We start from the raw sequence: 60948 nt of genomic DNA, 5'->3' as shown, positions 1-60948 counted from the left end.
CTGCATTAAGCAATAAATGGATACGCGTATATGACCAATATACATGTATATAATTTTCTTTCTTTCTGGTCGAAAAATTTTCGGGAGGGGGGAGGACTTGAACGATTTTGGGGAAGTAGTCCCCAAAGCAACCCCCCAAAAAAAACGCGCCTGACGAACACACGTCTCGCAAGCAATTACCCCCTTTGATCCTCGATCCGCCTTCTTTTTAATAATCAATTATTTCTTCATAAAATAGGATAAAAGGTAAAACGGAGCATAAGGAAAAGCAAAAAATAACATAGGAGAAGTCGAAAGAAAAAACAAACAAATAATACATTAAGAGAAGATGAAAAAAGGAAAAACAAAGAATAACTTAAGAGAAGATAATAGAAGGAAAAACAAAGAATAACTTAAGAGAAGATAATAGGAAGAAAAAACAAAGAATAACATAAGAGAAGATAATAGAAGGAAAAATAAAGAATAGCATAAGAGAATATGATAGAAGGAAAAACAAAGAATAACATAAGAGAAGATGAAAGAAGGAAAAACAAAGAATAACATAAGAGAAGATGAAAGAAGGAAAAACAAAGAATAACATAAGAGAAGATGAAAGAAGGAAAAACAAAGAATAACATAAGAGAAGATTAAAGAAGGAAAAAACAAAGAATAACATAAGAGAAGATGAAAGAAGGAAAAACAAAGAATAACATAAGACAAGATGAAAGAAGGAAAAACAAAGAATAACATAAGAGAAGATGAAAGAAGGAAAAATAAAGAATAACATAAGAGAAGATGAAAGAAGGAAAAACAAAGAATAACATAAGACAAGATTAAAGAAGGAAAAACAAAGAATAACATAAGAGAAGATGAAAGAAGGAAAAATAAAGAATAACATAAGAGAAGATGAAAGAAGGAAAAACAAAGAATAACATAAGAGAAGATGAAAGAAGGAAAAACAAAGAATAACATAAGAGAAGATGAAAGAAGGAAAAACAAAGAATAACATAAGAGAAGATGAAAGAAGGAAAAACAAAGAATAACATAAGAGAAGATGAAAGAAGGAAAAATAAAGAATAACATAAGAGAAGATGAAAGAAGGAAAAATAAAGAATAACATAAGAGAAGATGAAAGAAGGAAAAACAAAGAATAACATAAGAGAAGATGAAAGAAGGAAAAACAAAGAATAACATAAGAGAAGATTAAAGAAGGAAAAACAAAGAATAACATAAGAGAAGATGAAAGAAGGAAAAACAAAGAATAACATAAGAGAAGATGATAGAAGGAAAAACAAAGAATAACATAAGAGAAGATGAAAGAAGGAAAAACAAAGAATAACATAAGAGAAGATGAAAGAAGGAAAAAACAAAGAATAACATAAGAGAAGATGAAAGAAGGAAAAACAAAGAATACATAAGAGAAGATGAAAGAAGGAAAAACAAAGAATAACATAAGAGAAGATGAAAGAAGGAAAAAACAAAGAATAACATAAGAGAAGATTAAAGAAGGAAAAACAAAGAATAACATAAGAGAAGATGAAAGAAGGAAAAATAAAGAATAACATAAGAGAAGATGATAGAAGGAAAAACAAAGAATAACATAAGAGAAGATGAAAGAAGGAAAAACAAAGAATAACATAAGAGAAGATAAAAGAAGGAAAAACAAAGAATAACATAAGAGAAGATGAAAGAAGGAAAAACAAAGAATAACATAAGAGAAGATGAAAGAAGGAAAAACAAAGAATAACATAAGAGAAGATGTAAGAAGGAAAAAAACAAAGAATAACATAAGAGAAGATGAAAGAAGGAAAAACAAAGAATAACATAAGAGAAGATTAAAGAAGGAAAACAAAGAATAACATAAGAGAAGATGAAAGAAGGAAAAACAAAGAATAGCATAAGAGAATATGATAGAAGGAAAAACAAAGAATAACATAAGAGAAGATGAAAGAAGGAAAAACAAAGAATAACATAAGAGAAGATGAAAGAAGGAAAAACAAAGAATAACATAAGAGAAGATGAAAGAAGGAAAAACAAAGAATAACATAAGAGAAGATAATAGAAGGAAAAACAAAGAATAACATAAGAGAAGATGATAGAAGGAAAAACAAAGAATAACATAAGAGAATATGAAAGAAGGAAAAAAACAAAGAATAACATAAGAGAAGATGAAAGAAGGAAAAACAAAGAATAACATAAGAGAAGATGAAAGAAGGAAAAACAAAGAATAACATAAGAGAAGATGAAAGAAGGAAAAACAAAGAATAACATAAGAGAAGATGAAAGAAGGAAAAACAAAGAATAACATAAGAGAAGATGAAAGAAGGAAAAACAAAGAATAACATAAGAGAAGATGAAAGAAGGAAAAACAAAGAATAACATAAGAGAAGATGAAAGAAAAATAAAGAATAACATAAGAGAAAATGAAAGAAGGAAAAACAAAGAATAACATAAGAGAAGATGAAAGAAGGAAAAACAAAGAATAACATAAGAGAAGATGAAAGAAGGAAAAATAAAGAATAACATAAGAGAAGATGAAAGAAGGAAAAACAAAGAATAACATAAGAGAAGATGAAAGAAGGAAAAACAAAGAATAACATAAGAGAAGATGAAAGAAGGAAAAATAAAGAATAACATAAGAGAAGATTAAAGAAGGAAAAATAAAGAATAACATAAGAGAAGATTAAAGAAGGAAAAACAAAGAATAACATAAGAGAAGATGAAAGAAGGAAAAACAAAGAATAACATAAGAGAAGATGAAAGAAGGAAAAACAAAGAATAACATAAGAGAAGATGAAAGAAGGAAAAACAAAGAATAACATAAGAGAAGATGAAAGAAGGAAAAAAACAAAGAATAACATAGAGAAGATGAAAGAAGGACAAATTAAGAGTAACATAAGAGAAGATGAAAGAAGGAAAAACAAAGAATAACATAAGAGAAGATGATAGAAGGAAAACAAAGAATAACATAAGAGAAGATGAAAGAAGGAAAAACAAAGAATAACATAAGAGAAGATGAAAGAAGGAAAAACAAAGAATAACATAAGAGAAGATGATAGAAGGAAAAACAAAGAATAACATAAGAGAAGATGATAGAAGGAAAAACAAAGAATAACATAAGAGAAGATGAAAGAAGGAAAAACAAAGAATAACATAAGAGAAGATAATAGAAGGAAAAATAAAGAATAACATAAGAGAAGATGAAAGAAGGAAAAACAAAGAATAACATAAGAGAAGATGAAAGAAGGAAAAACAAAGAATAACATAAGAGAAGATGAAAGAAGGAAAAACAAAGAATAACATAAGAGAAAATTAAAGAAGGAAAAACAAAGAATAACATAAGAGAAGATGAAAGAAGGAAAAACAAAGAATAACATAAGAGAAGATGAAAGAAGGAAAAACAAAGAATAACATAAGAGAAGATGAAAGAAGGAAAAATAAAGAGTAACATAAGAGAAGATTAAAGAAAGAAAAATAAAGAATAACATAAGAGAAGATGAAAGAAGGAAAAACAAAGAATAACATAAGAGAAGATGAAAGAAGGAAAAACAAAGAATAACATAAGAGAAGATGAAAGAAGGAAAAATAAAGAATAACATAAGAGAAGATGATAGAAGGAAAAACAAAGAATAACATAAGAGAAGATGAAAGAAGGAAAAACAAAGAATAACATAAGAGAAGACGATAAAATAAAAAAATAAAGAATAACATAAGAGAATATGAAAGAAAAATAAAGAATAACATAAGAGAAAATGAAAGAAGGAAAAACAAAGAATAGCATAAGAGAAGATGAAAGAAGGAAAAACAAAGAATAACATAAGAGAAGATGATAGAAGGAAAAACAAAGAATAACATAAGAGAAGATGAAAGAAGGAAAAACAAAGAATAACATAAGAGAAGATGAAAGAAGGAAAAACAAAGAATAACATAAGAGAAGATGAAAGAAGGAAAAACAAAGAATAACATAAGAGAAGATGAAAGAAGGAAAAACAAAGAATAACATAAGAGAAGATGAAAGAAGGAAAAAACAAAGAATAACATAAGAGAAGATGAAAGAAGGAAAAACAAAGAATACATAAGAGAAGATGAAAGAAGGAAAAACAAAGAATAACATAAGAGAAGATGAAAGAAGGAAAAACAAAGAATAACATAAGAGAAGATGAAAGAAGGAAAAACAAAGAATAACATAAGAGAAGATGAAAGAAGGAAAAACAAAGAATAACATAAGAGAAGATGAAAGAAGGAAAAACAAAGAATAACATAAGAGAAGATGGAAGAAGGAAAAATAAAGAATATAAGAAAGAGATAATAAATAAAGAGCAAGAAGGAGACTGAAATAAGAGAAGGTGGTTAAAGAACGACCGCGGAATTTAGACCCCCCTCCCCCCCAAAATTAACAAGCAAATTGTATACATTTACAAGAATGTAATAGATAATTCTCTTTAAAAACATCATATACCTTGCTTCCCCGCTCTCCTGCACTGAGAGTGCCATAACAGAGCAAGTAATGACGCACAAGTCGGCTTATGTGTCATAGCGCCACCTTGTGTTGGGTTGTGGTTAGTCACATTCACGCGATCTGCTTCTTCTACGGTCTTCTTGACATGCAATCGTCACCCCCATTGTAAGACAAGTTTGAATCACTGAATTGGCCCAAACTTCAGCTTATATTAAAGATTATAGTCCGAAATAGATGGAAAATATGAAATTTGTGCATCGTCACGGGCAAAAACGCTTGTTATATGGAGTCAAACATACCCCTATGTTGAGGGGTGCTAAAATCAATGATCTTCGTAATAATGATCATGTATGTACACACATCCCAGGGAAATGTCATATTTTAGTTCAAATCCTTTTTCTATAATGTTTTGAAACTATCGGTATTCATTTCTGATGGAACAGCCAAAAAATAACAAATAAATTCAACATTTGTCACATCAAGTAATAGTCTACCGCCCTCTCGCGTTTACACTTATGTAGTGTTGTTGTGTCAGTTTCGCACACAATGGATTCGAAGAGAGTGCGCCAGCACAAGTAGTTCATACATGTCTCTTGCATTATGACGTGTATACATAGTTCTATGAAATGAATAAATAAGAACGGGAAAGAACTTCAAATTCGGCTCCTAATAGTATTATGTACATGTAAATGAATTCAAAGTACGGATCAAAATGGATACAGATGTATAACTTTTCCTTTTTTTACAAATCTATATTCACAAATCTCTTTGTGCTCTTGTGTAGAGCACGGTTGCTACTCCCTTTATAATGAATATTCATTACCTATTGAAATTAGCCACTCCCCATATTCAAGAGGCATGCTATTTGCATTTCAAAATCATGCAAATCATTTGGGCATTCAGTTCAATCGAATGTCTTGTTTCATCAGGCGCTATGTGATATTATAACAGCCAATAAGAATTGTCGTCTTATTCCGCAAATACCGATGGTTCAAGGGTCAATAGTGTTTACAATTTCCAGCGTGTTATAGCCCTATATAGTTTCGTCATCAACGTTAAATCCCCCTCTCTCTTTTTCTCACACTCTCTCCCCCCTCTCTCTTTTTGCTTTCTTATTTTCTGTTCCTCTATCTTTGTCAGTAAAATTCTTTTTCATGCTATCCATCCAATATTTATTTTCATATATCTTTGTACATTTTTTTGTCAAATATACAATCTTTCTCTCAGATTCTTGCACCCTTACATAAATTATCTTTCGCACTATTTCATGATTTTTTTAGAATACGATTCTTTGAGAATAACATCTTGATTTGTCTTCTGCTTTTGAATTACTTCTCTTCGCCTTCCCTTCCAAAACTCATACATGTATGCATCTAAGATGCATTATTTGATATCTATTATATTCAAACTCTCCATCACACTAAATACCAAGTGTCTCTCTCTCTCTCCCCTCACTTGCATATACTTTCTTTCTCTCTCCCGTCTCTCTTTATCTCTCCCCCTCTTTTTCACATATACAAACATACACACACACACGCCCACCCTCACCCACACTACCCTCTCACACAAACACACACTCTCTCTCCCTCGCTCTTCTATTAATATCATCATAGCATGACCAACATATTCAAAGCAATTTTAATATAAAAACAATGGGATATAGTTTATATCATTGTTAATTTAGCATTTAATCTATCTGACTTCAAGGTTATACTTTTTAGTCAATCAGAGATGAATACAAACATTCAAAAAACATTTCTTTCCAATAATTTTGCTTGAAAATACAAAATTTAAATTCTACAAGTACACAATAATGAAATTGATGATTTAAGTGAAACAGCAATTGTTATAATATGAAGTTTAATTAGATTAAACCAGACAAAAGTGAATGTTGCAAAATTGTTGAGATTCGAACTGTAAAAGTGATAAAATATGAATAGAAAAAAATTAACTCTAAAGCTATAATTACTACTTCCACATTACTGATGGAACAATCATTTTCATTTTGTAAATAAATATTTGACATATATGTTTAGTTGATACATTAATTATCCAATCCATAGCTTGTTAAACAAAAACACATAACTACACAGCGAATTATTCTAAAGTGGCTTTGTTACGGAAATCAATTTAGAACGATTTGACTGGGTGATTACGCCTTAAAACAAATTTGCATTTTACGTTAAGCTCGTTCACAAAGTTTGGGGCTTGTGGTACTCAGCGCTGAACCCAATATCATTTGGCAGGACGTGCTTGCATTTCTTTTAAAATTTCGAATCAGATTTACAGCTTTGCAGTCTAACATGTTTTAGATATAGTCATCTCCCCTGTGATGTCATCCAGCTCTTATGTTCGCTGATTCATTTCCGATGCTATAACTATTTTCAACAATTTTCACTGATGATTCCTTCCTGCACCCGTGCAGACATTAGTCGTATAAACCTCATTGCTTCATTTCAAATTCTTGTCTTCTGGCATATGCCTTTTCAAATCTTAATCTGTCAATATCATCTTTAGAAGTTACGTCAAACAGTTTCATGTATCACCTCATCTTTAGCCCCCACGTAGACGTGCATTCACGTTGATAGTTGAACCGTCCTGAATACTTGTCTCGAAAATCTTTCGGGATCCAGATAGTGTTATACCAACGCAAGTTGAGTAGCATTGGCTATGGTCCATACTGCACGTTGAGGCGGCACTCCTGTGTAGTTCATTGAGAGTCCAGTTTGAGTTGGCATTCATTCGAATTGAATTTCCAGTGGTCTTTACAAAAAAATTGATGTCGCCCTGGAAACGTGATAAAATGGAGAAAAATTATGAGTTGTTGCGTTTCTCTATGCATTTAAACTTTTTTATCTTTGGATATAAATTTGGAATAATATCATGAAATAAGGTAAGACATTGTTATATTTCTCCTTATCAAATCATATTTTGTAACTGTATCCCAAATTAAATACTCAAATTAAGGTCAAAGCTAGATTATCATAAGTTGTAAAACACATTTACAGGAAAGTATTGTGAAATTATTCTTTAAAAAACCCGAATATGAATGCTACTCACAGATTGATTTGGATTTGATATGCTATGCCTTTACCAAATAAGATATATCGGAAATATCGGAGAAAGTTTTGTAATGATCCAGTAAGTGGATAGCTTTATCTAAGAGTAGGGAAACTAAATTGTAATTTCGAAAAACTTTTTTTTTATATACTGCCATATTTTTCTTATATTTTGATATTCTATTCATGAACATGATCATCATCCAGTACTGATTCCATTCTTAACATTTTTTTCCACATATATACATAAATTCTATCGTATTGTTATCCTTCCATAAAATTTGACCCTCAAAATAGAACATATAAGTTGATCTGAACTTACCCTATGCCTGGAAGGCTCATTTCCTTGAACTCCATGGGTCTCTTCTCCATATCCGCCATTACCTCCGCTGCCTTCGTTCCCTGGCCCATGCTCAGGAGGCTCGTTTTTTTGAACGCCGTAGGTCCCTTCACCGTATCCGTCATCACCTTCGCCGCCTTCGTTGCCTGTGGTTCCGTATGTACTCATAATTTGTTTGACGTTGTTGAATTCAGCTCGATGAAATCTGCTCGATTCCTGATGATATCGAAGGTTTCAACCATTCAAAAGTTTCCTTGCTTGTGTGAAGGAAAATCTGATGAGGACGTAGTCGGTGTCGAGCCTTTATAGGGCAGTGGTGATGATAATTTTTAGTCGGGGGATTCCCATCTCTGATGAGACAGATACGTCAGTGGAACGTTTTCTTCTCGAACAATCCATGGTGGTAATTTGGATCAATTTAGATTTTTAGGGAATTTTTCTTTGATGATGTCTGTTATGGATTTTTCAATTTCTTTATTATTATTTTTTCTAGTTGGTTTTCACGGGGTCCAATGTTTGTCGTCGTGGATGGTATTTTAGGGAAAGGGGATATTTTAGATAATGTTAAAATCAGACCAGACATCATATTACCTACCCTGTAATCTAATTCGATCAAAAGTGTTCGTATATGCCATTTCAGCATTGATAAATTTGCATAGTCTTTGAAAAAGAAAAACATATCACTCCAGTATAGTACAGAAAACCGATGAACAACGCAAGGAAAATAAAGAAGTAGATGATTCCGCACAAGCCAGGCAATGATTTAATCTGTTAAAGAAAATATTGTACAATTGGATTTAAAATCAGAGAAATATCTACATGCAAAATAAATCGACACATCTTATTTTAGACATACGTTCTCTTATTTGCAACTGGCACATTCTTGTTAGTCATGTCATTAGTGAAGGATGTTAAATTTTCATATTAACAACATTTGATAAAATGGGGAATTGATGACAACAATCTGAATATTTTCAACCAGTTCTCGACACTGCAATCAATTTTGAGATTGACCACAACAGAATGAAATCAAACATTTTTATTGTTAAGGTTAAACTTACCCTTTTACGGAAAGGTTCATTGTATCTTGGACCCGGGGTTGGTGTCGACTCTCCCATGGTATGTTCCTGCTTATCACGAGAGGGGTGGGGCGGGGAGCGTTTCAGAATATAGGATGAAGTGCACAACTAACTCACTGAGGTACTGTTAAGTACTAGATTACTGATGCTTGGCAAAATTCAACCACTAGTCTTGAATGGGGGCTTCCCACTGTCCATTTTCTTTACCCAGTATAGCTTTCCTCGAATTCTAGAAACAAAACATGATCAATTCACCACACAAGCCCTCAGAGTCATACACGCAGACACACTTACACCCTATCGCAACAAATCATTTTCCAATCGCTGATGAGAAAGACACGTTTCCTTCTCGAAAAACCTTGATGATGATTTTATCAATTTCAATTTTCGGCGATTTTTCTCTGATGATGTCTGTTCATATTATTCAAAACTATTCTAAAATGACCCTTTATCCCTTCAATAAATTTTGAAGTTACATATGCGATCAGATTACTTGTTTCCCAGTTAGAATAAATACCGGATTTAACGCATTATCTGATATTTCCCAAATCTTTATACCAAACTTACAGCAGCAATATAATTCTTTTGCAGAAATTTTACCTCTGTATCTTTCATTAGCATTAAAATGTCCCAACCTTTATTTCTTCACTTTCTCTGCCTCATTTACCTTTCCCCCTTCGTTATCATCCGTCTTTTTTTGTCGTCATTGCCACCGTAATCAACTTCATTTTCATCACAAATTCAATATTCATAATTCAACGCCAACATCATCGTCGTCATCGTCACCGTAGTTGTCATGGGCATCTGTGATGTGGTCGTAGTTTTTACGATCTCATCATCGTCAACATCAAGTCCAATTGTTGTGTTATGATTAGACCCCTGCCTTTCAATCTTCCGACTTCTGTTAATACAAAGTTCTCATTACACCTATCTTTGTCTCCATCTCCCTTTTTCTCTTTTCTATCTATGTCTGTCTCTCCCTCTGTCTGTCTCTCTCTCTATCTCTTTATTTCTATTTCTAGTATTCTATATCCAGTTTATCATCCTCTTCCCTCTTCTCTTCTCTTCTTATTACCTCTCCTTTTCAACCCTTTGCATCTTTCCATCACCCTGTCCTTCCTCTTTTTCCCTTCCCTATTCATTCTTCATAAAGCACATGCAACAAAGCACTAACGAGTCCACACACGCACATACACACCCACACATACCTACCTGTAAATACACATCCCACCAACACTCACTCACATACATATCCAATAACTCTCTCTCACATACACACACACAATGAATCCCTTTCACCTTATATTCTCTTCTCGTTTTAGCAATGGCATTAAAGACGATAGAATTAAAAATGCTAAATTTTATATCAAAGAATGAAAGACAGAATATCAGCCGAAGCTTTATCATTTTGTGAATTTGATTATAATTATTTAAGCAAAGTCAATTGATTAAAAGAAAAGCAGTGTGACCTTATATCATTTGAGTTAAGATTGTTTCAAAACATAGAAAATAACGTCTATTGCAATATGATTATATCAATAAAGATTAATTCAAATGCATTCAATTCCATGAGGGTTAGACTATTACTTCTTTTTTATTACGAGAATAGTTTCGAATACGACTAAAGTGTTACTTGTGAAACATTGTTTTCGTCATGAGCATAATCGAAAAATTATTTTATTACTAGAATGTTAATTCTGATTAAAAATAGTCAATGTAATGCTGGTTATTTAAGCGAGAAAAGGAGAACATAAAATGTGTTATGATAAAGAAGGTGATGTGTCAGAATAACTTGCACTGATCTTCTATCACAAAAAGATATTAAAATGAAGATTTCCTATATCAATTTTTATGTTGAATGCTTTTAATTTTATAGCCTCTTATGGGCGTATACATTTAAAAAAGGTGAACATAAATATTACAGATCAAAATTTGTATAGTGATAAGTTTATAAAGTGAATTTCTTTTAGGATTAACCCCATATTGATCTTAAGATAGATTTCCAGCTTTCAGGGCATTCTTTTAAGTTCAGGAAAATGTAATTTGAAAGAGTTATTACGATATTACTGTGTCGACAGTATCACTATTTTTTTTAGAAACATTCCCTTGCTATTGAGTCATAGATATGTAACCCAAATGAACTTGCTCTATTATAATGAAAAAAAATCATGTACAAGCTAGATAACAAATATTATCACCCGTATCAGACATCTGAGCTGGTCATTAACAAAACCGTATTGCCCTAGATTCATAAATATCGGGAAGATATAGGTATATTATTTGTATTTTCCTCGGTCTCAATGCGCATATTTACTTTGCATGCAGAGAGACGACGCAAAATATACCTTTTTATTTTCCCTGGTCTCACATCCGGGCATTTGAGGATGCGTATAAAGAGATACGCTTCATAAGGAGCTGCGCGCCAACAATATACGTCATAATAAAGACATCACTGGATCCGAGCGCTTGCAAGTACGTCATAATGGTAAAGTGCAGAGCCTAGACCCTGATATTAACATGACACAATAGAACTCTATTTTTAAAAGAAATATCACCATTATCATGATTTTTGCTCTAGATATCTGATTTGGATGATAATAAAAATATTGACTGGCTCTTCTTTCGGGGAACATCAAATATATTGCCCTTAAAAGACCCATATTGCCCTCGTCTAAAGACTCGGGCCAATATGATTCTTTTGCTGGCAATATATTTGATGTTCCCCTCAAGGCCAGTCAATATTATATAATTATATGACCGGTCTACAAAATATACAGGTTCGGTATATCGATGTATAAATATATTTTAATCCACAATGTATTAATAAGGTAGATACTTTTTTATGAATACGATTTATCAATTCACTTAATCATAGATTTACTCATCAATTCATTTAAATAGACTATTTTCAGTTAAAAATGTAATATGCAAATATTCAATAAAATGAGTAGTGATTTCAATACAAAATTAGGACACATATGTGTAAGACATAAATGATAGTACTTTAGAACTTGTACTGCATTAGGCGCATATTAAGTTATCTCTATGTGCTTCAAAAGGAATTTCGAAATTGTTACACTGGCTTCAACTTGGCGGGGATTTATTTTTATTATTAAGTTTTTGACAGCGTGCAAGAATTGAAAGAAATCAATTACTGCAATGTGATAAAAGGCAACATACAGTATATGAATGGACTGCTACAATATTTGTATGTGTGTTAAGAGTGTGAAATTCTACTTTTAGCAGGAAAGTATGGATCTTTATATAGAAATTGAATACATCATACACATCGAACATCGAACCGTTTCTTTTTGCGTGGAACATATACTAAGCAATCACATGCAGGAGGTCACATTCATTAGATTGAAGGAAAATATTTTGCTTTGTCGCCCCCACGAAGTCGGCCATTAACCCTTACTTCGCTTCCTTGCCTTATGCCAGTGTCGAATATTTGCGTAGAACCGCCCAACTGCTTGCTGCCGAATGTGACGTAAAATTGGCTTCTAGCCATGTTGATACGGGCACCAATTTCGTCAACCAACAGGTCTTCACTCCAATTCAATACTACGTCCATTGTCATACTATTCCCATCAGTCTTTATGACTATTATTTGAACCTGTGGAGAATCGGACACATAATAATGAAATTTAAAAATATTATACAAATCTTTGATATAAAGGGAAGAATTTTGTCTGCCCAGTGACGTAAGGTACATTCCCCTACATATCAGCATAAACAACAATAAAAAAATCCTGATTCCATATATCACAAATCACTGTGAAAGTTGGTGCTTAACAGTATGAAAAATATCAATTATTTTCTATAAAAATACATTTTGTTATGATACATAACCTTTCCCGGCGGACAGGCGTAATGAACATACATATGAAATAAAGAGACAACAAGTGCTAGTGCCTCTAAATGCCAGTTGATCTTAGTCCAAACAGTGCAAATATCTTTTTTTGTATGTGATTATTCATTTTTGCAAAATATGGAATGAATTATAGCAACTTTTACATGTACGTACTTGAGCATGCCTTGAAGGTTCGTTTCCAATGCCACCTGGGGGAGGGATTGCATTCTGGTTGTGACGAGGTTGATTCATCTAAAGACACACACACACACACACCCACACACACAGAGGAGGAGAGAGAGAGAGAAAGAGAAAGAGAAGGAAACATAAGAATATTTCCTAAAATGACGACATTCTTGCAGTTGTGTGGCTATGGTTATGGGTTTCGCCATCCAATAATTCAAAGTGACAGTTTGTTTTTATGTAGATGATAATGCAACTATTGCTTGATACGACATTTGCTCCGACGACAATCGCTCCGGGCTTTATTTCGTCTACGATATAGGGTTAGGGTTGCAAAAGGGTTTTAATTTTAGGTTTAGGATTGGGTATAGTGTTAAATCCAGGGCTGAAGTTGGTCATTCCATTAGTGTGTAGAAATTACAGTGGAGTAATTGTCTCCAGAGCAAATGTCATGGAACCGGGTGGCTTACATACATTTCAAATATGCCGAGTGCAGCAATAATCCCAGCCCCCATTTTTTAAAATCTCCCAATGGCAATGATCGGTTTGATATCTAGTTACTCGATGTAAGTTCTCACCCAGTATTTCATATCAAATTTAAAGTTATTATACGAAATTTCCACATAATCCACTTACCTTTTACCTTGCTTGATGTTGTTCTCTCAGCAACTCCAGTATCACTCCTTTTTACTTTGGTATCAACTTCACAGTGACATCATGCTCACGCATTGAAGATATACTCGATGATCGGGGAATACCAATGTTGTCGTGTCAATAAAAAATTTCAACACAAATTCACTCCAATCCTTTTTCGATTGTTCGACGTACAATTCCGACCATGAATAACGATTCATTTATGGTGTACAGTTGCAATGATTAGTTTAAAAAATATATGAAATGAATATTTGCGGAGATATACCTCAAAGTAATCTATTGAAATGGAGGTCGACACCAATGAAAATTTTGTGGGAATTCTTTAATGTGAGATGGTATTTGATCTGGAATTGTTAAATAAAGATGACCTATAATGATAGTGGTGTATATTACTGGACAATTGCATTCAGAGCATCTTTGAATTATGTAATAGCTACCATGGTCACAAACATTATGAGTGGTAATTCATTAAACCGACATTTCGTCACCCTCGCTTTCGGGAACATTCTAACGAATCGTCAATATCTTCATCATCACCATCGTCACCGTCATCACCATCAATGCGGCAAGCACTACCACCATCTTCTTCTTCATCATCAACAGTATCATCATCATCATTACATTATTATCCTCATAATCCTCATCAACATCATCATCATCACCCCCTCCTCTTCTTCCTCCTCCTCATCATCATTTATAATTAAAACAAAGAAATAACACCACCAAAGTTACCGCAATCATCATTGCTCAAAAACTATCATTTCTCGAAAAACAGCTCAAACATGACAGAACGCAAATACTGACTCGTTCTCAAATTTTGTTTGTATTATATTCTTTCACTTTTTGTACATCAGATTCGTCACCAAAAGCATTTGTACAAAACTTAAAATGGGAGGTCGAGATCATGATCATTATATTAACAGTACAACCATGCTGACATTGACCTGTTTTCGATGGTGAGACTACTCCTTTTTCTGCAAACACGACATGAAAAATGATTATAACAATGGGTATTAATCAAGTATCATCTACATTTTTTCGAATAAATTTATTTCAAAATTACCAAGCTCAAAACGCATCAGTTACAAGAAACTAATTGGGTGGCCCAGGTGCAACTGTTATCGAGATGTATTACTGTTTTCTAATCACTTTTTACTAGAACACAAATATCCGACATATTTAATAATATTTCCTTGTGAGAATTTACTGTGTTCTAGTACATCATCACCGAAAAACAGTGAAATATGACTAAAATAACAGCTGCACCCAGCTGGCTACAGCCCTAATAAATTTGACTATTTTATTTTTGGAGTGTGTCCCGGCAGTGACGAGGATCATGCTTGAAACGGCAAAATTATATGTTCCCTCCATTTACAGTATACAGTATTGCGTAAAAATATCAAGGTTACCTTTTGGGAATAATTTCAAAATACTTCAGGCCATCATATACATAGATCAACTTTATGTTACAGTCACACCAACGAAACCGACTCCAGACCGATCAAAGATATAACGTTATTACCAATGACACACTATCGGTCGGTTTGGATACGGTTTGATTTGTGTGACTGGAGCACTGCAGTATGCAGTTTTTCTTAAAATATGCAGGATGTTATTCTTAAAACATTCAAAGTAAGCCATCATTAATGAATTGCATTCGGCAATGACCATCGTCAGTATCATCATCGAAATTATTTTTGGGCCAATTTCCTCATGTCATGATTGCTATCTGCAACATCTATATTATTATCATCAACATCATCACCATCATCATCATTTCCTTCATCATCATCACCATAATCATCATCATCACCATCATCATCATCACCATAGTCATCATCACCATCATCATCATCATCATCACCATCATCATCATCACCATCATCATCATCATCATCATCATCATCATCACCATAATCATCATCACCATCACTATCATCATCATCATCATCATCATCATCGCCATCATCATCATCACCATCATCATCATCACCATCATCATCATCATCATCATCCCCATAATCATCATCATCTTCATCATCATCATCACCATCATCATCATCACCATCATCATCATCACCATAATCATCATCATCATCATCACCATCATCATCATCACCATCATCATCATCACCGTAATCATCATCACCATAATCATCATCACCATCATCATCACCATAATCATCATCATCATCCCCATAATCATCATCATCATCATCATCATCACCATCATCATCATCACCATCATCATCATCACCATCATCATCATCATCATCATCCCCATAATCATCATCATCTTCATCATCATCATCACCATCATCATCATCACCATCATCATCACCACCATAATCATCATCATCATCATCACCATCATCATCATCACCATCATCATCATCATCATCACCGTAATCATCATCACCTTAATCATCATCATCATCATCATCATCACCAACATCATCATCTTCGGTATGTCTCTTGCGGCAGTCACTTTCTCTTAACTGATTACGAAATATAAACAGATATAGAAAAGACACACACTGTGTCCGGGGAACTAAACCATTTAATCTGAAAAAATCATTACGACACACATAGGAACAAATAGATAAACTTATTACAAAGAAGAGCAAACCCTTTGGTATATAAATTTAAATGAGTGTATAAACAATAGAAAGTGTGTGCAATTCAATACAAATTAATGTATCATTTATATTCGAATGTTGGGGGCTGTGTATAAAAGTTTATAAAAAGATGAATACTAATCGATAGTTATCTTTTATAGTATTAATAATTTTAAGAATTCAAGCGACTCCAGGCAATCAACCTCATGAATACATTTCCATTTATTTTCACACATTAAACACCTTAACTACCACTTACATGTGTCATCATGTATATACATTTGCATGCAGATTAAATGGCATTTAATTGAAAAATATCTAATCTCTATCTGAACCCTTTTCATTATATTGGGTTGTCACAATAAGTTTGATTACTAGACATTCTATCAATTTATCACAGTAAAGCAATGCATTTGTACCAAACAATCGATTCATGACAAAACTTTAAAAATCAAATACCAGTTGAACATTATCACTAATGAACAATTTAATATTAACATATGGCTGAACTTTTGCAGTGAACTATACATGGGCGAAAATACCAAAGGGGATAGAGGGACACAATATAAAATATCCCCACTATTTGTGCTCTTTTATGATGGAATAAAATGCATCATTCAAAATCGTAATCAAACATGTATCCTTGAATTTCGAAATATATATCATATCGATATATTTTGGTTAAGAACTTGGGTAGGAAAAGGGGTATCGGTTCGACTAGTCTCTCGTACATATGTGTGTGTAAATATATATATTTACAAAGAAAAATGGTAAACTCAATTGTGTCCGCCACCTTTGAAAAGAGCTTTCAGCCCCTGAAACTATATAGCGCCATTATATAGAATGGTGAGATCCAGTATATGATGTAAGAATAAATCGTTCTATAAAATATACAGCAGTTTTTAGAGCTGGGTGTTTGACCAATAGTGTGGAATGGGTGATGACGGAATTAAGAAGCTTTATTCATGTAATAAAATCATTTCCATTATGATCATTCGATGACTAAAATTCCAGTAAATTAGATGAAATTTCCTGTGACTAATCACCTCATTACTTGGTATCAAACTTAATGTCACTCCTATATCTGTTATATATTTTGTTTGTTCAATCTGTAATAAATGCAAAGGAAATTTAATTCAATTGGAGAATATAACCATGTCTAAGATATACATATTATTCAAATACATAAGAAAAATACATCAGAGAACCGACAAGAAAAATCATTAAAACGTGGAGAATCGTTTCACTATGTTTATCTATGTACTTAATAGTATGAATTTACAGAGTTAAACCAAATTATTTTGAATGAGTGAAGTAAACGCTAGAAAAAATAATATCATCTGCAGCTATCGTTTTTCTGGAGTGGGGCAGTGTAAATCTTACTTGTGGAAATAGGAGTGCGAATGATAGCATTGAGAAAAGATGCACTACCGGCTCCCGAGTACATTATTATATCATTAAAATATAACTTTAAGCCCACCTCGCAGTCGCAAATTGACATATACTGTTTTACCATCCCGTATTCCAACATGAAATATCATTTTGGCACCATGCAACTTCTTACTCTCAAAAGTCACGTAAAATTGACTTATATCTACGTTGATAAGGGCTGCGATCTGCTCAATCAGGAAGTCTTGGGTCCAATCCAAGACTACTTCTAAGGATTTTTTTGTCCCGTTAAAGTCCACCTTTATCTTTACCTGTTAACAATATTGAAAAAAAAGACAAAAAGATGTGTTTAGTGGGAAGAGATGACATATATGATCATAGACGTTGTTTCTTCGCACTACTTTCTACTGACATGATCGATAGATATTGCAAATGTGGGAGTCATGTTGGACATTGCAAAATGTAAACATTTAAGGTTTTGGAAAAATAACTTGTTACTTGTATTCCATGTGATATTCGGTTGGTCTTAGCGACTATACAATTAAGATAAATAGACGACTAGAGCTAATGTCACTGACTGTCAATCGATTTTAGTGAACATTATAAATGTCATTTGTTTTCTTGTTAATGATCATGAGTTTGTGTTTAGTGTAGAATATGGAATGGATTGACGTACCTGATCATGTTCTGAAGGTTCATTTTTTCTGCCACCTGGGTCCCTTCCACTCTGTTGATGATATTGACTCATCTAAATAGAGATAGATAGATACAAGTAGATAAATAGATAGATAGATATATAGATAGATAGAGAGAGAGAAAGAGAGAGAGAGCGGGGGGGGGGAGTATGGAAGACATACGACATTGTCTTGAAATGAAGGCTCTCATGGATATGGCAAATGTTTCGTCATCCTATAATATCGAGCGTATTACTGTTTTATCTTTTAATTTAGACGACATTTTAACTTTCAATTCGATAATGTATACGCCAAAATTATAGTGCATAAAATAAGGTGGCACCGGTTTGGTGATACATTTGCTTACCCTTACTTCGCTTCCTTGCCTTATGCCAATGTCGAATATTTGTGTAAGACCACCCAACTGTTTGATATCTTTCAAGAGAGATAGAGGGGGAGAGAAAAAGAAGGAAACATAAGACATTATTATTACTTTCTTGCAGTTGCGTGGCTATGGTTATGGTTTTCGTCATCCAATAATTCAAAGTGACCATGGGACAATTTTTATTCATTTAGACGATAATGCACCTTTTAATTCGATAACGTAAATACGGAAATAATAGTGCATGAATTAAGGTGACGCCGGTTTGGTGATACGACATTTGCTACAGCGACAATAGCTCCGGGCTTTATTTCGTCTACGATAGAGAGTTAGGGTTGCAAACTAAAAAGGGTTTTAATTTTAGGTTTAGGATAGGGTAAAGTGTTAAACCCAGGGCTGAAGTTAGTCATTCCATTAGTGTGTAGAAATTACAGTGGAGCAATTGTCTGCAGAGCAAATGTCATGGAACCGGGTGGCTTACATACATTTCAAATATGCAGAGTACAGCCATAATCCCAGCCCCCATGTTCTTTTATCTACCGATGGCAATGGTGTGCTTGATATCTAGTTACTTAATGTAAATTAATACCCAGTATTTCCCATCAAATATAAAGTTATTATACGAAATTTCCACGTAATCCACTTACCTTTTACCTAGCTCGACGTTGTTCGTTGGTCGACAATGTATCGTGATATGTTCTCTCAGCAAGTATTAACCTCACAGTGACACCGTGCTCACGCATTGAAGATATGGTCGATGATCAGTGAATACCAATATTGCCGTGTAATCACACAATTGTCACAAAAACTCACACACACCCTTCTCGATTGTTCGACGTACAAGTCAGATCACGAATAACGATTATTTATGGTGTACACTTGCAATGATTAATTTGAAAAAAATACGAAATGAATATGTGTGGAGATATACCTCAATGTAATCTATTGAAATGGAGGTCGACGCCAATTATAATTTCATGGAAATCTATTTACTCAAATATGGTATTTGATCTGGACTTGATCAAATATCAAGGAACTATAATGATTGTGGTGTAAATTACTGCAAAATTGCATTCAAAGCATCTTTGAATTATATAATAGCTACCATGGTCAGAAACCTTATCATGATTGGTAATTCGTCACCCTCACCATCAGAAACATTCTAACAAACCACCAACACCGTCATCATCGTCAATATCGTCATCATCACCATCGTCACCATCACCACCATCACTGCCACAGGCACCACGACCATCTTCTTCTTCTTCATCATCATCATCATCATCATCATTATCATCATCATCATCATCACCATCATCATCATCAGTAATTACAACAACAGCAACAACATAATAACACCAGCAGCAGCAAATTCACCATATTTCTAAAATGTCAGACATGATCATATCACGAATAACAACTCAAACATGCCAGAACGTCAATATTTTCACGTTCTCGATATGGTTTGTATCATATCCTTTTACCTTAGTGCTTACTTAATTAAACAGCGTCATCCTCAACGCTTAATCAGACTCGTCACCCACAACATTTGTACAGAACTTTGAATGGGAGCTCGAGATCGTGATCGTTATATTAACGGTAGAACCATGCTGACGATGACATTTTTTGGGTGGCGACGACGGTTTCTTCGTCTGCATTTACAACATTAACTATAATGATGTTTACAAAACTATTAGTCAAGTTTCACCTACATTGTTTCGAATTAATTCATTCCGAGGCTCCCAAAACAAATCAGTTGCAGACTACTTGATAATCGGTTCACTTAGCTGCAACACATTTTTTTTTTTACAAATGTCATAATGTCATGAACACTAACATCAACATAATTACTATATCCATCTCGTCATCTCTAACTTTGTAAACCATTCAATTTGGTCAATGTTATATATAACAAGAAAGGTTTATAATACCTTGTCGGGTCAATAATAGTGAATTTACTTTATATTACGCAATTATAATTCAATAGCCACCGTTTATAATGTATTTGAAAAGTGATATTTTTTAGCATTAATGGATTGTCATAGATGAGCTTTTAAAATATTTATGAGGGTTGGAAATATTATCCGACATTTCGTGTAAAATGTTAATGAAGTAGTACTATGAGGTTCCAAGTTCTAAATATAACTTTTCCATGCAGACAATATCGAACATAAATTCAATCCTCAATGCTTTATGAACGGATTCGTTCAACGCACCTACGCTTCAAAGGTCATATGTTAAAGATATGTGCAATGGCGGGAACCTGGTGATTGTACGTAAAAATGCATAGGCAAGCTTTGGTGCGGAAATCATGAGCTTTCAGTTGATGGTGCTCTCGTAACAAGAACAGCAAATTATCCGTCTCTCCTGATTTCTACATTGTTTTGAGGTCTAAATTGCAGTTATATGCCGGATTACCAACCAAGGACAACTACACAACGTTTCTAATTTTATATTGGATAAGATGTCTTACGACCTAAGAAAATCTCAGAAGGGAAAGCCTACAAAAACCACTGGATCTGTACCAACGAAAAAGCAAAACCCGTTTTCGCACAACATGTACAAAGCTCTACCGGATCAGCTTACCCCCAGCCAGAGACCTGGGGAGCCAAGCCAGGTAAGCAGCCCTGCCAACACATCCGTGAGTACACCTGATAACGGATCTAACACCTCTACGCCTGACCGCACATTCCAAGATCAAGACTTCGAACAATCTAAATTGGATTTATTCCTAACAAAGAAATTCGAAGCTATGCTTGAAAGGGCTGTTGATCGGCTTGCTAAGAAGATTGAAGCTGTTGAGTCACTACTAGGGGCTTCCCTGGAGTTCGAGCGACAAAGGGTCAATGACCTTCAGGTCAAACAAAATCATCTAGAAACCAGGATCAAGAACTTGGAAGAAGAAGTGGAAAAGAACGGAGCTGCTACCAACAAATCGGAACGATTCTCCAGGAGAAATAACATTCGTCTCGTTGGGATCGACGAGTATCAGCAACCAACATCTCTTCCTGCCGATAGCGCATCTTCATCCGAGATTTCATCAGCTCCTGAACCTCACCAGGAAGATTGTATCACGCTAGCCGAGGACAAACTACGATCTTTCTTCGGTATTACGTCGAAGGTTGAACGAGCTCATCGTGACGGTAGGAAAACCAACGGAAGACCTCGTCACATTCTTGTGAAGCTTTTGTCATATCGCGATAAAGTTGATGTAATGAAAAGAGCTCGCTCCGTTCTGAAAAACCAGAGTTTCTTCATCATCGATGACCTTACCAGCGCTGACCTCCAAGAAAAACGTAAATGGTCCAAACAGGTCCAGGCCCTTTACGCTCAAGGAACCAAATTGCGTTTTTATGCAGGAAAATGGCGACTCCGTGGAGGTGACCCTTTTAATTTTGAGTCTTCATCCGACGACGCCTCTCGCATCACAACCATTGGTCACGCTGGAGTAGTGTTCTAATTTTTCTCAACCCGCTGTATGAACCAAGGTTAGTTTTAATTTTCCTGTGACGGCAACGTTCCTTCTTCTTTTTTGCAAATAGACATAAACAGATTAACGTTTTCACCTTCGGTTTTTTCCTTTTTTTATCGCTATTCATTTCGATAATGAGATATCATCCTTCTCAAGTGATTAATTTTAGTCTTCGAATCATCTGAAGACCCGTGGTTTTGATTTTTCGTAGGATGTTTACAACTTGGTCACCGAGATCTCGGACTATTATCATGATTATACAATTTTTATCAATATCTTCCTCGATCGTTCTTAAGACGGCATGAATGAATTTCACCTTTTCGCATGTTTCAGGTGTTTTCGCATTCATGATTTTCCTCCAGTACAAGTCTCAAGTACTTTTTTTTTTATAATGATGTCGACTCCTTAACGAAAGAAAATTTACAAATTTGATGTTCATTTTGACTTTGATTCAAATATAATTATGTCGAGAAGAAATAACACGGTGTTCGTTACAATGTTACTATGACAATATGCATCTCCTCGATCTGGATATCAGTTTTATTATTCGCATAAATGGTAAAAAAGGGGAAACTACTCTTTATCTTTCACTCTCTATAACATCTAAGTGCTGTTAGTGGATATTTCAATCAAAGTAAGCCTACCATGTACTAAATCATTGTTATCTCGCCTATATACGATGTATTCAATTTGGCACCCATTCCCTCATAGGCTCTACTTTTATATTCCCCAACATTGATCCGTTTTTTTATATAGATACCTTATTCGTTTGTATGTTGTGTTCACCTAGCTTTAGGTTCAAGCCTGAGGCAAACCATAAATTTCATAAATCGAAATCATAACTGGATCGCACATAAAATCTCGTACATCAAAAGTAGATTGTGTTGCTTATTAATATAATTCAACCATAAATAACTTACACGGATGTTTGTGTGAGTATGCTTTTAAGTCGTAGCATGTACCAATTCTAAATAATCTAGCTACCCTAATTCAGTCTTTAGCAGTTAAGGATGGATGCAGGATCTTACACACTATGACTTACCGGCCATCAATCATTTGTATTTATATAACGCAGAATCGTTATCCCAAATGATGTTGGCATCGGTTTTTTGTTTGTTCGTTTTATAACATGTGCTATCCAATCACCTATAGACACTGGCTTTATTGTTTTCCTTTCTCGTACGTTTATGATTTTCTTAATATGAGTCGATTAGAAACCACATACACTTTAGCACGTCGTTTACAAAATACATTGACATGATAGAGACATTTACTTTATTGTATCATAACTTCTCACAAAAAATCTCCCTACCAAATTTGAGAAATCACAATGTTGAAGCTTACAGGGTATGATTGTCTCATTTTCATGTTCATCCAATCAAAGTGTCAACGAGATCCAAAGTGTTTACTTTCTGATTGATATCAATCGCCATCTATTTTGAACAGAATCACGCATCTCCCTTTCACGTTGGTCATCAGTATTTGATTTCTGTTCTATTGGTACAGTTTTCCCCACTTCGAACATGCTACTCTGTAATTTCTCTTCCCCGTTATATATTTGAATTGATCAGTAGCAAATAGCTATTTGCTATATACTACGTTTTTATTTTCCTAAAATCATACTCAATTTCAGTAAAATCAAACTCATGGCTGCGCACCTCTTGATACTTTTATCAAGACACCCATTCTGTTCTTTCGCCCAAGGTGTGCTTGTCGTTAAGCTTGATGGTCATCCAATTTCAAGTTTTTACCAGGAACCAAATTTGCAAATTTGTTATATAAGGTTAATACGACTAATTGAAGTACATTTCTTTGCTAATTTACTTATTACTCCTTGATAAGGATAACACATTTTGCAGTTGTCTCATTTTGTATTTATTACGCACCAGCAAACTTGACAATAGGCTACATCAGAAATGGAACTTTACTGAATTAAGCGCGCTTGGAGCGCGAAGCCTTATCATTGGCTTTCTAATGACCTCCTTTTTTCTTTTGTTTGGAAATTACTCATTTTATTTGTCAATTCAATATCAGTGACGAAAGGAAACTCCCTGGTATATTTTGGACCTATCGAATTTACCGCGTAGAGGCTCCCTGCATCGCGCTGGTTCCTTGGGGTGCAGTTCGGGTCGCGGTGGGGTGCTGTGAGGCTTTTGCCGGGGGCTCGTGGACCGGGTCAGCACCGGAATCCCCAATTCTGGGTGGCGACATGTTTGCGTCTGGTCGTGTCTAGTGGTGCAAATATTCGAATTTTCTGCTGTCCCGGTCCGCCGGCTTTCGGCGGGAGCCTCGGGGCTCTCCGCAGCGACTCTGGTTGCATTCTCGGAGGAATCGATGCGTTAATGAATTTCGCAAGCGTCCCTGCAGCGAATTTGAGAACTACCCAGATTCTGCATCGCTAACACAATCTTTAATCATTGCAATGTTTTGGGCCTTTTTTTTTTATTTTAATATTTTGCCTCTAGTTTTTCCACTGACGTATATTTACGCAAAGATTTTTTTTTTTTTTTTGTATGTATATTCATATGAATTTTTCTTGTAGTGCTTTTCAGCATATGTTTGCTGATATCTTGCTTTAAACTGTTAGTAACTCTGCAATAGGCCTATATTTTTTGCCTTATTGAGTATTATGCGGCTTTTTTTTCTGGGGGCATAATTTTCCTCACTCGGGCCAACTATTTTTATTTCTTTTAAAATTGAAACATGGGGTATAGTGTCTGTAACCACTCATGTGTATATTGCGTTCATTCAATGCTGAATTTGTTGCAGATCTGCAAGCATATGTAAGTTATGGGTTCTTTCTCTTCTTTTTAACCATCCGATCTGACTGCAGAATCTTCTTTGCTTTTGTTTTGTATACACATATAACGACATGTATTTGCGGATAGACCACTAGAATGCATTTATCGATTTTTTTTTTTATTCTACACATCACACAGGCTTAAGTCCTGCTTCTTGCTTTGCTTTTTTTTTTAAATTACTACTTAGCTGTCTCCATTTGATATGACCTCGTTTTGTTATTTTTTGTGTTTTTTTTTTATAGATTTCATCAGGAGAGACGGACACAGTATGATTTTTTTTTCTGTCCTTGCCTTATTTTGCTTACTTGCGTTCTTGTTGATATTTGTTGCTTGTTTGTTTACATTAGGTCTATTTTTAGTAATTCACTAAGGACCAGTTAAGTTTGTTTTGTTTTGTTTTTTATTTCTCTTTCTCATCACCTTTATTTCCAACCCCCCACTCCAAATTTTGCACTGCACGAGGTCAATTCCCCTGCTTTATTTCTGTTCTTTTACTCCTCTTCTATTGCCTTTTCACTGACACACATTTTTTCTTCTCTTCTACACATACTCCGGAACAGGCACTTCGCACAGTGTATTGTTTCCTACTTTCCTTTAGGTTCCATTTAACCACCATCTCCCCTGCTTATGACGGATTTTTCTAGGTTTCCATTTAGCTCTTTAAATAACGAAGACTTGTTGTCTCTCTCGGCACAACATGGCGTTACTCGCACACTAGATAATCATGATAACTCCAACTATGATGCGCACATACAGAATTTTATGGACAACAATACATCCGATCTTAATTACAACTTGGATGCAAATGATCACTTCGGACAGCTCGCTACATCACATTATTTCACAGAACAACATTTCAAATCATACATTACATCAGATAACACTGGCGAAAGTTTTTTTCTTCTCCATTTTAATATCAGAAGTGCCAGTAAAAACTTTGATAAACTTAGACTTTTCCTAGATAATAACCGGTTTCCGAAAACTTCATTTATTGGTTTAACCGAAACATGGTTCTCTGATAACCCATGTTCCCTCTTCACACTCCCTGATTTTGATTTAATTGTTAACAATAGAACACTAAGACCTGGGGGTGGCGTCGCTCTTTACATACCGCAACAATACGACCATACTCTTATAGCTAACATGACCATATCAAACGACGTTCTAGAAACCTTATTTGTTGAAGTCACAAACCCCAAAGGTAAAAACTTAGTATTTGGTGTTTTTTATAGACCCCCTCAATCTAATATTAATACTTTTTTAGAATCTCTTAATGAAATTTTATCAAATCCTGTTTTGAAAAATAAAGATTGCTTTTTTATGGGTGACTTTAATATTAACTTAGTAGATTGTAATTCAAACAGCACCTCACATGAGTTTCTTGAAATGTTTCTTTCATATTCTTTTTTACCGCTTATCACTAAACCGACAAGAGTGACAGATAACTCGGCCACTTTAATTGATAATATTTTTAGTAATATAACTCAACAAATTCCCAAAGCCGGTATTATCCTTAGTGACATTACTGATCACTTTCCAATTTTTGCTAAATTATCTACAAATAAAATTATCATGAAAGAAACATTCAATACTCCATTTCGTAAGATAACTGATGACAACATTAACAATCTAATTAATACTTTAAATACAACAGACTGGTCAACTGTTTTTGAATCCACAAACGTTGATGACGCATATAACTTTTTTATTTCCAAATTAACCTCTTCTCTAGATACTCACGTTCCTTTTACCACTAACAGAAAATCGATTTATAAAAAGGTTCCACTCCACCCTTGGATTACTAAATCACTTTTGAGATCAATCAACCGAAAGAACAACCTTTACTATAAATACATAACTAAACAAAGTAACGAATCTCGCTTTAAATATACTTCATACAAAAACACACTTACTACTTTATTACGCATTGCAAAAAGAGAATATTATACCTCCCAACTCAATTTGTGCAAAAACGATATGAGGAACACATGGAAAATTATTAATGGAGCATTAAATAAAAACAAAAAAAGTACTTCTATAACAAAAATAAAAGTAAACAATACAATTACCGACGACAACATCTCAATAGCACAAGAATTTAATTCATATTTTTCAAATATTGGTAACAATCTGGCAAGCAAAGTCCCTCAAACTCATAAATCTTTCAACAGTTTTCTTGACAACCCAAATCCAAACTCTATATTTTTTAATCCTACTAACACAAGAGAAATTATTAATATTGTTAATAATCTACAGACCAAGAAAAGCCCAGGTTTCGATGGTATTCCTAATTTCCTACTTAAAAAAATTATTTTAACTATCGTCGATCCTCTGGTCCACATATTTAATGTTTCTATGAACACAGGGAAGGTACCTAACCTAATGAAAATAGCCAAAATCATCCCCCTTTACAAAAAAGGTGATAATCAGCTTGTTTCTAATTACCGTCCTATTTCATTGCTCACTTCGTTATCTAAAATTCTCGAAAAACTTATACATACTCGTACAACTACGTTCTTTAATAAATACAATACTTTTTCGAACTCGCAATTTGGTTTCCGCGAAAATCATAGCACCTCGCATGCAATTTTGACTTTTATTAATAAAATTACTTCTTCCATAGATAAAGGTTGTCATACTGTTGGTATTTTCCTGGACTTCTCCAAGGCCTTCGATACCATTAACCACGAAATACTTCTTCATAAACTTTCTTTTTATGGTATCAGGGGGAAGGCCTTGGAGTGGTTCAAGAGCTACCTAACAGACAGGTCTCAATTTGTGTCAGTCAACAACGTTGTTTCTTCTACTCTTCCCATTACATGTGGAGTACCACAGGGTAGTTTATTAGGTCCTCTTCTTTTTATTACATATATTAATGACATTAAAAAAAGTTCTAATTTACTAACATTTGTATTGTTTGCTGACGATTCGAACATTTTCTTTTCTCATGATAACCTAAACCAACTTGTAAGAATTGTAAACTCAGAACTTATACATGTCACTGACTGGATTAAAGCGAATAAACTATCACTTAACTTACAAAAGACGAATTTTATGCTTTTTAGTAACAGAATAAATACAATACCTAATAACATAATTTTTGATAACACTGTTCTTGAAAATGTTTCAGAGACCAGATTTTTGGGGGTTACTATTGATAATAAGCTATCATGGAAACCACACATCAATAATATTTGCAAAACAATTTCAAGAAACATCGGAATTATCAACAAACTCAAATATTTTCTCCCATCTCACACTTTACTTACATTGTATCATACATTAATATTACCATATATTAATTATGGCATTTTGGCATGGGGTTGTGCGACCCAAACACAATTACAAAGAATACTGTTGCTGCAGAAGAAGGCTCTTAGAATAATTTTTCAAACCCAATTCAGATCACACACAGATATACTATTCTTCCAAAATAATATTCTTAAAGTGAGCGATTTATATCTTTTCCAACTCGCCCAATTTATGTATAAACTAAACAAAGATGATCTCCCAACAATTTTTTCAGATATGTTCTGTAAAAACTCCTCTATACACGATTACCCAACCAGACAACGTAACTGTTATCACCTTCCCCCTACCCGTACTATATTAGCGAAAAACTCTTTTATCTTTTTTGGACCTGTGTACTGGAATTCACTGCCCAACGACTTTAAAGAATCTACAAACCTTAATATTTTCAAACGCAAACTTAAAAAGATGCTCATTTGTCAATACTCCACACCAACAAGTCAAGCTAACACATAACCTAAAACTACATTATAACTTAACCTTTAAAATTTGTCAAACATTACTTATAAAAACAACACTACAACATGATACAATACATTACGACCTGTGCACCTGCCATGTTTCCTCTTTTCATTTGCACTTTTTATTTGCACCTCCCTTATCTCCCTCTTTCTTTCCTTTGCCACTTTACCCTCCCTATTATAATTTTGTAAGTCCTTTTTCGTGTGTTACCACTGTAATTATTATTATTTGATCTACTTTCTCTTATTTTTTGTCGCTTATTCGTTTTATTTTGACATCTTGTGGATAACTTGTTTTAAGTTTGTCTTCTGCGTCCGTCTCGATTTTTGTATATAGTTGTATATATAGTCTGTTTATAATTTAGCATTGAAACTAAGTTTAGGGGCTTGCCTTCTTTACAAGCTTTTGCTTTTCTTGGCAAGTCCCTCCGTTCATTTCTTGTTTCTTTCCATTGATAAAATTACTGCAACAAATTGTAGTTTTGTTTAATTTATATTCAACATTTGTTACGAAATGTCATTGATTTGCCTGTAATATCTATTATATTGAATATGTATTGTTACTTTGATTGTATTTTGAAAAAAAAATTGTTGAACGGAAATAAATCTAAATCTAAATCTTAATACACAATAGTATTTCTACGCAATATGATTATTATCATTATCATTCTTTTCGTCATAACAGGTGTTGGAGCAACTGGTTTCGTGGTAAACACAATATTTACTATAGTCAACACCATCATCGGCACAGCCCCCATCATCACCATTTCCGAGGCCCAAAATAATAATAATAATAAAAATAAACATTAATTTGTATAGCGCAGCTTTTATATAGATATATTCAGCTGCCCTTGTTCTGAGCTCTTTTTACTTATGTTTACACAGAATATTCTGTTAACTAAAGAGATATGTTTTTAATTTTGATTTGAAGAGAGCCAAAAATGGAGAGCTTCCTATATCGATTGGCAGACTATTCCATAGTTTGGGGGCAGCATGTGCAAATGCACTATCACCAAATGTTACTTTTGTTTTGTGAAATGGGATCTGAAACAGTTTATCTTTGGAACTTGTTGTAATTATTATAATCTTTCTCGCTATTATCCCGGCTTCATCAACACTATTTTTATCGCCGTTATCATCAATTTCTTCTTCTTCTTCATCATCATAATCATCATCACCATCATCATCACCATCATCGTCATCGTCGTCGTCATCATCATCATCATCCTCATCATCATCATCATCATCTACCTTCATCATCACATCTTTTTTTACCATCGTCAACATTACCATCATCATCATCATCATCAAGGTTATGATATTTTGATTACTGCATAAATTATAAAGAAAGATATGAAAAAGAAAGACACTTTTCCACGGGAATAAACATTTCATCTCAATATTTTATATTATAATATCAATGGAAACAATGTGAAACCAATATCTAAGATAAAAAGACACAAGGACAAACATCAATTTGAAAAAAATAAGAAATGTAAATAATGCAAGATAATAGATCTGAAGGCATTACTTATGGTCGTTAACAATATAATCAGAAAAAATGACAACAGCTATTTTACATACACATCAAAAGACAGCTAAAGGTTCTACGGTATATAAACTAAAGTGAGCTCATAATCAATAGAACATAATTATGTGTAATTCAATCAAAGTAATGCATCATTTAAATTCGAATGTTTAGGGTTGTGTATAAATCTTTGTAAAAAGTAAATGCTGATCGACATTGTATTTGCAATGAACATTGTTTAATTTACACACTTTTATCTCTCAAGGTATTAATCAATGAAAGCAATTAAGCATCCCCCAGCCATTTAAACGCATTGACCTACTTTCCTTTAATTACACAATTAAGAACTCTAAATAGTACTCCTATGTATTATCATGAATATACATTTGCATGCATATAGAATGACATTAAATTGGCAAACATTACATTTGTCTCCTCACGTTTATCATTACAATTTGATTGTCGCAATAAATCTCAAAAACTATACTATATCACAGCAAAGCTTAACCAATACGTCTGTAGCAAACAATGGATTCCTAATAAAGCCTTCGAAATGAAGGTTATCTGTCACCCATATTATCTAGATCTCATTTAATCGTGGCATTTAAGGTGGCAAATTATGTATCTGAAGAACACAAAACGATTAACCTCATTCGGACGGTACATTAACTTAGACAAAGACCAACCTTGCAGAAGCACCACTTTTAATTATTATCAATTCCACATTTTTACTACAAATTGACACATATTTCTTAATTGTATATAAACACGCGTAGGTGATAATTCTATCGGTATCTGGATTTTTTTCTTCTTTTTTAGGCAATTTCCATATCGTCACCACAATTTGCATTTATTAAACAAACTGATCTGACAATAAAATATTATCGAATTATTATTATCATGGATGACCTAGAATATAATACCAATTGGAATGGAAAATTTAATAATTGCGGAAATTGTTTCCAGACGAATGGGTGATAGCCTAGCTCTCAAGCCTCAGGAACCACGTGACATATTTTACATCTTGCGTTTGCCAAAGAGTGGCATAATGCCTTGCAACAATCCTACATTCAAAAGGAGGTATTGTAAACGTTAAAGACAGAGAGAATGGTACATAGCTTTTCAAAAACAACAATATTAGAAAATAGTGGGTTTTTGTATATTGTTTACAGAACCTAATATAAAAAATAAATATATACAGATTGTTGACGATATTCTACAACCAGCGTCCACTAAACATATTTTCAGCCTAAAGCTTCAGCCTTATTGATCAATTATAGGTGATGCAATAATTTATATCATATTGTTAATTAAATGAATCCTAATCATCATCCACGCTCTTTATTTCGTGCTTAGATACCTTGCATTTGCATTAGAATGTGAGTAAATACTTTATATTCATAGAGTAGATTACATTCGAACGGTTCATTATATGCCAAAAAAAATTGTTACAATTCTTAAACCCTTAAATTGTGGGTACCCCCTTTCCGTAAAAGATGTCATTGCTGATAAGTACTTTACCAACAATGAAGGAACAAGCAAATATGCTATCATGATCTGTTCTCTAGTGATGACGACCACTTTCCTATTGAAATGTCACAAGTATGTCCCAGTTACACCAAATAAACCAGACCAATTAAAGAGTATTGTGGTATTTTCAACGACATACTATCCTTCCAATTTCTTGGTGTGACGTGGATTTGTCTGTGTGATGGTGTTTTCTCCGTTGAGCTGTGGTTTGCTTTGTGCAGTGCGGCGTCAATACTTTTTCCGGGACAGTTTGCCGTAAAACCAAATTTGTCAGATGAACATCCACGTTGATTCATGGCTTTACTCATAATTTACCATTGCGGTATAAGATCCAAAGAAGAAGGGCCAATAGCTCCATGATAATGGCAACCACAATTATTGCACAGCATATCCTAGCCCACGAACACTACATATGGAAATAAAAAAAGGAAAGAGGAAAAAAATAACAATACATAGCACAAATACAATTTAACATTTCCTTACGATACTAGAGCAAAGCTGGTAGGATATAAACTTTAATATGCATTACAATAAACGTCTTTTTCGAAACATTTAGTTTGTGAAATAACATTTAAAAAAATAATAAAATCAAAATCTCACGAAACACTGAACAAACAACAAAATAAATGCTATGGAAATCCTCAAAATTTTCAGGCGAATGAGATGTACGAACCTTTCATGGTCCAAAATGAGGGTAAAGTATATCCTTCTGCACATGCCGATACAATTGCATTCTGTTCGTCAAAGGCATATTTTAAGAAAAATTTATTGTGTGACCTCAAATAAGAATACCCCCTAAAAAACCTAACAAAAGTCATGGGTAAGTTGTTCATTCGTCATAATGCTACCTAGACCAATATGATGAGAAATTGACAATTAAAAAAATGTCAGATAAAGATACTTAAAACTATATTCATATTCGCGTATGACAGGAATTAATTTAGGCACATAAATTGTCCCAATTTATTTGTTTCTTGTCTCTATTTCACGTCTGGCCCGGTGACGACACAAAAGTAAACGCCATTACATCATCATCATTTCTATGAGAATGAGACCCCCCCCCCCTTATTATCGGTATTCTTTACTTACTCTGTCCTTGTGGCGATACGGCTCGTTGTATCTTCCACCCGGAGTCATGATAAAGACTTTTTAACAAATGTGTTCGAATTAAAACTATTCAATGCTTCGATTATTTTCGGAGGATGCTTCGTGTTTGAGAGTCACGATAGCAGATGCAATTCTTCAGACTCGGCATTCTATGGCAAGGGAGTTTCCTGATCCGTGGAGTTTTATGATTGGTTAACAGTGAATGGAATGGTTACTCACGTCACTGTATCGGACTTCCCCGCCAACAGCTTACGGGTGACGAAATCAGCCAACGGTATCGGGCGAGGGCTTTTGTTTTGTATTATTATTACTCTTTTAACGTGTCTAGAATTTTCAGGGAAAAATCGTTGTAGTTGTATTATCATAAATATCCTTAGAGTTAGAAAAAACTTGAAGTGAATAGTATTTTCTCGCATTTTCTCTTATACTCTTTCATCTGCAGACACCGTCTATTCGTTCAACACCATTCACCATCACACACAGACACGTTCAATCCCCCCACCACACTAAATCTCACATCTTCAAAATTTATTCACTCAACCTCACGCACATACGCTCAAACACAAGGCACCGTATGTTCGCCAACCTGTGCCCTCCGTATCAACATTCGCCCTCATATAAAGTGGATCTTATTATCGACCGAATCTCTGTCATGTCGTCAACGTCGAAATCAAAGTCATGATTAGGATCGTTGTCAATGTCATCATGGTCCAAAATTTTATTTTATTTTATTCATCATTATGTGAGTTGTAGTCACCACTCTTTATCAGATTCACGGTTGTCATCTCGTCACCATCAACACCACCACCACCATCCCCACCAACACCAATACGACAGAAGCGTACCATCATCCAAATCGTCACCATCATCAATGAAAACAATGATGTTGACGATAGTTACTATGTTGATGACGACGATGATGATGGTGATGATGATGGCGATGAGAGTGTTTGGGATGGTGATAATGATAACGAGGATGGTGGTAACGACGATGATGATGGGGATAATGGGGATGGTGGTGGTGATGATTGGAGGTGCCGTGGCCAAGTGGTCTAAGGCGCCTGGCTATACATGAGAAAGTCCGGGCTCGATCCCCGGCTGCAGCACCTATGCCCGTGAGCAAAGCAATCAATCTACAATGCTCTTTTATCCTGCTTTCAAATAAATGGAAATGCTATATGCATTATTGGTAACTAGGTGTGCACTAGGTGTTAAAAAAAAATCACAAAAATACCCGCAATAATACCCACAACACCACCTTAACCACTCTCGTCACCATGTCATGCTTTCCTTGTTACTATCAAACTCATAATAATCACTACCGTCATTATATTCACTTTCATCGCCTTCCCCGTCATACAGTCGTCACCAAGACCGCCGCCATCACCAATGCTATGATGACCAACATCTTCACCACCGATTATCATCTTAATCGCAATCATCATCATCATCATCGTCGTCGTCGTCATCCCCACCGCCACCATTATCACCATCACCACCACCACCATCATCGTCGTCATCAACATAGTAACTATCGTCAACATCATTGTTTTCATTCATTTCCACAAGTGTCATTGCCATATCTCCATTATTATCGATTTTTAATTGTTTCTTTGAAGACTAATTCACTTAAAGTCTTTATTTCGAAAGTTAGGGTTTTATTTCTTCTCTCATTCCCCCTCTTCTTCCAACGTACACGGAAATCACGAACAAAATCGTGCACATAACCAAATTCCTCAACATTAATGTAACAACACAGAGACAAGTACACCCTCACGCACACACACAGTCCTACACACAGACGTACACTTATGTCACATACACTTACATAAACACCATGGTTGCCAACGCCATTGACTCAACAGCATTTTAATGGCTTTTCACATGGTTTACCGAAATGTAGTTATTCATCGCATTTATATAGGTTATTGAAAAGAAAAAGAGAAACAATATATTCATTAAAAGAAACAAATCTATAGCGGATTGTAATAATTTAATTCAACCTCCGGGGTGTGATATTCACTGAACAAACACATCGAATGGAATCTTATAAAAATACATAAGTAATACTACTTTGCAGCTTACAAGTTATTAACTGTTCACGGGTCAACATTTATTTGAAGTGATCCCTAAACAATGCGTTTCTAGTTTAGCTGTAAACGAATGGCTAGTTACCGAAGTTGAATTCATGTTTGATGTAATAATGATAAAAAACAACCTCATTCTACAGAGAGCCAGATACGTCATAACATTTCAATACATAATTAACTATTTCGGAATTAAGATAATTGGTAGGTTCCCTCAACTCAACATCACTTAAGACACACTTGGTTCTTTCCTTTGTAATTATTGGTTCCATTAGCGTACCTACGGGGGAGGGGCAGAGGGGCAGACTGCCCCCCCTGACGAGTCACAACCCATGCAAGGGATGTATCCCTGTCCCCCCCCCCCCGACAAGTCACAACTGATCCCTGTTTTTACTTGAAAACTTTTTTTTCTGTTTTTGCTTGTCAATTTTTTTTCTGGTACAAAATCCTTAATTAGTTGTTGAAGACCTTTTTTTATTTTTTTTTTTGCTTGTCAATTTTTTTGTCGGACAAATTCCCCCCCTGGAGAATCCTAGGTACACCACTCTTGGTTCCCTTGATATAAATATCTTATATTTGTACATTATAACCAAAACTGATATAAATTGTATATGCTGACAATTCAGCAAACATCATTACATTGCAAAATGGACAAATATCTGAAGGGATAGAGATACGTAATCGTATCAAACAATCATGCAACGCATTTTCATTCAATTTTGTTCCGGTCATTACGGGATCTTCCGATATTGGACTCTTGTACCAGATCAAGTCTATAGGAATAGATAACAAATTTTACATCATCACAACATTGTTAATCTTTTTTTTTACCATAGAGATATGTCAATGAACAACAATTTTCTCCAAGGTATGATTTCTATCTCTTACATCAATAAACATTTTTTTTTCCGGGGGGGGGGGCGTTTTCTTTAGTGCTCATTTGTTAAAAGAAGATCACATTGAAAACAAGGAAGTATTTAATAAATATACATTATGTTGCTAATCATTATAATCAAAACTATACATGGAAATATTACTGGAACGGAATGTGTTGGGGTGGGGGAGGGCATTAATTTTTACTGATAAACATAATTTAAAACTCTAAGGCGAAGAATTCAATGAAAGTGTTTGCTTTTCATAATAAATGTATATTTCATTTCACTTATTGGTTTCTGCAACACTTTTTCATAAACACATCAACAAAGAAAATACAATAATGATATACATATAACTGACAAGCAATCATAGAAAAAATTGCATTTTCTATTAAAACATATCGATTATTAGAAGATTGCGGAAGGTTGCAGAAGTTGCCACTATAAACTAAGCTTGACTGCGTAGCAACCCCATATCATATTCGTCTGCGTTTAGATTATTTACTATTAGATTTTTTACTATCAGTTTCCAAGATAATTCCTTAACAAGCAATGTTCAATAACCTTGTAATTTTGTTTATAGCTACTATTCAAAAGGATATTATTGAATTACATTTATAAGTGATGATGATACGTTAGGTTCCTTTGGAGAAAAGTCAGCATTGATTTAATTTTTCACTTTCAATGGTTAAATAATCAAGTTAAGTTATCATAGTGTCTTTCCTGTAGTCCACTTCAAAGAGATTCAAAACATTTATTTCAGCCATGGATTTCAGCCATCTGATAGGCAGGTATATAACATTTTACAAGAAAAAAATACTACAAGAACAATACATTTATTGTATTAGAAAAATTACTCGATATACCATAATTGCAATTGCATGCTACTTGAACGGCAAATAGGAGTTGTGGAGGATCTCAACATCCTTAGTTTTCTAACTCTTCTTAACCGTTCTCCTAGCCAGAATAAGACTTGTATCCTAAGCCCTTGAATTGCCTTTCGCAACTCTAATCTAAATTTAAAAGCAGTCATATCGAAATAAGTGTTCATAGTTTGTCTTTATGAGTAGTAGATTATTTTTTAATGGTTTTGGAAGTCGTCGCTGACATGGTCGTAGTTGTTCTGGTATAGTGCTGGATTTACCTTATAACATAAATAGATGTCTATATAACGTACTTGAGCGAGTATGTTTGGTCACTTCTTCATCATTCCTTTGGCTAGTGACGCTGTAATGATGCAGATCTGACATTCCAATTATTCCCAATGTATTAGATGTTGCCAGTTAAATACAAGATTAGCAGAATGATTCCGACTACGAAAACCCCCGCTATGACGACGCCGCAGCAACATATCCCCATTTGCTGGAAAATAGGGTAGAATTGAGAATTGTAATACAATCATAACATGATAATGTTTATTTAGGATATATATATATATATATATATATATATATATTTAATATAAAAAACTTTATTCGCGCTTAACAAAGTACAAAACATTTTTTCGTCACCCGTTTGCTTCGTCCTCTGTATGCGACGTTATAACCCTTATTTATATATATCCCTTTATATCCAAAATGAGGCTCGTATTTAACTTTCTGCACATACCAAAACAAGTACAAAATGTTCGTCAAAGGCATGTTTTATGAAACTTTATTAAATATTTGAATAAGAATCCCCGCAAATAAATATCAATGATAATAAAAGATTGTTCATTCGTGGCCATGCCATATAGACCAATATGTGGTGAAATTGACAATAATAAAATGTCAGATAAAGCAGCTTGAAACTATAATCATATTCGCGTATGACAGGAATTTAGGAACATAAATTGTCGCAATTTATTCATTTATGTTACTAAACTCCTCAAAAATCTTACTTTGATCAATAATTCCTCATCAGTTTTAGTATATTATTAATGTGTAAGTAACAGCAATGAATAGATCACTTAATTTTCTTTAAAATGATACCCTACATGATATGATTATGGTTCACATGGAGGTACAGTGCCTTGAAATTTGGGGCAAGGTCAAAATTCAAAAGTCGCAAAATGACACAATATTGAAAGTCACTGTTCCTTTTTTAGTGGTGATGGGTGAGTTTCTCAGCAATGTCTTTTAATTGTTCTCATGCACCTTAAAATCAACATTAACATGGAATAAAACACACCTCTGCACAAGCAAAAACATAACAAACAAACATGTCCGGGTATTTCAAACCACGACTCAAACCATGTAATGTTATCTCACAAAACCATCACTACAGAAGCAGGGACTTGGTTTGAATGGATTTTCTTCTCTATTGACAGACAAAAGAACCATATTCTGTATTGACCCTCCATGACTATTTCTGCTCGTTTTGCTGCTTTTCGATTCATACCTCATCCAACACTTTTGAATCCTGCTCTTTTCGTGATTGCATGATCATAACAAGCATGGTATCATTTTAAAAAGAATTAAACGATCGTTTGAATGATATCAAATATGCATTGTGTAAATTGGGAGTTGGTTGGGAGAAATTAATGGCCAAACACAGATTTCCAAACTTTTTTGTGGGTTTTATTTGGCGCTTGGTCCGATGACCACACAAAAGTAAACGTCATTACATCATCATCATTTATATGAGAATGACCCCCCCCCCCCTTCAGAAATAGTTGTAAAAAGCAATATTAATGTACATAATTCAATTTTTGGTATTCCTTACTTACTTTGTGGCGAAATGGTTCGTTGCATCTTACACCTGGAATCATGATTAAGACTTTTTTAACAAATGTGTTCGAATTAAAACAATTCAATGCTTCGATTGTTATCGGAAGATGCTTCGTGTTTGAGAGTCACGATAGCAGATGCGATTCTTGAGACTCGGCATTCTATGGCAGGGGAGTTTCTTGATCCGTGGAGTTTTATGATTGGTTAATATCGAATGGTTACTCACGTCACTGTATCGGACTTCCCCTTCAACAGCTTAAGGGTGACGATATCAGCAAACGGTATCAGTCGTCGAGGGCTGTTGTTTTGTATTATTATAACTCTTTTAACGTGTCTACAATTTCAGGGGAAAAATCATTGTAGTTGTATTATCATAAATATCCTTAAGTGAGATAAAAGTTAAAAAGCTCATCTATCTGTAGTGCAAGCTGTTTAATTGTTTCTAATGAAGTGAATAGTATTTTCTCGCATTTTCTCTTATACTCTTTCATCTGCAGACACCGTCTATTCGTTCAACACCATTCACCATCACACACAGACACGTGCATTCCCCACCACACTAAATCTCTCACACACAAAAAACACCAGGAACCCATTTGCCACACACATCTTCAAAATTTACTCACTCACCCTCACGCACACACACATACGCTCAAACACAAGGCACCGTATGTTCGCCAACTTGTGCCCTCCGTATCAACATTCGCCCTCATATAAAGTGGATCCCATTATCGACTCTCTGTAATGTCGTCAACGTCGAAATCAAAGTCATGATTAGGATCGTTGTCAATGTCATCATGGTCCAAAATTTTATTTTATTTTATTCATCATTATGTGAGTTGTAGTCACCACTCTTTATCAGATTCACGGTTGTCATCTCGTCACCATCAACACCACCACCACCATCCCCACCAACACCAATACGACAGAAGCGTACCATCATCCAAATCGTCACCATCATCAATGAAAACAATGATGTTGACGATAGTTACTATGTTGATGACGACGATGATGATGGTGATGATGATGGCGATGAGAGTGTTTGGGATGGTGATAATGATAACGAGGATGGTGGTAACGACGATGATGATGGGGATAATGGGGATGGTGGTGGTGATGATTGGAGGTGCCGTGGCCAAGTGGTCTAAGGCGCCTGGCTATACATGAGAAAGTCCGGGCTCGATCCCCGGCTGCAGCACCTATGCCCGTGAGCAAAGCAATCAATCTACAATGCTCTTTTATCCTGCTTTCAAATAAATGGAAATGCTATATGCATTATTGGTAACTAGGTGTGCACTAGGTGTTAAAAAAAAATCACAAAAATACCCGCAATAATACCCACAACACCACCTTAACCACTCTCGTCACCATTTCATGCTTTCCTTGTTACTATCAAACTCATAATAATCACTACCGTCATTATATTCACTTTCATCGCCTTCCCCGTCATACAGTCCTCACCAAGACCGCCGCCATCACCAATGCTATGATGACCAACATCTTCATCACCGATTATCACCTTAATAGCAATCACCACCATCATCCCCATCATCATCGTTATCTTTATCACACTCCCAAACACTCTCATCACCATCATCATCACCACCATCATCGTCGTCATCAACATAGTAACCATCGTCAACATCATTGTTTTCATTCATTTCCACAAGTGTCATTGCCATATCGTCATTATTATCCATTTTTAATTATTTCTTTCAAGACTAATTTTGCTTTAAGTCTTTATTTCGACAGTTAGGGTTTTTTTACTCTTATTTCCCCTCTTATTCCAACATACAAAGAAATCACGAATAAAATCGTGCACATAGCCAAATTCCTCAACATAAAAGTAACAGCACAGAGACAAGTACACCCTCACGCACACACACAGTCCTACACACAGACGTACACTTATGTCACATACACTTACATAAACACCATGGTTGCCAACACCACTGACTCAACAGCATTTTAATGGCTTTTCACATGGTTTACCGAAATGTAGTTATTCATCGCATTTATATAGGTTATAGAAAAGAAAAAGAGAAACAATATATTCATTAAAAGAAACAAATCTATAAGGGGATTGTAATAATTTAATTTAACCTCCGGGGTGTGATATTCACTGAACAAACACATCGAACGGAAACTTATAAAAATACAAGTAAAAATAAGTAATACTACTTCACAGTCTACAGGTATATAAACTGTTCATGGGTCAAAAATTATTTGAAGTGATTCCTAAACATTGCGTTTTTAGTTTAGCTGTAAACGATTAGCTAGTTACCGAGGTCGAATTCCTGTTTGATGTAATAAAGATAAAAACAACCACATTCTACAGAGAGCCTGATGATTCATAACTTTTCAATACATAATTATAACTATTTCGGAATTAAGAAAATTGGTAGATTCCCTCAACTGAAAATCACTTACGACACCCCTGGTCCTTTTATATGTAATTATTAGTTCCCTTGAAATAAATATCTGATATTTGGACACTCTAACCAAAACTGAGATAAATTGTATATGTTGACAATTCAACAAACATTATCACATTGCAAAATTGACAAATATCTGCAGCAAAAGAGATATGTCATTGTATCAAACAATCATGCAACGCATTTTCATTTCAATTTTTTTTCCGGTCATTAATGGTTCTTCCGAAATTGGACTCTTGTACCAGATCAAGTCTATAGGAATAGATAACAAATTCTACATCATCACAACATTGTTAATCTTTGTTTGATTTTTTTTACCATAAAGATATGTCAATAAACAACAACTTCCCTCCAAGGTGTGACCTCTATCTCTTACATCATAACACATTTTGGGGGAAATAACGGTTTGTTTGGTGCTCATTTGTTAAAAGAAAATCACATTGAAAACAAGGAAGTATTGAATAAATATACATTATGTTGCTAATCATTATAACCAAAACTATACATAGAAATATTAGTGGAACGCAATGTGTTGGGGTAGGGGAGGGCATTCATTTTTGCTGGTGTACATAATTTAGAATTATAAGGCGGAAAATTCAATAAATGCCAACTACTAATTGCTGGACTGTATGTAATTAGGAATGTTAGTTTGAAATAGAAAGGATCAATTTAACTACTTTAAATACAGTGTTCACATTTAAAAAGATATCTTCACTTTTTGGCATTGAGATGTTTGCTCTTCATAAATAAATGTGTATCATATTCGTCAGGGCTTAGATTATTTACTATCACTCTCCAAGATAATTCCTTTACAAGCAATGTTCTATATAACATTGGTAGTTTAGTTCATAGCTAATATTAAAAGGGATATTTATCGAATTTCATTTATAACTGATGATGAGACGTCATGTTATTTTGGAGGAAAGTCAGCATTGATTTAATTCTTCACTTTCAATGGTTAAATAATCAAGTTAAGTTATCATAGTGTCGTTCCTGTATTCAAAGTCAAAGAGATTTAAAACATTTATTTCAGCCATGGATTTCAGCCATCTGATAGGCAGGTTCAATCTGATACATAACATTTTACCAGAAAAAAAATATTACAAGAACAATACACTTATTGTATTAAAAAAATTGCTCGATATACCATAATTGCAATTGGATGCTAGTTGAATGGCAAATAAGGGTTGTGGGGGTCCCAACATCCTTAGTCTTCCAAGTCTTCTGAGCCGTTCTCCTAGCCAGAATAAGACTTGTATCCTAAGCCTTTGAATTGTCTTTCGCAACTCTAATCTAAATTTAAAAGCAGTCATATCGAAATAAGTGTTCTTAGTTTGTCGTTCCGAGTAGTAGATTATTTTTTAATGGTTTTGGAAGTCCTCGCTAACATGGATGTAGTGTTCTGATATAGTGCTGGATTTACCTTATAACATAAATAGATGTCTATATAACGTACTTGAGCGAGTATGTTTGGTCACTTCTTCATCATTTCTTTGGCTAGTGACGCTGTAATGATGCAGATCTGACATTCCGATTATTCCCAATGTATTAGATGTTGCCAGTTAAATACAAGATTAGCAGAATGATTCCGACTACGAAACCCCCCGCTATGACGACGCAGCAACATGTCCCCAGTGGCTGGAAAAAAGGATAAAATTGTGATACGATCATGACGTGATGTTGTTTATTTAAGATATAATAAATATTTGATATGAAAAATGTTTATTCGCCCTTAACAAAGTACAAGACATTTTTTCGTCACCCGTTTGCTCCTTCCTCTGTATGCGACATTATAACCCTTATTTATATATGAATACTTATAAATACTTATTAATGCTTACCTTCTCGAGAGAACGGTATTGTGTTGTATTGTCTTACAAAACAGTTTATTTCAGTGATTAATAACTGAGGCCAGATGGTATGATGTAAAATATATTTTAAAAACAGATGTGAGATTGAAAAAATAGACAGCCACTTTTTCTAACGGGAGGAATTATGAACAGCTAATAAAATAAATTGATATATAAAATAATACTATACGTTTTGTTATTGTAGGCAGTATTCTTAAAGAGAAAATAAACTTACGCCGTCTTTATGGCGACGAGTTTCGTTGAATCGGCCACCAGGAGCCATGTTGAATATTCTTTGACAAAAAACCTCGCATACACAGAAAAAAAACTTTCAATGCCGCCTTTCGATTTGCAGTCTGCCAATTGACATAGAATATCGTGAAAAATGTCGACTTGATATATAAAATATTCCAACGTCATATCGTGGGGTTCAGTGATTGGTGCGTTAAATATGGGTAATTATGTCATAATATCGGACTTCCCTCGCATACAGAGGACGGAGCAGACGGGTGAAGAAATATAATAAAACCTGTTTTGCACTTGGTTAAGAGCGAATTAAAAATTTAAATTCAAATACGCCTACTTCCAATGTCTGGTATTTCTTAAAAGAAATATTCACTTGGCAGCCCAACCAGCGGTGGAAAATTATAGAAAGGTATATGACTGTGATTCAATTTTTTTATGAATAATATATATTATCAGCAAAAACTATACGTTTGTCAATGATATTTCAAATCGACCCCTAAATACATTACAGATTAGTCGAAAATTCCAAGCATTAAACTAGTATGCATTCATATCATATTCCCATGAAGGGCAATTCCATACTTATTTTGTGTTGATCATCTTAAAATGAAAATGAAGGTGAAACACCACATGAAATAAAAGACAGACACTAAGTTTGATTGATGAGAAAAAGGGTACGGGCTGTATTGACTATTATGATGTTGACGAAAAACATATCTTATGATTTCGTAGAACAGAAGAAAAGTCACACCTTTAGCTACATGTCGAAATGTTCTCAACATACATGACCTAAAAGTGAAAGCAAATCACTTCTGCAATTCTTGAAAAAAAATTGTCCTTAGACTTAAGGCATTCTAAAAGTGGTTTCCTTATTATAATTTTTTACCGCGGGGTAAAGGCCTGCAATTCGCTCACTAGATATTCTTATGAGCATACATATGCTTACTTTTATTTTAATCGGTATGTCAGGTGGTTTCAGAACCGGTGCAATCGTCTGTTTCCCTGAAATATTTTCCGTAAGAATCTGGAACATGAATCTAGTATCATCACCAAAATGATTGGCAGCTGAGACATAATACCTAGGGAAACACAGGAAAGAAGATGGAACTTTATTGCGTTTTGGTACAACCTTCCTACACAATAATGATTTGTTAAAAAAACATCATCTTTTCCTATCGAAACCTGCACACACATACGCACCCTCACACACAAAACTCTCTAGCTGATACACACCCACGCGTCCTCGTAACACACGAACACACACCCGCACACACCCACATACACATGCATAATACAAGGTGAAATACAAATAATAAACTTCTCTTCAATCAGACAGACTTTACTTGACAGGCTAGGCTAGAGACTATAGCACTTAGTTACTTCGCCAATATTCATACTTGCATAAGCAGACGACGCCTAATATTTACGTTTTCTATTGTATCTTACCGCATCCGAGAATCTTTTGCTCTTTATTTATCACTTGAAATCCTAAAGTAAACACAAGAGTGAAAATCAAAAGTAAAATACCTCGATTTATTCGATGAAGATGTCGCCTCATCTCGTTTGCCCTAGCTCCTGATACAGGCCTCCGCATTTCGAAGAAAATATGGCGGACTAGACGTCTTTATATAATGAAGATCTTTTATCTTTATGAAAACCAATTTTTTTTTGTTCAGCTTTTCAAATTATAGGCTGCGAAAATGAAAAACAGTCCAAACAGTTGGTCGTTGGTATTTACGTAAATTTGATGATCACTCCTCCGAGTTTCTATAAGTTTTGTTGGGTTTCTAAAGTTGCCTATGTATTTTATAAATTTTTCATTTTTATGAAAGTTCAAAGTGTGTCTTTGTTAAGTATTGATTGGAGATCTTCATGAACGTGTTGTGTGAGGATTGGATGAATACTTTCTGAGTTACATCACCCAGAGAGCTTAAAAAACCCCTCTCCTTGCTGTTTTGAAAGACCATACATATTGCGCATTTCCCAAGGACATCGACGAGAATTTCAGTTTATTGAGTTTGTGAAAGTCCCATCTGGTTTGGAATAACTCTAGCTTTTTTTTACTTAACAGCTACGATGAAATACCCTCTAATGACTACTTCAAGTTATCCAGATAACGATGAAAAACTCCTTTTCATCTCGCACTGTTTGATTGTTTATATAAAAATATTTCAATTTAGAATTCCTTGTCAGTAGAGAGTGAACAGAATATTGTTAGACCTTAGAATATTACTAAGCTCCTTTTTTAACTTACATACAGATATATGTACTCACCTATTCAATTTCTTTTTCTAAATTGAAAATTCTGTTTCTAAACAATCTTTTGCTCTTTTCGAAACTCAGCCTTTAAATCATATCTTGTATGCCATGATTTCTTTGAGATCACTATCCTGCGACATTTTGAAAAAAAAACTATTTAATTATAAGGAACTACTTTTACATTTTTATGGCAAGGCCATTTTATTTAATTGGAGGATGGGAAAGATCTTATTGCCGCCACAAAAATTTAAAAAATGCGGTGATATTGACCTTATCTAGCAGAAATGCAACTTACTCTTCTTCTTGTTGGTTGGTTTGAAAGACAGATTCAAACATAAATCGATATCGAATTCAAGTCATCGACAACTTTAAATGCCAGCCCCTCCCCAATAATCATGTTTTAAAGCAGGGTGACGAGCCCCCCCCCATGTTAATGTTGTTCTGTAGGTAATCATTCAGTCACTGCTAAATATTGGTCTACGAGTTAACATTTTTGAGGCACCTGCTCATTTTTTTTTCGCGGAATTGATTACCTCGTCAGGCAATTGTTCGGACGGATACTGCATTTCTAAAACGATTTGAAAAAGACCATCGGCAGAAAATCTAATTCTCATTTACCACACAGTCTGCCCGGTCACATACAGGACCATAGTCACAGCTCACTGTCTAGACAGACAGATTTGCAATTTGAACTAACGAACCAACAGGTATATTTTTAGAAGTACAGTATGTCTGAATGGTTGTTGCGATGATTGCGCAATGACATTGTAATTTCCTGTCAAAACCCCGACCGATTTTAGGTCAAAACCTCTTGACTTTGGCGTTTTAGCGGCGTTTGGCATTTGGCAATCGCGCAGTCGCCACCGTGACCAATTGATTTTCAAACAATATTTTTTTTAAAGAAAGGTCCGATGGATACTTCACGAATATTTTTTAGGCCATTGTCTGCTTAAGATCTGCGATTTCGGTAAAGTGTTGAGTTTAAACAATGGCCAACATGCATGATGCATTTTAATCGTTAAAAAACAAAATGTGAAGTAAGCTCGATGTTCTTTAAGCTCAAGCTTCTCCCCCATCTTTCTTCCATTAAACTTCCGAACAATATGAAGAAGCACATATTTACTCGGCTCCAAAACAAACTCTACCAATGCAGGCTCGCTCCTCATACATATAAATCTACCCCCACACAGACCCTGTACATCCCAGTACCCTTGAACACAAACACCCACCCACACCTAACTCGACAACCAACCCCACACAGACCCATTCTTCCCTTCTTCTTGTGAGTCTCTATAGCACAATTTTCATATAAACACGCACACCCACACACGCACACAACTCACGCTCATACACACCCTCACCCTCACGCACATCTACACACCCACACATGCGTATACCTCTTTTACACAATCACGCACACTCGCAAAACATGTACACATTTATGCACACAAAGACAGGCAATCCAGACTGACGAATGTCTTCCATGGTTTCATCTAACAAGACCGATGGACACCCTCACCCACACACTCATCACCACCCTCTCCCACCTTCTCTAACCCTCTCACTCCTCGAAAATGGACCCCACTTCAGGTGAAACATATTCCAACTCAAATAATACCACCACTAGCACACACTCACACACTCTCCCACACACGCTCTCTCTTTCTCTTATGCACACACACACACCCTCTCTTTTCATACACGCACACACTTGCAACAACCTCGCAAACTCATATATTATTTAATCCGGCACATCATTAAAGCACATGTCAAGCTGTTGATGAAAATTTAACCTCAAAATAATGTACAGGTTTTTTTTATTTTTTTGCAGAAATTAATGCAATTCTTTAATTCTGTGATCAATAGATATATTTCTGATTTAATAGGATGATAATTTGTTTTACATATATTAAGCTTTGAGAATGCATTCATCGTCCAAATATTATTTTAATCTTTATTAATGTTAAGAATTAAGTATTATTTTTTCGGTTTTATCTACCATCTATCTACCTTTTGTTATATTCAATGCAATATTAACAATAATAACTTAATTTATATAAGTTGTTACTTATACAGTGCGTATCAAAAGAAGTTTACACTTAGAAAAAATCCTGCAAAATTATATATTTATAATATCCTGAAGATTTTTTCACATTTTAACATTGTATTTGGTACAGATCCGTTTAAGCAAATGACGAAATAACTGTCAAAAATATTTTCGCTTGAGTGAGCACCACTTACTTTTGAAAAGTTAGTGAAAAATGATTTGCGCAGAAATTTGAAATATGTATGCGAATAAAAGTAGACCTTAATCATGAAACACACGTATAATTTAGCTAGTAAATTGATTTGAAGATATTTTTTACCGTTTTAAACTAGCTTCCTTGCCCAAAACATTGTATTGCGCCCACCCCACTCCCCCACACACCGAGGCCATCGTGACGATATTTGCTTTACACTGAGCTGTGATTTACATGGAATGGCTTACGCTTGATTTTCATGTTGTTCATCATTCTCAAGCTTGGGAAAAGTATGGAGAAACAAGTATTAAATGAAAATGAAATGTAAACCCACTTTAAATGATAAAAACTTAGTGGGAAAAATGCTGGAGATGTCTGATATAAATTTTTGATCAGATTCAGTTATGTCCTCAGATCCTGCCGACACAAAAGGGGTAAAGGTTGTGCTTACTAAGTATTGAAATTTCAATTTGAGTTGCAAAATTGTTACAAAATGATTGAATGTATCCGTTTTATTTCAATTGACTAAAAGTGGAAGGGAAATGTATGAGAAATGTTTCGCAGAGTAAGTTTGATTTCGCCATTTCCCCTTGACACAGCGTGCAAACAAACATTTCTGCGCAAACAGATTTCTGCGAGCTTTACAAAAATGGACAGTGCTCACTTAAGTGTAACATTCTGTCAAAACTTTTACTTTCATTGACTAGATGAGACCCACACCCAAGAATATATGTGAAAAAATGACCCACATTTTGTATATTTTTTAATTCCCAGAGCTTTTTCAAAGTGTAAACTTTCGTTTTGTTACGCACTGTATATTATACCACTCAAACTTCGTTTTATTATTTCACACTAAGTAGCCTTTAATATAATCTTATGATATCTTCAACTACAAATGTTTACCCCATCATTTCTATTGCAAACGTGTCTATATAACCAAATAGATAAGTAGATACCGAATCAAGAAACTGCAAAACCAGGATGTTAATTAAACATCAGTCTAGAATCTACATGGAAAATATCTAATTATCATCGAATGTAACTAGTTTAGAATAAATCTGGCGTTCTTTCAGTTTCTATCTTGCATTTGCACCAAACCAGAATGTGTTGTTTTAAAGCTTCTCTGTTTGACACTATATTAAAGATACCCAGAACATGTAGGGATAACACTTTTTTTCACAGTGTACTTACAACACCTGAATCTACCATTCCTAAACATAACGAATTAGGGATGAGAAATACTTTTGAAAATAGCATTTCAGTTAGAGCTGTCTTAGTTTTTACATACAACGATGGGTTGATAAAATGAGCATTATAGTACATGTATTATAACATATATAATATATATTCAAAGGCAATAGTAACAATTACACGGATGGGGTACGTTTGGAATATTTCTCAAAAGCCCGGGGGATAACCGAGTGCGTTTGGATTGATCAAATGTAACAAGAGTGTGTAGTAATACAAGCCACTATAAAGCATATTATTTTTCTGTAGCGTTATTTAATGACCTCTCACGCAATAGATTTCAGCCAGGCAATGTATTAAAATATTTATCTCTTTGTATAAATTCATAATTAGATTTATTATTCATTAATCATTTATTTCACAATATTGGCCCAATCAGCACAATCTCTAGTTTTTCGTTGGGGCCCTTCAAAATGTAAAGTATATATACGTATGTGTACAAAGAGAGCAAACTTAAAATTACATACGTATGTATACAATAATGTATAATTCAAAATGTTACAGAATGAAATACAAGGTTTGGCAAGTTCGTTAGCATACATTTGAAATAAGATAAGTGATGTTCAACAAAATAGATAGCAATGCAGCTATCGATTACAATACTTATCTCTTAAGGAAATGGGTAAATCTTAATTAATAGAATATATAGGGAGAGTGAGGCAAAGGTATATATACAGCGAGATACAAAACCACAAAAAAACACACAGAAAAAAAATAAATTCGGAGAATTGTAATCCTTTCCATGTAGAGTATAGGCATAAAAAGGGGAGGATGCTCCTACCCTGGGGACGGGATTGGGAGGTAGAACATCACTTATCTTTTTTTCTCTCTTATCATTTCATACATCTTGTTGATATTTCATTTTGTAATTGCTGAAACGCATTAGTATTAATTTCTAGTATCTTTGAAGTTTGATGTATAATTTGTATAATTATATTTGTTATGGATTTACTGTATAATTTATAATCATGTTTCAAGTAGTTTGTACAACTTGCTTATGGAATGTGAATGTTTATTTTGATTTGAGAGAATACAATAAAACATCCTTTAAAAATCTCTACAATAGGGCCTATGTGACAATTATACATTCCTGCATTGAAGACAGATCATCCAAGGTCGTCCAAATTTTCCTAAGAATAAAATGAATAGAAAACCAAGAGAAAGATATTTACATAGACTGTAATAAAACAATTCAGCGACACCAGCTCTAATACGACTGATGGAATGGTACAGATTGGTCGGTCGGGATTCTGTTCTGGGTTTCACCGATGTGACTTTGGTGAAAGGACAGTAAACCGAATACGTAAGCTATGACGTCATACAAAAACCTTGATTTATATAGTTTACTGACTACTGTAATTTAATTATTGATTATGTTAATAGATAGCTTTGATATATCTATCTATAATTGTCATTTAACATCGCATAAATTGGACCCGACCGTTCAGGAATTTAGGCGGTCATTATCCCAAATGGTCGAGTAAACGTGACCCTACGTTTCGGCGTTTCAGGAGGCCCTTTTCTCAAAGATTGCCCGACCGGACGCGATGTGATGGCATAAGCCTATGTAAATTTGAAAGAATTGATTCTTGGGAGGAGGAGGAGGGGGGGGGGGTGCGCCGTGATGTCATTTTCTGAATGTCATGTCAAATCTATCATAAATTATTATTATTATTTTTTTAAGAAAATCACACTTTGGCTCCTTCGCTTCGTCCGCTTGGGAAATAAAAAAAAATTGTCAAGCACGCAGGCATCGTTGCACCACATCATTTTATTATTATCATTATTTTTGTTTGGGGTGGGGTAAGGAGGGGGGGTGGGAGCTCATGAAGCCATAGATAACACATGGGTCTAGTTCCATTCGTATTAGATTATCAAAGAAAAGACCAAATTCCTTTAGACATATACTTAGCAAGAACTGTGGTGTTAGCCGGTGTACATAGAGGACCACACCAGTTATTTTACACCGGTTTTAAATTGGAGGTGTTAGTTTTACACCTATAGGTGTTATTACAACATCTTTTGTTGTTACATTTACACTCTTTGGTGTTATGTTTGATCTCTAGGGTGTAATCTTAACACCTCATGGTGTGGTCCTCTATTAACACCAATTGGTGTCAGTTTTAACACCGCAGTTTTTACAGTGTACGGAATATAAAACCTTTGAATTACTTTTTTCTGTGGGTGATCGATCCTATTTGCGCCAGAATGTCTCGTAGATGTAGAAAGAGACCATGCCAAGGAACCATGGGATTATGACATGCATTACCATTCCTCTTGCTGGTATCAGAGTGAATCTGGATCCACCCTAAAAAATATGATAGAATAAAGGTGAAATGATAATAACTATTAAAAATGTGCTTGTGTGTAAGATATGTAATTGGAGTGTGCATGTTTTTGGTTGTGTAGTATAGTGTAGTGTAGTTGTGTGCGTGTGATGGTGTGTTTAAGGGTGTTGGTAAGTGTAAAACGACGGATTGTATATGTACATATATGTATCTTAATTTGCCCATGAACCGGTGTACTTATAAAATGTTACATAAGTGTATCAATTCCTACACTTTTTCCTATAGTAATACGATTGAAGCCATAAATGTCTGGAATAAGAAAGGAAGTACAACATGTACATTTGGGGTTTTAATTTTTCTTTGAATGGTACATGTACAAGCTTATTTTGTTGATAATAATAATTGTATCATTCGTCTGTGTATTTTTATTTAAAAAGAATGCATTCATATATACATCCTTTCGATTATTATTAGTAGAATTAGTATTAGTAGAATTACTATGTTTTGTCGAGGTGAATTTTAAAACCATGAACCTTGACCAATTAAAAAATTAGAAGAAATCGTGATTAGTGAAACAAAAAGTCATTTTTGTTCATTTATCAACCATAAACACACTTCATTTTTTTCTGAACACACGTAAAAAGTATGATTATCCACACAATATTTACATGCCGTGGTGGCTCGTTGGTCTTAGGACCAGGCGTTGGTTTGTCCCCCATAGCGCCAATGTTCCAAGTAATCCAAACAATCTAATTCCGATCAATGCAATGTATCCCTTGGCTTCGAAGTGAAACCATCTACACGTATGTGTCTCTGTAAGTACAATGTACTGGCTGATAGATGGATTAGGACGATTCGATTACTCACGGGGTGTGTTGGGACAAAATCGAGAGAAAATAATTGTTGAAGTTTCCACAGAGAAAAAAAAATCATTCATTTTAAAAGATTCCTAATTACCCTCAAGCGTCTAATAAATTGACGAATGAAAGCAATTATTACAATTCGGATTGATCTATCGTATATATACGATAGATCAATCCGAATATATTTTCTTACATACTTCTCAATACCTATTCCCGACTTGTGATGTACTGGTCACGTGACTTCAGTCAAGATGCATCCTAAATGTCACTGCTATCCTGGATAACACACAGATGCTAAAGTGTCGAGTGCTGCTCTCAAGGATGGCAATATGCCGTTAAATGCTGATAATTATTTGTTTTAAACGCCCAAAAGATTCATCCAAGAGTTTACCATTACCTGAATTGAACTTTAAGAACACTGAGTAAAAATTGACCCAATGACCCAATATCGGTTAGCAAGGGAACATGCATGTTTGGTGGGCATCTTTTATTACCCTATATTGCGCAAAATGCATGTCTAAATAGTAAATTTCAAAGGAACATTGAGTAAAGTTTACATATTATTTCTTTTTACCCAACCAACATGCATGCTCCAATTTTTTACCAATATAGGGTCAACCTTTTTTTGAAGGTTTGCACTGAACTAATTAGCTATTTGTGCAATATTTGTGTTGTAGCCAAATCCTTGTCTATCTTTGCATTTTTCTCCGAAGTTTTAGCCAGCCATTTCGATTTGTTTTCTTTTGTAGTTGTGATTTTTTTCAATCGCCAATGTGTACATATATATATATATATATATATATACACCCAGTCTATGTTTCATTGCATCTTTATCTATAAAATTTCACGTTTTTTAACAATCATTTTGGGTTCTAAACAGACAATGAACATTTATATCCTTATATTCAATAAAAGCATAATACTGATAATCAGCTTTCGTCGTTCCCATAGTAAATTGTAATACTATCTCACATTTAAACACAGGTAATTATTGTAGTTATAGCTGCAGCTCAATAGTTGTCAAATATGTGTGTCCCATTCCAAGGACTAATTATGTCTCAATCAAATTCCAATACATTATTATATCTGGGTGTTATATGCAATCTTCACCGAGAGAGTTCCTTGATCTGGCAATCTTGTTTAGTGGGACAGTGTCTAAGTCTTCGGGCCGCTAGTGCAGGCGGAGACGTAAGTTAGCTGAAGCCTAATCAATGCATGTCATATGTTTGCAATGCGAGCGGGAGTTGGTCAATATTCGCGCCGAAACTTCGGCGTAGTGAAGTCGAATACGTTATGTGATTGTGGTCCCTTACTTACGAATCGGCGTGTGTCAGCAGCTAATGAGTGTGATTTATAATGCGACATGATGTAGAACTAGTTGGCAAGCAAAATTCTTTCGTGATCAAACACAGATTTCACTTATTTTAGTGTATTTTAATACTATGAATACCAACTAGAAAGTAGAAATATGATTATTTATCAATTCTCTTGATTGAACTTTCCACCCCCTCCTTATTTGTTTTCCTCTCTTATAGCCTATATCTTAAAGCCCAATTACATTATACAATACCAAAAACGTTTCACTTTCACAGGATCAGGCTGTAAGTGGATGAATTTCTGTTTTACACAAAGAGCAAATTTATGGTTTCAAAGGTAAAAAAAATCAACGTGGCGTGTTAAGAGTTTAAAAAAATGTTTTTAAAAATTAAACAGCAGTATCCACACTTTGACACATTAAATACAACAAATATCAGAATGTGATTATTCTGGATTATTTTTTTCTATTAATTATGATAATACCTGATCAGCTTTTATATTAAACCGGATTATATTTTTTGATGTTGATATTCCCTTCCATTCCTTTTTGCTCTCTCTAATTTGTAAATTCAGCATTTTTTCTCGACACTGCTAAATTAATCCGGCATCTATCTCTTTCAATACATGTCCTTCTCTGCTCTTTTTATATCCTTTTTGTATGCATTTTTTTTCTCTCTCTCTCAGTGTCTCTCTGCCTATCTCTCACTCCTCTCCTATTTATCATCCCTTGTCTACTTCTCACGCAATGTCCTCATGTTCTGGCTTTCTCTAGTAATTGTTTTTGTTATTCTTTCTTACTCTCTCTCTCTCTTTCTTTCTTTCTTTCGTCCTCTCTCTACCTTTCTCATTCCCTTCTACTTACCTCTCACTCCATTCCCCTTTCTCTATATCTACATTGCAAATACTCCAATTTCTCTTCGCTTTTCCACTTTATTTTCTCATGACCCATCCTCCTCCTTCTGCAATCTCGTTTTATTTGTCTTTACTCTCCTAAATTTTCACCCCCTTGTCTCCGCATCTTACACATATAATTCATTTTCTATGAGGAAAAAAAATATTTTTCTTCTTATTAAATGAAGATCACATTTCAACTTGGAATTTGATTGCTAGCTTCTCCGATTATTTTTCTTACTATTAACTGAACAAAGTTGATTTCTGTACTCTGTTTGGTATAACAAGCCAGGCATTCCATAATGTCCGTATTTAATTTTATAATTATATTTCGCATTATATTATAATTAGTTTTAGATGAAGAAGAAATAACACAAATAAATTCAATCAATTAATTACTCAGTCAATCGATCGATCAATCAATTGGTCAATCAATCAAGGAGGTGCCGTGGCCGAGTGGTCTAAGGCACCTGGCTATACATGAAAACGTCCGGGGTTCGATTCCCGGCCGCAGCACCTATGCCCGTGAGCAAGGCATTCAATCTACAATGCTCTTTTATCCTGTTTTCAAATAAATGGAAATGCTATATGCATTATTGGTAACTAGGTGTGAACTTAAAAAAAATCAATCAACCGATCAATCAATCAGTCAATCGGTCAGGTCAATCAATCAACCAATCAACCAATCAATCAATCAATAAATAAATCATACAATCAACCAACCAACCAACCAACCAACCAACCAATCAATCAATCAATCAATCAATCAATCAATCAATCAATCAATCAATCAATCAATCAATCATACAATCAACCAACCAACCAACCTATCAATCAATCAATCAATCAATCAATCAATCAATCAATCAATCAATCAATCAATCAATCAATCAATCATACAATCAATCAATCAATCATACAATCAATCAATCAAACAATCAATCAATCAATCAATCAATCAATCAAGCATGGTGCTCTCAGTAATCTATTGCTTAAGGTGTGTAAGTTGTAGAGTTTAAGCAAAAATTTATTGTGTGAGGCAAATTGCCAAGAAAATAATTTGCCTTTTGTAATATGTCCGATTTCCTTTACAACCTGCTCAAGCCATGATGATATGATATCATTACATTTTTCCATAGAAGGTAGAATTTTTTTCTGAAAGGTCCTACATATACGAGATCAAATGTACATATCTTAAGGAACTGCCGATTTACATGGTTTATGATGAGAGTAAATGCTGGAAAATTCCATATTCATTGGTATTTCTCCACATGTTTAGACATATGTGATCGGAAATCATCATATCAATCGTGACAAACCATGAAGAATACATACAAATATATTTGGCTTTCTTTTCTTCAATACCATCGTAACAATCATTTAAACTGAAAACATGTAACTGATTTACAGCTGCAAAACTCAGTCGAAGAAAATAGTAAAAAAAATTATAATGTTTGCTTAGGCATCTTTAGAAGAAGGCACTATAATGGATCAAATGATAATAATGATAATCTTAATTTCGTATTCTAGAAAGGCATAGATTGTTGATCACCACCAATCTTGGTTTTTAAACAATTACTTTCAAGAATTATTTAGAGATAAATTTCATTTACTTGCAATTTATGTAATCTAATTCATGTCTATATGCTTTCCACCTAATTCCTGAATAATTGTATTCCTTGTATTTAAGCATTATGCCAAAATTCTCAATCACATTATATACAGCCTATACATGATTTCCCCCCAATTTAAATTCTGTTTTAGAATGAGTTTGACAACTCACGGGAAGAGGGTTGGCTTTTACAACTAGAACAAGAACGAGCTCGATACATCATACAGTACATACATATGCCAATTCATAAACGCTATAACAACTTGGTAATGATTTCTTTTACCAGACTAATAAGAGATCATGAATGCTTGTAAGCAAGCAAATATTGCCATTTTAGCTTGCTCTCGCATTATTAGATTGGTGAGATATTAAGCCCGTATTCTATTCATGAGTCACAAAATGCAGTCTTTCGAAGTTTATGTTCTGGTCAGTACCAAAACTGCTCGGAATGTTCATTTTTCATGTCGTATCGTAATTACGTCCTTCTTGGTCCCAATAAGAAAGAAAAAATACGGGATCGGTGTTCGTGTGGCAGTTATATAAACAAATTGATACCCTTTTTTGCTGATATGAAAGATTAGATTGAAGAAATATGTAAATTCTCCGTAATTCCTTGAGTAAATCTTTGCAAATGTAGTAAAACATTTTCTTGTATCCCTCATGATATGTCAGATTACAGCGCTTGATCACATGATGGACGAAGGAAGCATTCAGATTTGAGTTTTACATTTTCATTTCGCAGGTGTAGGCCTAGGTCGCTAGATGATCCTCGGTCAGCTCCTGGGTCAGCTACTGTGTTGGGATTGGTAGTAGACTTTAATTAGTAATGCCTACTTCTATTCTCACAGGCACGACATCTTTCTGCATAATCAGTAATACTTTTCCTGCAGTCGATGCATTTGTTGGTGATCCTCCTTTCACTTTCACAAGGAATGCACCTTTTAGCTTGAGGAGTAATCGTTGTCTTACAGTCCCGACATTTCTGTAACAAAAGTAAGAGAAGATAAAATAATATGTTTTTATGCGTCTTTTTTTTTGCTTTAGGCCACTAGATTTAGATTTATTTATTTCCGTTCATTTTTTTTTCAAAATATAATCAAAGTAACAATACATATTCAATATAATCGATAATACAGACAAATCAATAAATTTTCGTAACGAATGTTTAGTAACAGGCTACTCCTCATAAAGATCTCAAAGTTAGAAATTTACAACGTTTGTTTTTATATAGATAAATATTATTTTTATGATTATATTAAGTATGTTATTATTATATTAAGTATATATATATATAGCTGTCGTACATTTATAAATTTACACATTTATATATATGTATGTATATATATAATTTTGATTTAGTGTAGTAGCCGTGAGCAAAGATGATTCGCGAACGGGAATCTTATATGCATTTCCGTCACTCCGTACGGAAAATTCTAGTAAGATTGTAGATGCTAAAACTACTGAGCACATAAGCAAGTCCAGGTTTCACGTAAGGGGGGGGGGGCGCTAATTGATTATGTATTATCAAACTTTTTTTATATAATACCCTATAGGAATGGGGCAACAAGCTACGCAATTATTTGCTCCCCGAAAGATGACAAGCAAAATAAAAAGCAATTAATATCTAATCTTCTAAAATTATACAAATGTTTATTACCTCCTATTGTGAATATATTATCTTAAAGTATACAGCAATAGAGGGCTGGCGAACATAAAATCAATGTAAGATTAACTTGAAAATATAAATCTATTTTTTTTATTAATATAATGTCCGCTCGTATCACAAAACTGAACATGCCTCACAAATAATAATAAAAAGGACAACGTAGGTGAATATCTTACATTGCTTACCAGGTCCGGGGCTTTCTTTTTCACCCTGTTGCTCGTTGTTGACGAAGTATTTACCGAAGATTTACTAGAACCCGTTTTTTTTTTTACTCTATTGCCAATTGTTGACATGATGAGAGTTGTTATTTGACTTCTACGTTCCGATACCTATCCGATTATGACTCGATATCATAAAGGTATTCTTTATGGTTTGAAAATAAATTCTGGCAGGTCGTGTGGCGTGTGATACGGCGGACTTGAAAAATAACCCAATCAGAATCTGATCAGGGCTCCATAACACAAAGATTAGCGATCAATGTTACACGCGCATTTGGTTTAAAGTGCTGACCAGGGACTATAAATCAGCGCGCTTCTTTCATATTTGCAATCCATCGCAAACCTTTGTGTTACGGAGCCCAGGAGTCCGTAATGTATGTGCACAAACAATGCGGTATAATGACGTTGGGCTCCATCAGCTGGAACTATGAGTATGGGAAATTATCATTTTTCTCCCATGACGAAACAAAATAGGAATACGCCCTAAATGAAATCTGCATCTATTATTTGGATCGATTTTCAGGCACGGATCTAGACTAAAAAGAGGATTGAAATAATACCAGTAGATTCGATTAAGCTTCGAAAAGCTTTCACATCTGGAAATATAGCAAAATTAAGAAATGAAATATAGAACTCAACTTTGAAAGAATTCTGTGATGGTGAAGTCTCCACAAACTACCTCGAAATTGCAAATACATTCAACAATTTCTTTGTTGAAATAAGTCAATCTTTTTGCCCAATGTAATGTAGATTTTAGAACATACCTACTAACTGAACCTAAATCTAAATCGTTGTTTTTGTCTCCTGTAGGTCAACGGGAAATAACAAGACCCTGGTTTGAATGAATGTTCTCCTAAAATTGTTGAATTAATCATCAAATCAATTAGTGAACCATTAGTTCATGTATGCAGCCTATCACTTAAAACAGGAGTATTTCCAGAACAACTTGAAATACCCGTGTTTTTAAAATGGGGACAAAAAAGGAGGTAATTATAGACCCATCTCTTATACTAGGGTTTTCTTTTTCAAAAATATCAGAAAGAGTGATATATAAACGAACATATAATTTTCTTTAAAAAGTATCTTTCTTTAAATCCCAATATGGTGTCCGCAGCAAACATTCAACTCAAATGGCTCTCCTTTAATCAACAAATAAAATAGTTGAATCTTTTGAACATGACTCCTTTGCATTTTGAATATTTATAGATTTGTCTTAAGCTTTGGACACCATTGATCATATTCCATCTTGTTGTCTAAATTAACTAATTATGGTATACTCGTGAAATTGCACATGACCTTTTTTGTACCTTTCGTTAACAACGCACATAGTATAATAATAATCAGCCGGAATATAAGACAATTAGATGAAATCTGAAAACTTGATATTTTAAGGAGGTTCTTAGATACCTGTGTCGAACTGGTTTTAGCCGAACAGATGATTAAAGGATTAATGCAAACCCAAATCGCAAGATGTTTTTTTTTCATACAGGCCAGAAGTGGGAACACTTTGCGCACTTTTTAACATGGAGGAAAAATGTGATAACGATATTTATCTCACTAAAAGAATGATGAGAATTAAGCCAAAGTTAAATACTTTTGTTACCATCAACAAAAAAAAACATATCTAACAATAAAACACAAAATTCAATGCATATGTGTAATATACAAAATTCAGGGGCAGGAAAGGATTTTCATTCACATTTTTACTCGATTGGCCGCCCAAACCTTTCAGCAACATTTCTAATCATAAACAGAATAGGTATCTAAGCAAACAATGTTGATGCGAGCGAAAAGCGCGAGCTTAGAATTTTTATTTCCCGACTAGAAACCTGAAAATTTACTTTTTGTAGTCGGTAGAAAGATAAACAATTTATGCAAGCGCGAGCTGAAAATGATTCATTTTCGACTTTAAACTGTATGGTCAGTTCCCCCATGTCTGCGCGGTCTCCCAAGTCTGCGCACCCGCGTATCTGCGCGATTTTAGTTACAGAAGATACGCAACGAGCACGAACTTTACACATAGTACATGCACTACATAGACACGTATTCATAAAAATATCCGACTCAAAATGGTGGAAAAATAATGAATTCAGGGCATTTCATGTGACGGCCTCAAAATGCAGCCTTTTTCATCAAAATCCCCCAAACGTGTGCAAAGTGAAAGAGTGCGCAGACATGGGGTACCATTTTTTTTCAATCTGAAAATGACTGCCCCATGTTTTTTCAAGAAAATCCTATATTTCCTTTCATTTTTTAATAAGAAATTTGGTACACTTACTTTTAATACTATAAGAAACACTATTAACCAAGAGATTTTTTGAAAAAAGAAGTTCATGTTAAATCTTAACTCAAATTGTTAGGTGCGCAGACTTGGGGCCCACCATCATAAATATTTAACACTTTTTGTAATCATGAACAGATAGATATCTAGCTCCGTCGGTAATTTTTTCGAGAGGTAGTTAGTTGTCTTACCGATGTCGATTTGCACAACTACGAAATCTTTTGCATTTGAAGAAATCGTTCTCCTGCAATCAAAGCATCGCTTTTGGTCTTTCTTTTACATTCACAAGGATGGCATCTTACAGCATTTGGAGATATCTCCATTTTACACTCCCGACATTGCTTCAGTAATAAAAAGATGAAAAGATTAAGAATGATTACGTATTATAAAATTTTCTTTAATTTCGTAACATGTTACTCTTCAATTTATTTTTGATTTACATTTATCAAGACAGCGCCTTGTTGATCAAGATGCTGCAAACAGTGACTATTATGTTTATTCGATTATCGAATAAATTCTATTGGGAGAGAATACAAGTTTTAGTATGTAAGCAAATATTGACTATGAACCAGTTCACTGCCCTTCAGAAGGAGGTCAAGTTCACGTGTACTTCTTCTGTTGGGGGAAGTCGGTCAAAACGCGCACCCGGAAGGATTGTATCACATTAAAGCGTGCGCGGTAATTTTACACATCCGAAATGCGCTAATGCTCTGAATGCGCGATCAGCGCGGATAAAATCGAGTCATTCACTTTCTAATTTCCGCCCGGGAAAGACATTTTCCCACCTCCCACCCCTCATTCCTCTGTATTGATGTTCCTTAAGGTGCATTTACGGATTCCGTCGATATGCTTGTCAGTGGATTTTCTTTTTAGCCCAAGGGTTGAAAAAAGAAAGAGAGAGAGAAAATATATATATATATATATATATATATATATATATATATCTTATCAGTATAACATGCGAGAAGGGCACAAATGGGTAGCATG

General features: G+C 34.4%; 6 long non-coding RNA genes across 7 annotated transcripts; all 6 read right to left on the bottom strand.

The window, feature by feature from the left end:
- Positions 1–11670: 11670 nt before the first annotated feature.
- LOC121429939 lies at positions 11671–14176 on the bottom strand. Its single transcript, XR_005971983.1, has 3 exons — positions 13589–14176; positions 12944–13021; positions 11671–12532 (listed from the first exon to the last, which is right to left on the bottom strand). It is a non-coding gene; the product is annotated as an uncharacterized LOC121429939 (long non-coding RNA).
- Positions 14177–16152: 1976 nt separating this feature from the next.
- On the bottom strand, positions 16153–19895 carry LOC121430378. Its single transcript, XR_005972025.1, has 4 exons — positions 19317–19895; positions 18655–18722; positions 18290–18361; positions 16153–17924 (listed from the first exon to the last, which is right to left on the bottom strand). It is a non-coding gene; the product is annotated as an uncharacterized LOC121430378 (long non-coding RNA).
- A 10206-nt stretch (positions 19896–30101) lies between these two features.
- LOC121430337 lies at positions 30102–33060 on the bottom strand. Its single transcript, XR_005972018.1, has 2 exons — positions 32860–33060; positions 30102–32176 (listed from the first exon to the last, which is right to left on the bottom strand). It is a non-coding gene; the product is annotated as an uncharacterized LOC121430337 (long non-coding RNA).
- A 7562-nt stretch (positions 33061–40622) lies between these two features.
- LOC121429793 lies at positions 40623–47440 on the bottom strand. Of its 2 annotated transcripts, none has more exons than XR_005971973.1 (2): positions 44025–47440; positions 40623–42620 (listed from the first exon to the last, which is right to left on the bottom strand). It is a non-coding gene; the product is annotated as an uncharacterized LOC121429793 (long non-coding RNA). The 2 variants fall into 2 exon arrangements; XR_005971972.1 differs by lacking the exon at positions 44025–47440 and adding an exon at positions 43068–44018.
- A 2285-nt stretch (positions 47441–49725) lies between these two features.
- On the bottom strand, positions 49726–51913 carry LOC121429792. Its single transcript, XR_005971971.1, has 3 exons — positions 51782–51913; positions 50998–51133; positions 49726–49955 (listed from the first exon to the last, which is right to left on the bottom strand). It is a non-coding gene; the product is annotated as an uncharacterized LOC121429792 (long non-coding RNA).
- Positions 51914–55195: 3282 nt separating this feature from the next.
- Positions 55196–58154, bottom strand: LOC121429403. Its single transcript, XR_005971929.1, has 2 exons — positions 57639–58154; positions 55196–56778 (listed from the first exon to the last, which is right to left on the bottom strand). It is a non-coding gene; the product is annotated as an uncharacterized LOC121429403 (long non-coding RNA).
- Between the last annotated feature and the right edge of the window lie 2794 nt (positions 58155–60948).

The sequence above is a fragment of the Lytechinus variegatus genome, chromosome 16, assembly GCF_018143015.1.
Source record: "Lytechinus variegatus isolate NC3 chromosome 16, Lvar_3.0, whole genome shotgun sequence".
Lineage (NCBI taxonomy): Eukaryota > Metazoa > Echinodermata > Echinoidea > Temnopleuroida > Toxopneustidae > Lytechinus > Lytechinus variegatus.
Note: the sequence above shows the minus strand (reverse complement) of the source record. Positions and strands in the feature narration are given on the sequence as shown.